The 60,948-nt window shown below is 40.4% G+C and overlaps 2 protein-coding genes across 4 annotated transcripts; both read right to left on the reverse strand.

Annotated features, from left to right (window-relative positions):
• Positions 1–8,482: 8,482 nt before the first annotated feature.
• Positions 8,483–17,279, reverse strand: LOC115042641 (sentrin-specific protease 5-like). 3 transcript variants are annotated; one of them, XM_029501050.1, is made up of 10 exons: positions 17,185–17,279; positions 14,434–16,017; positions 13,865–13,970; positions 13,096–13,243; positions 12,830–12,877; positions 12,589–12,666; positions 12,055–12,192; positions 11,071–11,154; positions 10,675–10,725; positions 8,483–10,362 (listed from the first exon to the last, which is right to left on the reverse strand). In XM_029501050.1, the coding sequence occupies exons 2-10, from the start codon at positions 15,755–15,757 to the stop codon at positions 10,252–10,254; spliced, it is 2,088 nt and encodes a 695-aa protein (XP_029356910.1). In that variant the 5' UTR covers positions 15,758–16,017; positions 17,185–17,279; the 3' UTR covers positions 8,483–10,251. The 3 variants fall into 3 exon arrangements, with proteins under 3 accessions (XP_029356910.1, XP_029356912.1, XP_029356911.1); XM_029501052.1 differs by lacking the exon at positions 17,185–17,279 and adding an exon at positions 17,051–17,172; XM_029501051.1 differs by lacking the exon at positions 17,185–17,279 and adding an exon at positions 17,047–17,169.
• Positions 17,280–17,865: 586 nt separating this feature from the next.
• On the reverse strand, positions 17,866–58,626 carry anos1b (anosmin 1b). The gene is made up of 15 exons (XM_029500475.1): positions 58,186–58,626; positions 49,052–49,099; positions 35,829–35,891; positions 34,954–35,161; positions 33,214–33,398; positions 31,137–31,266; positions 28,213–28,306; positions 27,722–27,965; positions 24,721–24,859; positions 22,327–22,536; positions 21,324–21,418; positions 20,115–20,277; positions 19,551–19,783; positions 18,836–18,976; positions 17,866–18,744 (listed from the first exon to the last, which is right to left on the reverse strand). The coding sequence occupies exons 1-14, from the start codon at positions 58,378–58,380 to the stop codon at positions 18,839–18,841; spliced, it is 2,145 nt and encodes a 714-aa protein (XP_029356335.1). The 5' UTR covers positions 58,381–58,626; the 3' UTR covers positions 17,866–18,744; positions 18,836–18,838.
• Positions 58,627–60,948: the final 2,322 nt, after the last annotated feature.

A 60,948-nucleotide genomic window follows, 5' to 3' on the forward strand; every position in this document is an offset into this window, starting at 1 on the left:
TTTCATGATGTGAAATGCTGTCCCGAGCAGCACGGCGGCATAGAGGTTAGTGCTGTTGCCCCAGAAACAAAAAGGTTGCGTTTTTTGCCGGGCCTGGTCCCTTCCTGTGTGGAGTTTGCATTTTCTCCCTGTGTCTGTGTGGGTTTCTTCCCACCATCCAAAGACGTCATGTTTGGGTTAACTGGTGACTCTAAACTGTCTGTAGGTCTGAGTGTGAGTGTGAGTGTTTGTTGGTCTCTGCCTGTCTCTGTGTGTTGGCCCTGTGATAGACTGCTGACCTGTCCAGGGTGACCCCGCCCTCGCCTGTAACGTTGGCTGGGATTGGCTCCAGCAACCCCGTGACCTGAAAATGGATAAACTGTAGAGGATGAATGAATGAATGGGAATCAGGACAGAGGAGAACTGGACTTCTCCATATTGATGAGCGATAGTGCTACTGTGCAGAACCAACAGCTAAAGCTACATTTTGTACTTCTAATTGGATGCTGAGTCCCTTTTAACCAATCCCCATCTGTGTTTGTGCGCATGTGTCACTGCAAGTGTGTTGGTTTTTTCAACAGGGGGGATTTACTAGTTACGTAACACAACCATGATTAGGAAACATTGCCATCTGGTAGTTAGAGAGGGATGGTGAGGTACATGCACACCAGAATGTATGCACACGTACAAGCAAACACGGACACACACATACACACCAGGCATGCAGACATACACATAAACACGAGTGTGTAATTAAAAAGTTGCATCCAGGGGGAAAAAGAGAGCAGTGTCTGTACCATCTGTATCAGGTAATCAATTTAAATATACTCCCACTCTTTCATACAGTGCTTGTGATTGTGCATCGGTTCCATGTCACACTTTTCTCTCTCTTATTCTAACCAAGCAATATAGATTCCAGAGCCATTCACACTTCTCTTCCATGCTGCTTTCATTTTGTTTCTGCAGTTAGAATAATGCATTTCTCAACCATCTGTCAACTCAGGTGATGAAAACAAATTGTTTCTAAGAAACTCCACTTTACCCCCTTTAACGCATTATTTTGTGCCAAAAATCTGTTTGTGTTTTCTTTCACAAAAACACAGTGAAACAACTGCGTCCTATCATTTATGCGCCAAGCAGTTCAGCAGTTAGGATTAGTCTGACCTTGAAAGCCACCGAGCCAAGCCGATGCATCACACCACGCTGAGAAGCGCCATAGTAGGTCAAAGCTGTGTTTGTCCAGGATTATCGTCATGAGCGCCTCTGTTTGGTGTCAAGAATTTCAAGAAATCGTATCATCTCCTTGCATGGAATGGCCAGAGATAATGGCAAACTTCAGTCTTATTCAGTATTTCTCAGTGTTAAATAAATATATATAGCAAATCCATGCATTGTAACTCGTGACTTTTGTTTTGAGCTGACCCAACAGCTCAAATTTATGAATTTGAATTCATGTTATTCACAGCATATTTGGACTTTGGACAAATTACAATAGCGGCTTGAGCTACTAACATTATTTACAAAAAAACGATAGTGTGCACTCTTCTCCACGTTGTCGTTCCCTGTCTGTGCTGACAGGTACAAAATTTACTGCTGCTCAGAGCTGTAACTCAAGTTTTGAGTTTGATTTCAATTACCTGCACTAACTCGAGCTGTTTTATTTTCACCCACACAAATTCATTTTTTTCTGAACTTCTAATCAAACTTAACTAACGAGATACCAATAAACCATATCATTATTATCCGTCTCTTATATTTGCTTGATTCCTCAGTTGATATTGAAGCTATGGCAACTGAAGGTTGCAAAGTGGTTTGAAAGAATTTTATTTTACATTCAAAATAAGATTTAGTTTGAGAATTCGCTGAATGAGGACTCAATGATGAACTTTTTGCGCCACATAATCCACCAATGTATTCATATATTATACATAATAAATCTACTTTGACTTTCCCTTTTTCGAACACACAGACTGGTTATTTAAAAGTCTTCCTCTACTCACCTCAGCCATATTGTGTAGCACCATGCTGAGAAATTTTGCCCACACACTGAGGTATCTCACTCTCCTCATTGCAATTTTAACCAGTCAGTCCTCACAGCATGATCTCCAGACATTATCATCAGCAAACCATTGCATATGTACAGTACAGGCCAAAGGTTTGGACACACCTTCTCATTCAAATGAGTAGGAAAGTGTGTCCAAACATTTGGCCTGTACTGTACATACAACACATCAAGGGCACGCACATATAAAAGCAACGGAAGTCAAAATCAGTACTATCCATGCAAGAGATAAAAGAAAATTGTGAGGCACAACTGTATACGTTGTTGATTTATTTCCATTAAGGGTCAGTTGACTACACACAAAGAATCAAACTGCGCTGTATGTAATATCAAACACATAACCGTCACACTAAAGACAGACACTGCAAGCGGAGATCAGAAAAGGCTGAAAAAAATAAACAGTTTACTGTTTGAAAGCAGGCACAGAGGCTAAGAAATAATCCACATGCATCTTTTGATTCAACGTACATCAGACAGAGCGCACAAAACTATGCATCAACTAGCAGGCACACGTTTGTGTGAGAGTCAGCCTTTGTTTAGTTCGCTTTCCCTCCACACGTCTTTGTCTCCTGGCAGCTCAGACTTCCATAGAAACATCGTCTTTACACATTTTTTTTTTTTGACCTGCCAAAATCAGATTGCAATCATCCATCCACACTGTCTATGTAATGACACAGAGGTGTATGAGCGCATACATCTGCGAGCATACGAACGCATGCACACGCTGCATGTACAATCAGGATTTGACCTGCAGTGCTTTCGTTGTGCTACCGCAGACAGACAATCAGAGAGCGACAGCACTAAACACTGTGGGGGTAGACTATTATTTCAATCAGTTGACGACTGGTTGACAGGTCCACGTGGACAGAACGACACACAAGCAGGCAAACAACAGACTCCGTGTACACAATAACAAATAGGGCAATTCTTTTCTTTTAAATTGCTCCCAAGACCAGTTGGAAATGAACACACCTCCACAATGCACACCTGCCAGCACAGCCTTGATATGTCATATGTCCTTAATATGTCAAACATTCGCATACGCTCACTGCAAAATATGCTTTCCCTGAAGTCAAACGCACACATATACTCTATATTCACTCGGGCTCTGTACCTGACTACGTTCCTGACTGTGTGCAGGATCCATTAGTTGACAAGTCTGGAGTAATAAACTGATGAAATATTTACAGCAGAGTGCCTCTGTGTTCAAGTCCATACATGTTTTTTCTCCATAAATGTCTCTATCCTACAGCTTTATATATTTATTTTTTAAACATATGGCTATGCAATTTTGAAGAGATAAAACAGGAGCACATGACAAAAACAAACTAACATACACGCACAGACACACACGCATTTAAAATCAAATTCATACAGGCGAGAGAGTCAGGAGTCATCCGATACAAATAAAACAAGCGAATACGTTTACGAGGCAGTCAGGCAGTCAAAAAGAATCTTGCGTTTGTACTGTGTTGAGTGTTTGGGGAGCAATACGCTGCGACTCTGCAATTTTTGACATGGCTTCTAATACAGCATTGTTACCTCAGGGATTGAGAACTTTGCTAGTTGGAAATGTGTGTAATATTGCACTTTAATCTTCTTATACTCCAGTCCATGCGATGATAAATAATCTTAGTTTCCACCAAAGGGCAAAGCCGCTTTGTCCAGTCTGCCGGTCTGAAAAGTGTTCCTTAAGATTACTTTACTCTCTCTCCCACTTACCCCAGCATTACAGTACATTAGCTAAAATGGAGCGAAATCATATGAGAGAAACTAGCGAGCGTTCATATTCATCTATACACAAAAACCCAGAAGGAAAGAAAGCAAAGTTTATCAAATTACCTGGAAAGCTAGCTCGTAACAATTGCATTAACCTTTAGTGTCTCAATTAGCTAGACTAGAGGATGCTAGCCGCTGATACAGGAATGAGTCCGGTGAAGGCCAGGCAGCTATAACCAAAGTGATGCAATGGTGTGTACTTTAAGGGTGACCCTGTGTGTCTCTGCCCAGATAACCTGATCAGCCCTCTGTCCCTCCTCCTGTCTCCTGTTTGCCTGGATTTCCTCCCCGGAAGGATCAGCTGGTTTATTGGGCTGTTTGGGTCAGTCTGTGAATTATCCCCCTTGACCATGCCTCATTTTCCCCCGCCCTCCTGATAAAGAGTCTGGGTATCACCATCTGCTTAGTTTCATCTACACAACATTTATCACCTCTGTCCTTCCCTCACACCAAACACCACTGCGATTCACATGCACTCCCTGGTTACTTCCTGTATTGATTGTTGCAACTCCCTCCTCTTTGGTGTTCCCTTCATATCCATAAACTTAAACTAGTGCGGAATTCTGATGTCTGAATCATCACCAGCATCCCATCTACTAATCACGTCTTCCCTTTTCTTCAGCAACTCGGGTGGCCCCCTGTCTGCTTCCGTATTGATATGAGGACCTCAAAGCTATACATGGCCTTGCTTTTTCATACTTCTTTGAACTTGTTTTCATTAATGCACCCTCCTGCACACTCAGATCTTCCTCTTTAAATTGCATCACTGTTTTTTTTTTTTTTTTTTTGAGCCAGAGCTTTCGGCTATGCCACTCAGTTAACAGGTGACTCTAAATTGTCTGTAGGTCTGATTGTGAGTGTGAGTGGTTGTTGGTCTCTGTCTGTCTCACTCTCTCACCCAGCGTGAGCTGGGATTGGCTCCAACAGCCAATGAGAAATGGAGAAGCAGTACAATTGAATGAATGAATGAATGAATGAATGAATGAATGAACGTTCCAGAGCAGCATATACATATCACCACTTCAGAGGTTTGAGAGGGATTTTTAACCTTTCTGAATTCTTGATGTGCTGTCCTAGGAACAGGGCTGTGGAATAGAGAAAGTAAATCTTGAGGCATCTACTTAAAATGATTTGCTGATCTTATTAGACTGCACAGACTGCAGCTCCTTCTTTGAAGACTCATCCGATGAACTGATAAATGTGTTGTGTGGCTAGATCAGTAACACCCCTAAGAAGGCTTTGATTATTTGAATAAGATGAAACTGACTAAAGGGACCAAAAAAAGTATGTCATGCTGCAAACTGATGCAACAGAGACGTCACTGGCTCTCAGGTTTGTCAGGATCCCAGTGTTTTGGTCCTGGAAAGCCACTCATACAAGACGGTCCTCATCACATTCCAGCCAAAGCCTCCATAGATAATCCATGGACCCAGTCAGCTCCTCACCCACAGCCGCTGCTCCCGTCTCACCCCACAGCCCCTGCTCCCGTCTCACCCCACAGCCCCTGCTCCCGTCTCACCCCCCAGCCCCTGCTCCCGTCTCACCCCACAGCCCCTGCTCCCGTCTCACCCCACAGCCCCTGCTCCCGTCTCACCCCCCAGCCCCTGCCAATCTCCCTGGGCTGCTGAGCATGATAGGCGTAATAATCTGACTCTTTAGTTTTAGTCTTCAGTGACAGATTTGAATAGTTTTTATCACGTGTTATACTGGGGCTGAGCCGGATACTCTGCTGAAACGAGTATCCGGTACGGATATAAGAATTTTGACAAGTACGAGTACCGAACGAGTTAATACGAGTCAATATCAGTGCTGGGTTTGAGGAAAATCCTCCTCAGGGCATCCTGTGACAGACAGGACAGAGCAAAACGTGTCATACTCCGAAAGCCACGCCCACCGGAAGGGAAAACAATCGGCGGCACAATAAAAAGAAACAAAAAACACTGTCCAGTGCTTAAAACATTTCAACATGCCAGAGCTGTACCGGAGAAAAAACAGTACAACGAAAAACTCACATATGTGGGTCTCTCTCATTGTCCCTTCAGTTTGCCTTCATTTTTGTGGAGAAATGATCTGATATAGATAAAAAGTCAGGCTGCATGAGCGTGAGCGTACATCATCATTTAAAGTAGCTTTTTATAACCCAAATGTTTTTATAAACCAAATGTTTTAAATCTGCCCACTTTATGGGGTTATGGGGTAAAAACTGGATTCGTATTGAAGCCTCATTCTCTCTGTTTCTTCACCGGGTCAGGTGTTTTTCCGGTCGGCTCGCTCTTCTTACCTTGCTGTCATACAAATTAAGCTGTAAATAAAAATATATTGAGGCTTACAATAAATATAGCAACTTCTGACCAACGCATATCAGTTTCAGGCTTAAAAATACATTTGTAAATACCGCGCCCACTTCCGGTTTAAGTACCGCCCCTTCCGAGTACAAATACGGATGCAGATAACGTAGAAGGTTGAACAGATACGGATGGTGGTGTGCTCCCTCATCCCCAGTTAAAACCACTATTGTATTTGTTTTTCTCTGACATTATTGACTTGTGTGATCTTTCCAAGTAACCACGGGCAGATGATGAAAGTAAAACTATGAAAAGAAAAAAAAAATCTGTGGATCAATACCTGCTACATGAGCTTTCCTAGCCAGGTGTCACGATTTTCATTTTCTCCTGCTACAGGCAGAGAACATTGTTTTTCAATAGGTTTGGCTAGTATTTTTCTAGCCTTACTTGTGTGGACGGCAACATTTCTTGTTGCGTTTAAATCCACCTTTAGCAGGGCTCAATGCTGAAACCGCTACTCCCTTGGAGTTTTTTTTCCATTCACAAACTTCAGTTGAAGGCAGAGCAGTCTGAACAGTTGATAGAGTGCATTCAGTCCTCTGTCAATATCTGAGCTACTCTCCAAAGCAAATGCAAGGTGTGCCAGAGACTCTTCTTACAGACTAATGTAAAATGAGCTGGCTCACCAGCTCATCCAGCTCATATTTCATTACTTAGTGGGCTTAATGTTGCGTTTAAAACTGAAATATGGCAGCAGCAGCCCTGAAGTATCTGTTAGTGTTAGATTTTATGTTTATCAGTACTGTTGACTTCATCTTGACCATGATTTGTATTTATATATTTGATTTATTTATACATTTGTATTTATATGTGCTTTTTGAATTTCTTTAGTCAGTGGAAGCAAACCCTTTAGACAGGGAACCTGGAAATGAAGTTGGGTGCTGCAGTCAGATAGACATCAGAAAGATAAGAGATATGAAAAAGAAGACAATAGAGGCAAATGGACTGAGAGACAAAATGAATAAAGACTCAGATCAACATTTTTACAGCTATAATTTACTCAACTCTCTCACGCAGGGACTGCAGTTTGCTCCTGCCTCTTAGGCTTTCAGCTCATCCTATTATAGTTTCCCCACAGTAGGGAGATGAAGCAACACTTTTGCACTGCTTTTGTTGGAAGAGCTTTAAACCTCTATGAAAGCAGAATGCATATAAGTATCTTACTGACCATTTAAACATAGGAACAAAAAAAGACATGTGATTTTACTTTCACACACAAGTTTTGCAAAAGAAAGCTGTGGCTTATAGTTTTTTCAAATACGTTAATAAACTGTTAAAATGATAAGCAAACAAATTTCATTTCTCCAAATGTAAATGTGTGGCCTACAAATAATTATAATATGTAACACTTTTAAATTGTCAAGCAGCAGAGTTGCAGGCTGCTGCCTTATGTGTGTCATTCTGTGAATTAAATTTCATATCTCTGGTCTTTATTCACTGCACGTTTTTGCAATTGTTCTACAAGTCTGTTATTTCTTTATCCAGTCCTTGCCTTTGCAAGTCACAAACAAAAGACTAAAATCACAACAAAAAAGAAAACATACAAGTGAAGTTCATACAAACAACGCTTTCCAGTCAGCCACACCACCAGCTGCATCACCTGTCCTTTAAAGGAGAATCAGAATGAATAAACACACACATGCACAGAATGCAGAATGGCTGGTGTATAAAAGTATATATTATCAAGTATATGTATATATACAACTAAGAAGCTGGATCCTGCAATTTCCTTCTTCCAAACCTTAGTTTAGGAATGATGAAAAAATTAGAATACACCTACGTACTATTTGTAATTATAATCGTTTAAACCGGTAAAGATATTTTACCGTAACTTATGCTGTGTTCATGGTATCTATTTTCTTATTTATTATGCCTGCTATGTTTGTTGTCCAATACAATCTCCTTTCAGGAAAACTTCCAAGGTCCACTCTTGACTTTAACTGGACATGAGTTTAACTTGCTGGGTTTAGTTCCCGGCCTGGGGCCTGTCTGTGTGGAGACTGCATGTTCTCCCTGTGTCTGTGTGGGTTTCCTCCCACCGTCCAAAGATATCATGTTTGGGTTAACTGGTGACTCTAAACTGTCTGTAGGTCTGAGTGTGAGTGGGTGTTGGCCCTGTGAGGGACTGGTGACTGGTGTACCCCGCCCTGTGTGAGCTGGGATTGGCTCCAGCACCCCCACACGACCCGGAAACAGAACAGAAGCGGTAGAAGATGGATGAATGACTGAATGATTCTGCAATAAAATGCTTGACATTTTTCCTCAGTTTCTTACATTAGAAACCACAACATGAGCTACAGAGAGAATAAGAGTTTAATGATGAGACAGCAGTGATGGACCAATCACGTCAATGAAGTCATACTTAAACTATCAGTGGTGGAAAGATGGTCAACCCTGCCACCCACTCATTTGGAACATGTACTGTAAGATGAGAATTTATTGTATAATTCCCAGAATTCTATTGATAACTGTAGAGAGTCAATTCTCCTTCACTTTTAGCTGGAACATTTCTATTCCTTAATAGAGTCTGGATCTCAAAACTTTCAAACAAAGGCGAAAGCATGTGCTTATGAATAAATGCTTCTCAATTATTATATATCCCCCCATCACTGATATTTTTGCTTTGGTCAACAATTCAGTGTTTTTGTAAATGTACAACAGCAGTGCATTATTCATCAAACAAAGGAGAAAAGCTACTCATTCCTCAGTCTTCTCACAATATTGGCCTTTTAATAACAATAAAAACAGTCAAGAAATCGCTGTGGTTTTTCCCAAAGCAAGCATGTACAGTAACAGGCCAGTAAAAGTATTATACAATCTGTAAGTACACGTACGTGAATATAACAGAAACAAAAACAACTGAGGTTGGACATGATTTAATCAAAATAGCTGTGGTCCACTTATTTCTCTATTAATGGGCCATGACCAAGACTTTCTGCAGCTGTGTTGTCATTAAGCAGTGACCACATTAAATTAGTGAAACGTCGAGGCAATGATCAAAAAGTGGATTTCCTTTCAGCAGCTATCTGTGCAACTTAACATTAAATTTACTTGCAACTTGCATTATTAACTTGTTTTCAACTGAAAATGTTAAGGTATCATTGGACAATGGCTTTTAGTGAAATAGCTGGACAAAAAAATGGATGTGGATAAGAATGTGAACACAGCAAAACAACAAAACAAAAACAATAATGGAAATAATGTGGTGGACAACAGTAATTTTAATAAAGACAATATTTTGGAGAGCAGGAGTGAAAAAACCTGATAGACAAAAACTACCTTGAAACAGGATATCCCTGTGTCAAGCCACAGCCAAACTGTGCCATTTTGCCTGCGAGGTGCTGTGTAACCACGCTGCACGGCAGCCACAAAGGAAATATGATCAGTACATTCAGTTGATATCCTCTCCTTCATGGATAGGCTTCTGACCATGCAAATACTTGTAGTCCAAGAGAAGGTAACCAACTCAAACCTTCAAGTATTACGTGAACCGTCGGTCCACTTAATCGCACCTCCTAGCTTCATTAATATGTGAGAGAACACATAGAACTGTAAGTACAATGTCCAGCATAAAATAAAACTCAAACCTGTTTTCAGTTTAAAATCTGGGAAACTAAGGCCACTCCATTTGGGAGGGGAGGTCCATCCACCTAGGCTGGTCCAACGCCTGCCTCCTTGTTCAAAATCACAACTCTTCTGTATTCTCCAAGGTGACTGGCCATTTGGTTCAAATGCTCCGGAGGTTGGTCAATGTAGAATGTGAAAGCAACCTGAAGTATACAGGTCCAGCATTGGGAGGGTCAGTAGGGGGCCACGTCAGTAGTTTTTTGCAGGTTTGCAAGTAAACTGCTGCTTAGCTACAAACTATTACTGAACTGTAAGTCGCCATAAATCCAGAGTGATCTCCACTCTGCTGTCAGTCACACAGGCAGACTGGCAGTTAGGGCTCCCTGTAAAACAGATGGCCAGGTTGTGTTAGCTTGTGTAACAGGCAGTCTCCGAAATACGCCGCCTGACAGACCATCCAGGGATGGATGGCATAACCAGGAAGTAGTCAGTGAATGAAGTCAGCTGTAATCCGGTCATTCAATCGTTGAGGCGACAGTCACACAGTTCCTTGTAGATTCTCTTGCGTATGTGAGGCATGTCCTCCTGACTAAACAGCAGGGGCTGCTTCATGGAAAGACGACGGCAGTACTGACAAATAGACAGACAATGAGGTAAAACAAAACAAAACAAAAAAATAGATTAAGAGATTAGATGATACATGCCACATTAAGGGGGGAAATAATAGAAGCTTTTTGCTAAGCCTTCTCAGAAACATAGTTAAGATCAAATTTGCACAGAAACCAAAGGCAAGAAAGACTGAGAAGACAAATTTATTCTATTTCATCTTCAATTACCAAGACAAAGAGTGATGACAAACAGGAGGCTAGGCAGAGATACAAAAGGGGGTGACGAATGAAGGATGAGAGGGCAGCTGCACAGTAGGGAAGAATAATCACTCACCTCAAGAACAAAAACTCCACAGTCACTGTCATTTTTCTGCTGAGGAATACCCTGAGGAGTCAACAAGTCACAGTAATGCAGGGAGCCAGACTGAGGCTGTAACGGTCAGCATATGGACAGTATACGTGTGGATAATCTGTACATGCATGTCGATCTTTAGTTGGATTTAGTAGTAAAATAAAGTTTTTAGCAAGCAGTGCAAAAATTCGACAGTTTTGTTCCCAATGAGAAATCATTTTCAGTATACTGCAGATATGTGAAAGCTATTTTGCAACCTTCTAGTTACTGTAAATGTACAGTAGTACATTGTGCTACTTAGTCTTGAGTTTATCGTGGTCAAATTAGCAATACGGAGACTTCTTTTTGTCAAGATCCAATATCAGGGACCAGGTTTACCTTGATGATAGTTATTTTCCAGCCTTTCTGGAAAGCAGTATGTTCCTTCTCTCTGGCTTCAGACAGGAGGTACTTCATAATGTTCTGGTACAGGACCACACACACACACACAGAGAGGACACGGCTGAGTGAAAATTAAAACAGTGCAAAGGAGTAAATATTTTCATTCATTCATCTTCAACCGCTTATCCATTTCCTGGTCGTGGGGGTGCTGGAGCCGATCCCAGCTCACAGTGGGTGAGGGCGAGATACACCCTGAACATCACAGGGCCAACACACAGAGACCAACAACCACTCACACTCAGACCTACGAACAACTTAGAGTCACCAGTCAACCCAAACATGTCGTCTTTGGATGGTGGGAGGAAACCCACGCAGGCACGGGACAGAACATGGAAGCTCTGCACAGAAAGGGACCAAGCCCGGCAAAACCTGCGACCTTCTTACTGTGGGGCAACAGCCTAACCACTACGCTGGTGTGCAGCCTGAGTAAATAGTTTACCAATATTAAATACTTTGGTAGAACATTTTCGACAAACTTTAACCTAATTCTAGATTCCAGAATACTGTGTGTGCTACACAATCACAGGAAATGTTTTAAAACAAACTGAAATAAGTCTCGGTGAGGTCGGCGGGTGGAAGGCGAGAACTGTATTACTTGATTGTTGAACAGACTAAATAACTTGACTATCCTGCAATATGTAAAAGTGTGATTATATAAAATAAGATTTGATAGAGATAATCAACTCTTGCAATGAAACTTGTCTAAACAGTGTGATTAAAATGTAACAAGTTGCCTCATAACTGTCATTGCATGAAGATCACCATGATCATCATCAGTTAGGAAGTAATGGTTAAATAATTAGTCAGGAAAGAGAGCTGCATTAACCGATGATCTGGTCTCAGCTGGCTTTCTGCTCAGCATTCAAAATCTTAAATGATCTTTGCAAAGATAATAACATGCACATGCACAGAGGCACTAACATCTGTGGTGTGTCTGAAGACGATGCCTTGGCTGTCATAATAACTGATGGTTTTGGTTGCCATAGTGACGGCAACGAGTGACCAGTGGATTTCTAGATGGATGGGAATTAGCAGCAGCCACTTGGAAAACAGATCCACCTGAGGAAAAAAACAAAACACAACACAATGAGACGTTATCAGGTTATTGTGTTAAAAGATGCCGCAAAAAGGCTTTTTTAGTTTCCACTTTGACTCTTTCACCTGCTGTGAGTCGTGGTTGTGAGAACTACTGAATATATTTTACATTCCGTACAGTTACTTTATGGAGTGAGCACACTAGATTTAGTCTGTGGTTACCAACAGGGGCAACAAGACCACAAAGAGGTGCTATGGCTATCTGGTTCTGAAATCTTTCTGCAGCAGATGGCCAACTACTGCTGCCAGGCCTCCATCCAGAGACAATTTAAATAATGAAATGTTACTGTAATGACAACTTTTAGTGTTGCGCAGTAAACAAATTAAATTATTTTTCTTCTTCTGTCACGTCCTCCTTACTTTTTTAGTCCATCTCTTCACACCATCATAACCCTTGGCAACCAGCTGCTTGTGGAAAAAGCTGTTGAAAAAATGAACCTGTACAAAAGAAATCAGAACACTGTGAAACACCAGTGTCAGCGTTTATCCATTAAATTTGAAAAAAGAAAAACAAAGTGCCTTAATTCAAGGATCTATATACAATTTACTTACAGTGTAATGCCCTTCGCGCATTTTTTTTCTGAAAACCATCCTTACTTACCTTGTGCTGTGTTGCTTCCATAATGAGTTCTCCATACATGTTTATAACCTGACCAGACAAAGATTTAAAAAGGCTGCTCAGCATCAGTTAAATGAGCAAATGTTTTTTTACTCTTCCTCTGTGGTGGATCAAATTTGTAAAACTGCAGGTTACCATATTTCATAAGAAGGACTACATTGTTTTAGGAGCTTAAAATAAAAAATGGATCTGGCAAGCAGGTTGGAGAGAGTAAGAAGTGTGATAAGCAGTAGTTTCTTCTTCCTCACCTGGTCATTGAGCCAGTTCTGTTCCTCCAGTGTGCCAAGGTCCTCCAGGCTCAGGGTGTGTTTGTTATACATCACCATGAAGCCTGCGATAGGAGCAGAGGCCAGTCCCAACCTATATCGAGTCATCTCCCCTTTGATGTCCAAGCCCCTAAAAATGCACCGAGAGAAATTCAGCTTCAGCTTCAGAAAATGTAAACATGAAGATCTGATGTGTCTATTATATTGTGCCTTCAAGTACATTTAAAAATAATGACAGGTGAGGCAAGCAATGGCACAAAATCTGAAATGAAAAATAATATTCCTCAAAATAGACGTATACAGATACTCTGCATACTCTGAATGCAGTAGCAACATGAGGATATGCTGACAACTTGGTGGATTCCGTATTACAAAGCATGTCATCAAGTTATAATCTAAGTTTAAACCTCATACTGATAAAGAGAACAGCAATTTAAGCGGGTCTTTTCAGTTTGTTTAAAAAACACAAGGTCAGGTTAGTTGTCACAGCAAAAATCCCACACACAGTTAAATATACAGTGTTTGGCTTTGGCAACAGCTTCTGTTTTATTATATTTCTTATGCACCCATGAATCTTGGCAGGGTTTCAGGTTTGGGGTGCTCTGCATTGTTGAAGTGGTGTAAAAACTTCCCCTTAAAACAGAGCTCTTCATACTCCCCAGAGATTTGGAGACTTTATTTTCGGATTGTTTGTGCCACTTTTATTTTTGCATTATCTCAATTGCGCCTCAGTTGTGTCGTTTGTACTGACCTTTTGCTGAGGTCAGGATTGCCGTTCTTCTTCAGGTATTCCAGAACATCTTTCTCACTGAGAGGAATGAAACTGCCATATTTCATATAGAAGCTCTCCAAAAACTCTAAATCAGAGGAAATCATTGTAATATGAGCATAAAAAGTGTTGTTCAAACAGGGAGCAGTTTTGCTATCTATACTTTAGCTACTATCCAAATACTGTATAATATCACTTTACCTTTCACATTCAAAATACTGTTTATGTACTGTAGTCTTATTACAGGGAGGTCTCTGCATAGTTGATTCAACGTATTTTTATAAGTTTAAGTCTAATAATAGACAAGCTTCTGATATTTAACTTTTCAAGTACTGTCATCTGTACATAAATTTAGTTCTCATCCTTTTAAGTTTTCCTTTAGAAAAAAGAAAACTTTGGCATGAAAAGGTTCTGAGCCGCAGCAGTTACTTATTCTAGAGCCATGTTGTGCAAAAACATCAATGACTGTCCAAGCTTTATTTAAATTAAGGGATGATGAGTGTATTTATGTAGAGGTCTGAATAGACGTGGTGTGCTCCAGAACAACTTACCGTGGACCAAATCAATGAGCTGCTCCAGGCTTTCTTCAGCCTGCATCGTTCCATCCTTCTCTGCTGCTTCTGACTGAGCATCCATCTCCTCTTTCTCCCAGGTGCCTGACTGACAGTACAGTCTGTGGTCTCTTAATGCCCAGGAGTGCTGTGCACTACACACTGTGATAGGGCCATGGTTTGGACGTGATGTTTCCACTTCCATAGGGGTGGATTTGTGGTCAATGTCAGTTGGGGAGGCAATGTTTCCATTGGACAGGATTACTGGTAAAGAAAGCTGGTCTTCACTGTTAGAAGTCTGTTCCACCTGCATCTCAGAGTCAAGGTCCTGGAGAGTTTCTGACCTTGAGGCAGGGGCTGTCTTTGATAAAGATATTATTCCAGTTCCCAGTTCATTAATGATCATGATGACTTCCTTGGCCTCACCTTCAGGTTCAGAGTCAGATAAGTTTACTGTGTCTCCATTTCCAAATGGAGATTTAACCATGGTGAGGTCAGTTTGCTCTCCATGTTCAATCGCTGTATCTTTGGTCTCCTCCTGCCCCAACATTAGTGCTGATCGAGCAGAATCCATTTTAGAACCGACGATAACCCCACCTTCCTTCTCTGAAGAGGTGTCCTCGTTTTTCTGCATATTCTCTTTCTCTAGAGGGGCACAGTTCCTTATTGGTTCATCCTGCAAGGAGGTGACAGGTAGCGGAAGGAGATTATGCGACTGATTATCAGCCACTGAAGGAGTCATTTGGACGTTCTCAAATTTTCCATTTTCCTCCTCTTCTTGCTCTACTTTATCAAAACCCTTTATACTTGTCAGGTGGCCCCCCACTTTCCTTTTTGGGATGTCCCCAAGATCCCTAACAGCCCCCCTCCCTCTCCCTCTTCCCCTTCCCTTCGCCTTACCAAAGGTTTTGACATTGTGTCCAGCACTGTTAGGTCCACAGCAGTCACATGCCTTAGGAGTCCTCTTCCTGCCTGATGTACGGCCATTTACTGCACCCTGCGTAGGAGTTAATGGCACTGTACCAGGCCAGGATGATTCTGGGTTTGGGTTTTTTGTTGGTTCTTTTTCTGTGGTTACAATTGAAGGTTCTACAGGATCTTCAGGAGATGGAGGAGAGGGCTGTGTTAAGTCTGAGTTGGCTTGAAGGGTGGAAGTCAGGAGTTTGGCAGGGATCGGGTTTATTTCCTGTCCCGTAGTATCTCCCGGAGGAGCCACCAGAGGAGGTGCTACTTGCAGAGGTGGTGCTGGAGTTGGAATAGTTAAATGAGATGATGCTGATGGTGTTGTTTTCATTGGGGAGGCCGCAGAGCTGCTGTGAACCATGACGTCCTTCTTTGGCGCCCCAACCCCATCCCCAAACCCTGCACTCCACACGTTTGTCCACTCCTGTCCTTGGGTTCTCTAGAGTTTTTGGTTTTCAGGTCTCCTCTTTCCTTACTTTTTATCCTAACACTTCTCGGTGTTGAAAAAAAAAAGTTCTCAAGCCTTTCAGGACTATATCATGGCAGTTCTCAAGCTTTCTTCAGTGGTGTCTAGACTCTGCACAAAATGACGCCCGCACAATGACTTCAGCATTTGAGCAGCTGGAAGAGAACACAGGGGAAAAAAAACTAATTAAGGAAATAATTAAGGAAATGTCAGTAAGTTTAAATCTAATCTTTGCTGTTTAAATGTACAAGACATAACTGAGCATTCATCTGGCATTCACTTCTGAGTCAATGATACAAAGAAAAATTAAATAGATTGCTTTGAGTTTAGATGATCGGATCAGAAATATTATAGTATCTTCCTTGAAGCTGAATTTCAGAGGTGGAGAAAATAAAAGCCCTGACCCAACTTCTGTTAAAACACGTTATCCTGTCAGTCTAAATGCACAAGCCTTTTCTGTTTATTTGTTTTTTTAACACTGATTTGAGGGAAATGTGAACATCTAAACGTCCGTGTACAGGGCTTGTGTTACGACATTCCCCCTGGCAGCTGCCTTGCTTAAATCGGCACAAAACATCCGAGATGGATCCAAAAGTCCGAGATCACTTTTCCCGACTATATGCGCGTATTCAGTTATTCCTCAGCCTCCATATTTTCTACAGCTACACGATCACCGCTGAACAGGTGGTCAGCTCATTTGATTTCACTTGCAGCGAACTACCTTTTCGCACAAACATATCAGAGATATCAGGAAACTACTTTGCTGAGACTTTGTGCCACTCGTCTTTTTGTAATATCGTCTGGGGACTTTTTCAAAGTGGTATTTCATTTACATACAAAACTGATGGGCAGCTTTGCTGAGCAGTCGATACAGCGAGAATGAACACATCCCAAGGTTCATATATTTATCCATTTTGTGTAGATAAATTAGTCACTGGGATGTTTGTCAGGGGCTGCTTTCATTCTCAGTCACTTCGGTTATTAAATGAAATGACTGTTACGTTAGCTTCGCCGGGCGTCCGACTACTGAGGCAGGTTTACACGCCATTTGAGAACATAACCTACTTGATAGTAATTCAACTAATGCTGATAAAACTTTTGCAATACTTAGTTCATTGCATTGAAGCCACCTGAGTAAGCTAGCTGCTGCCAAACATAGGCGAAAAAAACAAAGCCGTGCTTACACACATTTCCTCCATTTTCCGAAGGAAGCTGGAGGCGTCTAAAGACAAAGGCGGGGCTGCTGCTCAGTATCTGAAGTGATTTACAGAGGATGAATAAGACGAGGACGAAAAGTTGAATGAAACGACACTATACTATACCTTGTCTAGGAAATAACAAACTGAGTTTCATCTGACCACGATTTGAAGAAACAACAATCCAATCTGTAGTCGCTCATTGATTGCGTCACGGCGTCGATCTCAAACTTCGGCTACTTCCGACATTTCCCCGAAGTCGCCGGCAATTTTCTCTCTGGCAGATTTCGGTTTCCACCACCGTCACAAGATGTCTCTAAAATAAGCATTTTTACAAAGGCAACAAGAAAATCTGTAGCAATTGCCTCCATGGAAACAGAATAAGATTGGTTTTCAAGTAAAATATTAACTCCGATGAGTACTACATGTTCTATCTTGTTGGCTCGACCCTTTAACAGGACTCTGAAAGGATAAAGGATACAATCTCAGAAAAGCGATGTTAAACTCATAAATTCAAGTTAAAAACTTAACAATCACAGAAAACGAGGAAAGCAGGAAATTTTGTTAAAAAAAAAATAATTTCATTTCTGAAAATCGATTCATTAATGACTGAATGTCTAATCAATTTAGGTTCTGGAGTCACCAGCTTTTAATCAGACCAAAGGAAGCAATGCCATGTTTTGTAATGTAAAGCAGTTTATCCTATGTTTTTATTCCTCTTATTATCTTAGTTTTTAAATATAACATCACCGATACAATACACTGTGTTCTGATAATCTTTATTTAGAAAAATCTAAGACTGGAAAACAATAAATAAAGCAAAGGAAGAAAATAAGGAATTAAGTACAAAACTGTCAACATTATAAGGTTACATAGAGAGAATATTGGAATTATTACTGGTTGTACACCAGCAGTTTTCAACCTTTCAAAAGCAATAACATTTTGACTTTTGTAAAACAAATCAATCACAGGTATACCAATATCAACTGTATTAAAATATCACATATCATTTCTTTAGTGAAATGAATGTACTATGATTGAAATCTACGTTGCACAACACAAAAAACATCAAACAAGCAAATTCTACAGATTTTAAACATATGAACAAAATGTTAAAATACTTGAGCTTCCTTCAAGACCCACGCACTTCAAAGATAGGGCAGCAGATAATGCCCTCAAATAAGCACAATCTATTGACCATATATGTGATTATTATTTACTAGCATGATCAAAAACAGTTGGCAAAATAAGTCACTTTATGAGTGTCATTTGGCTCCAGTGATGTCAGGTGACTGGACTTCGTTCATCCAAACAAACATGTACAGATGCTGCCATGTGAGGAGCCTCAATTTTCACATATATGGTATGTCACATAACGCTGTGCCATTACGGTACTAATGCCAAGAGTAATCCTTAGGAAAATGCTGCAGTTTTAATAAGAAAATGAAGGAAATATGATTTGAGGATACATGTTTATTATTCCAGTAATGCTGCAACCTTGTAATCAAATGACTGAGATCCAAATAATTTTACCAACAAGAACAAGATCGACGAACATTCATTTTATGGCATTGATTAAATTGTATTCATTTAATCAGAACTGAAATTTGGGGAAACTGTAGAGAACTGGATATTGGTAATAATGATCATGGTGCAGAAGCCAGTGGCATTTGCCAGGTTCCCAGCCTAGAACAGATGATTAGTTCAGTTTAGTGGATAGGTGATAAATCAACATTCTCACATGATGGAAAATTTAGCAAAAAAAGTAAACTATTACCCTTCAGCCTGTCGCATTGATGGCTGGGGTGTGTATGGTTTTGGATATTGCCGTACCACTGCGACCTGCTGTTAGCAGCTGGAGCTGCAGGTGATAGACGCTGTTAGCTTGAAGACCAGAAACTATCACTGACCGCTGAGACTGTGGAGGAAAAAAACGGATTAACTTTCTTACACTAAAATTTATTCTATTTTACATTTTTCTTACTGTGAACAAATCCCATCAAAAAACCAAAACAACTGCATATTAATGCATCTCACCCCACCTTGTCTCTGGATACAGAAATCATTGCAAAGATGTCACCAACATATATTTCCATTCTCAAAATAAGCTTAATAATGATTTAAAAACAGATAGATACTAAATTGTGCATTTGATAAACAATACTTGTTTCAGTTACAATTTTGTTTCGTGCTCTAGAAAATATTTTCTGAGTTGGAATAGGAGGGATTGATACTGACTCAAATTAAATCACAGTGGTTTTAAAACATATTTCTATACAACATAATTATATTCCTTATATAATCTATCAGATATCAACGTTGAGTCAAGATGTCCCTTCACTTGGTTAATTTTGGATTTCAACTTATTTTTAGACTCATTAATTAAGATGGCACATTTCATTTGCTCTTGCTCTCTTTCTCTCTCTCTCTCTCTCTCTCTCTCTCTCTTACAAACACACACACACACACATTTCTGAGGTCTTTCCTCTCACCGGCGCAATTGTCTGAGTCTGGGAGATAAGTGTGTCTTCCTGCCTTTCTGTGGCTACTGTAACTCCTGACTGTAGTGTCCAGGTGAACTGAAACCCTTCAACAGCTGCTGGGTTGAGTGCATGCTGGGACATCCGCCAGTGAAATGTAGTGAGCAGGGTGCCATTGATTTGTTGGAAATCTGCAGTCAGACGTTCTGGTCGCAGTACCACCTTTCTGGTCGGCAGGAGGTGCTCTAACACAAAAAAGGACCATGTTTTTAGCCGGTTTGACTTCATTTTTTAAGTGAAAATCTCAAGAATGATTCAGAGATGGACCACTCTGGTACTGATAATGTACATTAAACTAGTCAGTTGTGTGCATCTAAAAATGCTACTGGTATTTTGTGTTTAGGTGGGACAGTTTATGTATAAGTATATGCAAGTATGTGTCAGTACGCCAATGTCATTGTTTCTGGATATTTCCAAAAGAAGACAATACAAGATGAACAGGAAGCATTATGAGTGTACAGAATTTATGAACGTTGGTGAAACACTGCCTTTACATCTGCGTTTAGTTGCTCCTACCTTGAGTGTTGCAGGGCAAAGCTTTGCCTCCTCTGACCCTGATAGAGGAACAAGTAGGGGTCGTAACCCAGGCAACAGCTTCTGACCCGGGGTCAGTCTTCAATGCCACGGCGACCCGATACTTACAGCCAAAGAACAGACCTGTGATGGTGTGATGGGTGCCCTGGAGAGAGACAAATTACATCAAGTTGGGAATAAAACCAGTGTTTGAACAGAAATTCTAGTGGTAACTATACACAGCTGGTTATTAAAACAGACCTATTACAAGGTTCCATTAAAAATATACATATTACCTCTATTTTTGTTTGGAAGCAGCTCGTTTGCTTCATGTTAAAATAAACAATAAACTTTGGAGCAGAACTTGGCAACCTTGTAGGTTGGCAGATTCAAATGGTGAGAAATGGCACGACTGTTTAACTTCAGTGACGCAAACTCATATTTCTGTGACCTCAGTGAATTGCTTACAGCACTTTGACATTTATCAACTCTCTGGGTCTGTGATCATTTCAGACCAGTTTTCTTTTCACACACATGAACCACTCAGTACCAGTTCATATTAAAAATGCTTTCTATCGCAAATTCATTTCGTAATTTGTGTTTAAAATGTCTGTTATAGGAACTATTTAATAGTTGTTGCTCAAGTGTTTCCGCTATGCATCTTGTCCATAGATTAATTTCACTGTCAAACCTTTCCATACACATATTTACCAGTTTATGAGGCACAACTGGACTATCTAATGCATTTCCATGCTGCAACACAACAATAGGTGATTTTTGGTATTTTTCAGTTTGTTTTTGTTTAGATCACATTACAGTACCTGCTCTGTAAAGCAACTGCTTTCCACAAGAAGAGAAGCCACAAACAAACAAACAAACAAACAAAAAACTACAAATCTAACCAATCATGCATTGAAATATTTCGTCTTTTAGAAACTTTTCAGTAAGAAAATTACACAGGAATGGGAAAAGAACTGACACATACAGGCATGGAAAGGTAGGATAGTTCAGCTGATTGCAAAAAGACAAAGTTTCACACAGACAGGATGAGAGCATTCCAGACAGATTTGAGTTATGGTGTTGAAATGTGATATCTAACACACACATTCTTTACACATAAAGAGACACTGAAGCAATGCTCACATAGAAAAATAACACCTATACATAGTTTCACAAACAGACGTGCACAAACTCCAGACAGGATCACATTACCTGCACGGTTGTCATTTTTTGTGTGCTTGTAACATTAGTACTGCAGGTATGTGGATGCCACTGCAAAATGTATGGGCCGAGGTGTCTCTGTCTGCCTGCAAAAAAAAACAAACAAGCAAACAAAAAAACGAAACAAGTGGGCTTTGTTTTTGTTTTTAATATGTTTTGGCAAGATGGATACTGCCTGAAACCAGAGAACAATATCTCATGTTGCAAAGGGAGGATTTTTATAGTCTCTCTATTTCTCAATTTCAAATCCTTTCATTCTTTATCTCAACAGCAGATAAGAAGTTTGTACTGCTTGTGAACTGCTTACATTGTTCTCAGTAACAGAAACAGTCTTTCAGTCAGATGCTAATTGATTTCCAATCTGGGGCCTGAACACCAACCAGATCTGACGTGAAAAATTAATAAATAAAGAATGAGAACGAGTGTGTTTTTGGGGGAGGCATTTGTGGTGCAGCAGAGTTATGATGTGACTAGAACAATAGCGCATCATGACCTTTTAAGTTTTTAGCAAACAGTTGCGCATGTATACATCCACTACTCGCAGAAAGGGTGGCTGGCTCTTTAGCTGCTTAATGTTTTTTTAACAGTCTCTGTCTGTTGTGTGTTGAGTGTTTTTGCTGAAAACAGCTTTGCGTCAGACAGCAAAACAATCAGCTTAAACTTTCTAGAAAGCTCCATAAAGCCAAAGCAGGCTGCAGAGTCAGACATTCATTTTCTCATTTTAGCATTCTTTTCATTTTATCATCTGGTTCATTGTTAACATCTAACATTGTTTAAAGAGACTGCAAAATCATTGTGCAATCAATCTAAGGAGTGCCATTTTTAATAAACATGCTGCTAAAGTGAGCATATGAAAGATTCTGTCATCGTCAGCAGTGTTAATGAAACTAATGTAAACTTTGCATCTACAGCTTATTTTATTTTCCTCTCTTTCGGTTTTGAGTGTTGCTAATATAGTACCACAGAATTGTTACATGTTAGCAAGCCAACTCACTGTGGTAAGGCCACTTCCAGAACACCTTGACCTGCAGCTTGTTGTTGTGGTAATGAGGGGCAGCAGCCTCCAGGCGGAGGTTATCAGGGGTGGCAGGGTTTGTGGCGGAATCAGGGTGAGATGGAGATGCAGAGAGGGGAAGGTCAGAGGAGGGGGAGGAAGATGAGGGAAGGGAAGGGGAAGATGGTAGCTCATTGGAGAAGTGTTCACCTTTAGTAGAGAGGAGAGGAGCCATTAATTGTTAAAATTTGAAAGCTTTTCGTTCTTAATGACGAAGCACTTACATTACAAACCTTGCTGGGTGTGTTTGTGTGGCACATTAATGTTTGTACTCCCTTAAGCTGCATTAATACAGTAGTTCTTCTGAATACCTAACTTGCAACAACATGCATAAAACCAGTTGAATCACATGGAAGTTATTAATATATCATGCCAGGAATATCAAAAAATGTTGATAAAAGTGCAGCTTTCCCATCAATTCATTCACTCAGACACAATAATTGGCTTTATCTGCTCTAACTGACCCCCATTAGCACTGACGGAAACCAGGCCAACACATGGACTATGTCAAATAATAAAACGTCTAAATTCTAATTGGCATGGCAATACAATATAAAATGGCTGGAATGTGGTTTGATAGCTGAGATGCAGCTGGCTATAATCAGCTGGGTTGACCTAAAGGTCATCTATAAATACCATTGTCACGACCATTGTCACCACTGTCCACTGTACTCTGTGTGTGGGGAAAAATCATTAACTCAATAATTCTACAGCCACAGCTACAGTCTGCAGTCTGCAGTCCAAGGCAAAGGGATCTAAATTTGCCGGGGACCTCGAACCTTTATTATAGTCATTAATATTATTTCCTTCAAGACAGAACTGTAAAGACCTTACTGGACACTTAGTGGTTCTTACTCTAAGTTAAATATTTGTAGGTAACCTAACACCAGCCTCTCATCTATCAAACATGATACTCATCCAAACTGTTGAGAAATTAAGATTCATGGTATATAAAATTAGACCTTAAATTTTACACTCAATAGATTAACTCCAGGGCAGCAACTAAAATAACATTGCAGCATAGTGTTTAGCACTGTTGCCCCACAATAAGAAGGTTGTGGGTTTGGTTCCTGGCTTGGGGAGTTTGGAGTTTGCATTTTCTCCCTGTGTCTGTGTGGGTTTCTTCCCACCATCCAAAGACATCATGTTTGGGTTAACTGGTGACTCTTAACTGTCTGTAGGTCTGAGTGTGAGTGTGAGTGTGAGTGGTTGTTGGTCTCTGTCTGTCTCTGTGTGTTGGCCCTGTGATGGACTGGTGACCTGTCCAGGGTGACCCCGCCCTCACCCAGTGTAAACTGAGATTGGCTCCAGCACCTTCTGTGACCCAGAAACAGATTAGCAGTAGAAGATGAATGAATGAATAAATAGATTAACTTATTAAAATCAATTGCAGTTGTTGAGAAAAGGTGGACTCAGTTAACTATAGACTAGCTAACCAGACTAACAATTACTATAGTCCTATATGTCTACAGGACATACACTACCAGTCACAAGTTTGGACACACTTCCTCATTCAAATGAATAGGAAAGTGTGTCCAAACCTTTGACTGGTAGTGTACATTATATATATTAAAACATAGTTCAGACCCCCATCACTGTTACACTCCACTGATATGGGCTGTATGACAGAGGCCAGACAGAAGCCTCTCCTTAGTGAACATTTATTTTTAAAAAGCGCACCTCAAGGGCTTTCAGGCAGCAAGATCCTCTGGTCTGATAAAACTGAGACTGCATTGCTAGAACATGAAATGATGCTCAATAGTCTGGGTTTTTTTTCCCATCTAGAAACATAATCTCTGGAGCTAAGCCAGACTGACCATCAGGTAAATACTGACCTCCCTTAGCATGGCCTTTTTCCCACAATTGCTCAATTTGGCTGAGCTGCTACCTCTAAAAAATACCATTTTCACAAACGTCTTTCATTCAACTATTTTAAAGGTCTATGTGGTCATGGGAATTTTTAGTGCCACAGATTTTTTTGTATCCAATCTCTGCAGGCTTCTTTCCACTAGCTCTGAGATGCATTATCAGCCTTAAATCCAGGTGAATGCTTGGTCTTAAACAAAGTTGCAGAAACATTTTATAGATTATCTAGAGAGGGGCATCTGAGCAGATGGTCTAAACACCTATGTGGATATATTTCAGGTTTTATATTTTAAATTGGTGAAAAAAAGTATCCCTTTAGACAATGTAGTATAGCTCAACAAGCAATGTTTTTTCAAATTACATTGCAACAAGTGCAGTGCACTGTTTACAACGTATTGTAAAATACACCTAAATACAATCTTTAGGCCTTAGCAGGATCAAGATGAAGAAGACATTTTGTTTGCTTACCTGAATAAGTTATTGTTGTAAAAACAGTTTGCGCTCTGGGACTCTTCAGCCGCTTTTGACCCCAGAAGGCTACCGTCTGAACAGACAGGAGGTAGGAGGTAGCAGGCAGCAGACCCTGCAGCCACAACTCACATTGAGCCTGTAACATTAATAAGGGAGAACACGCATTATAGTTACATTTTTAAACAGTAAATGCAGATGAAGAATGTCATAGAATTTTACTGAATGACAATCAAATCGGGCTGATGTACCAGTCCTGCCACCACAGTCACTAACATCACCATCTTCATTGCCTCACTACTGTATTCAACATCGGCCTTGGCGTTGTGTGTACTCCACTTTGTGACTGACAGTGTAGACCTGTTCTGCATTAGCCTGTTGCTTGACTGGCAGCTCGTTAACAGGCTCTCAGACAGTCAGGCCAGTCTGTCTGTGTGGACTTGAGTTAGTCACAACAGAGAGATGGTTGGTTGATAACAAATTTGTGTGTGTGGTTGTGTATACTGAAGACAGAATGGCACAAAAGCAAGTAAAAATTTTTTTCTTGGTGACCTGCAGATAAAATTGGGTTGAAGTGTGTCCATTACTCCAAAGATAGACAAAACATATTGTGTGGACAGCTGTACACGTGTGTGTTTGTGAGGGAGAGAGAGGGAAACCTGGATTTCTATTTCTGCATGTCACTGGACATTATATGGAAGGAGCTGGTGTGTATTTAAAAGCTCTGCTTCACTGGAGGTGTCTTCCATGTTAAAATAAATACCCGATTGACATAATATATGTTTTATACACACTCAGAGAGTATATCATCATGTACTAATGGAGAGTAATAAAACCAACGACTGGGAATGTTATTCTGGTTATGCAGTGTTATTCTGGTTTGTACATACCTGTTGTGATGCTGCTGTCTGTGTATGTGTCTAGATGCAGCTGCAAGTAGGAAACACTAGTTAGGGGGCCTCATTTAAATTCCAGGCCTCCCAGCCATGCGGAACAGAGGACCAGACTACAGATAAATGGCTCCACCAGGCTCAGTCTGGGATTGCCATTACTACATAGGATAGCTAGGCCCATATGACTGTACTTGCATTAAAACTCTGCTGTTCATGTTTTCATTTAGTTATTTTTGTCTTTGACCGAAATTCTTCCTTCAAAGACATGTGGATCTGAAGCTTCAGTATTCTATGCATCTTGTTTGGTCTATTGACTAAATTAATAAATAAAAAAAGTTCTGTTGCTCACAACACATGCAGTCATAACTGTTATGCAAAAGCAGTAATATGTGTTTGCGTTGTTTACTGTGATTATGGGTGTTTTGGTGCTGCTGACTGGTCTTTGCTGCATTGTGAACATCACCGTCACACCTATAATCAGGATAACAAAATCCTCCGTCTCGACTGTTATTGGTGCCTTAAATATAATTTCAAAAGTACATCTAGAAATCTGTTGTATCTATAAAGAATTTAGAAGCTACCTTTTGGGCTTAACAGTGAGGAGGCAGCAATGATTCACTCTATTACTCTCTATAGTTGCCTCAGATGTGATTCATTCTCTCAGTCCCATGTTGTCCTGGCAGCTGCAGGAACCAAACAAATTTTCCTATATCATTCATATTACTCTACCGCTGCACTGATATTTGCAGCCCTGAGAATTGATGCACTCCTGCACTAATGCCTTTGTGTTGGAACTAGCATATAGTCATCACTACACCAGATTCCTCCAAATGCAGGAAAGCCACTCTCTGTTGTCAATCAATTTAAATTATGTTATCTTTTTGCGATCCCGTGAAGCCAGAGTTAATTGCTGCCATAGCACTCTAACAAAGTTATGTCCCATGAAGATAATGTTGTGTATGCCAGAGGACAATATTACATTTTCAGATCCACAAGGAACATATGCACAAAAAAAAAAAAAAAATCTGCAAGGCCACACTAATTGGAAAGTCTGACAAGCAAGTCTAAACCAGATCTAAAATACAGCATGTGCAAAAAAATATGTTGCAAATACATCAGCATGGAACATTACACAATCCCCTTGGCAAACCACAAATCATGTTTCAAAGGTTTTAGAAATGTAAATTCTACGCAAGTATGCACCTTCAACAATTACACCAAACAGCAAGACCACATTTTCTTTTTATCACCTCATTTTAACTCATTACATTAATCCACATCCTTAATTGAAACATCTGGGTAGTTCCTCTATGTCTCCATCTAATTCACATTTGCAGGAATTTTCATTAGACACAGGTGGTTCAGCAGTGCAATCTTTAATTTGAAACAATTTTTAAATGTCTAATATTACAAACCAACGTAAAAGAGAGTGTGAAGTCGAGTGGCTGGTACTCCTGTGGTCTCTTTCTTGTTTCCTGGTGTAATATTCCAGTTCGAACACACAGCAGCCATTCTGATCATATTAAACCAGTGTTTACAGTAGCTCTTTACAGAACCTGTTCAGTTTCTTCTGCAGTGCAGAGGCCTTTAAAGCCAATGCATAATCATAAGCAGAATGCAGAATACAAGGGATATATGCACGTGTTTGTGTGATGTGCATCTGTTTACAGGCCTATTAAATTTCTCAGGTGCAGCTATGGATCTTGTATATTCAGTGTGTATGCATGTGTGCTTGTTTAATGCAGTCATTGTGGGAAATTATTTGAATTTAAAACTAGAAGCAGAGGTGCTTGCTTCAAAAGTGGAGACTTTTCACTTCAAAGGACTGTTTTATGGTGAAATTTCGTTTCAAGCATTCACGCTCCAGTTTTCGTATACATGGTAGAGGTTGTTTCTTAGCTAACTAATTTTTAAGTTTGACAGTGGTATTACATATATCATATATATATAAATATACATATAATATACATACATATAAATTTGCCATGCTCTATTCCACAACAAATGGTCTGAATACTTATTGAGATTAACATTTGGATGACTATGCGTCGATGCATTTAATGACTGTGTTCTTTTATTTAGTTAAGGTATATAAAACATTTTCTTACCCCTTGAGTCAATCTGCTGTTGCTCTCCTTTTTACCCTGCTCTGGTGTGTGTTGTTGCATAGGCTGTTTGTGCATGTTGTTTTGAGCTGTGAGTGTGCGTCCATGTAGTGTGTGTGTGTGTTTATGCATTGTGTGCATGTGTCGAGACATCCAGGTGACTCTGTAGCTGTGGACTGGCAGGTCTCCCTCTCTGGGGGGTTCCCAGCGTAATAAGATTGCCACAGTGACCCCACTTCCTCGTGTTCTAAAGACAGAAAATAGGAAGTCCGAAATCATCATCATGTAAACAAATTCACAGTAATAAAGTTGAAAGAAATGTACCTCCACTGGAACATAGTATTTTTTAGTCCTGTTGATTACATTCTTCCATTTTACTCTCTACATATACAGTGAAACAATGGGCATTTCATAGACACAGACAGAAACGACACAGCTATAGATGATGGCACAAGGTTAGACTCATCTATTTAAACCTATTGTGTCTACTCTACCTTTCTGTGAACTGGAACCCCGGTTCCGAACTCATCCACTCTAAAGTTTGATTGCTCACTCTGATATTCATAGGAGGCTCTGGTGGTGCAGGATCTGCAGAGAGAGAGATGAAGGACAAATACATCAGGGCTATATGGCAGAAATGATCATCAACTTCAGTCATTTTCATCACCATTATCATGATTAAGATATATTCTTGTTTGAACTGTTTAAGAAATTGTGGTTTTGCAATAAATTAAGCGAGAAAATAAAAATCTAAATGGTACATGATTGAATCTGAATGGTTGATTGAATTTGCCTTCCATGGTTTCTGTTGCTGGTGAAATCAACAGTTGCAGATTTAAACATTTTGTCAAACGGTGATCTTGATGTAAAACTGTGAATCATTAGTCTTTAATTAATTAGTGAGTTCATGATTCCTACCAAGAGGAGGCTGTTCATCAGCTTGACTGAATTGACTAATAACCAAATGTTTAATGTGCCACAGCGGAACTACATAAAGAAAGAAGTAATGGAGGGAAAGTCTAATTTCCTGATTCAAGTCTACAAAGCCAGTTAGATTTAAAGCATCAAAGGTGAGTGATACTGGAGAAGCCCGAAGCCTCTGTTTTCAGTAGCTACCATAACACAGACCAAAGGCAACTACCACTCATCATTTTTTGGCTCAAAAATGAAATCCTGGGGTTGCAGTTCTTTCAACACTAGCTCTGTAACTCATTAGACTTAAATCCCAATCCTGAATTTGATTAAAACTACAAAACGTATCCGATTAGAACTACATCCCCCATGCTAGGCCCCCTACAGTCCCTGGGCTGTATTAGACTGCCCCAGATGCAGAGATCAAAGTTAGGACAACATATTAGAGCTGCGACATCTGGCCAGTTTATGTGTGCACATGTGTGGCGTCTCTTTGGAATAAGTACCAAAAATATACATTCATCTCAGACCATTTTTACTCTGTATTTCTTCCTCAATCAGTTTGATTTCAAGGCTATTGTTTCATGAGATGAAGACATCAAGATGAGTTCTCTTTAGCAGACATTCTTTCATAATTACTGTTGGCAGGTTATGTGCAACTCTAACATCTGAATGAACAGCAAAGGAGTTTTCAAACTCAAATCCTCTCTCTGGTTAGCATCAGGTCACAGTGGAGGAGCCTCAATTATTGATGTCATCTGCCAGCTTCTTGATTTGTAACCCCTGACTTCCAGCCCCTGACTAATCACAGTAATGAACTGGAGAAACAAGACTGACTGTGATCAGATGGTACTTGGAATGTTTATGTGTGTGTCTTTAACCTTTAACCCAGGGACTTGAAATACATGTAAGACTGCAAATATTCTCTCTCACTCTCTTTCTCGCTCTCATTCACACACACTGAAGACTGATGAGCCCATGTTGAGCCCATACTCCTGCAGAGAGGCAGTCGGCTCTGCTTTGTGTTAAAAGGGTAAAAACTATCATTTCAGATCTCTAGGGGGCAAGATATGCACAGGACAGTTTCTTGGCAAGCAGCAATTACTTTAAGTCTTCATTTGTAGCCTGTTTTGCAGCAACCGTCTTGGAAACAGAGGGAACAGCTCGCCATCTGACACTAAAAAAATCCACCTATCGGTGCTTCCAACGCAAGAACCTCCAGAAAAAGCCTTTATTCAAAGCTAAGATAATTGGCTGCTGGCTACAGCTTTGATCGAACACAATATAACTTGATTTTTCTTTTCCAAACCTATGACTACAGGGTTGGAGAAGAGCCGATCCACATGCAGATAAAACCCAACCAACCTGCATTATAGAGAGTGTAAAGCAAGGTGATTTTGTCATTCATCATATTTTTTGCTTTCTATTTATATATTTTTATTTCGGTTTGGTTAATCATCTCTGCATCAAGCCAAAAGGCTCTCGTTTCCTCAACTTTTTTTTCTTACATTTTGCTGACGATTGTGACACTGCCTCCCCATGAACACATACATTATGACCTTAATGAGGTAGACAAGCACACATTACTGCCAAGAAAACTCATCTGCAAGCCCCTATGCGTAAAACAGAGAAGTATTACTACAGTATCATATATTACAGAAATAGGACTGCCATTGATCTTCTCATGTAACCCAGCAGGAAAGTGCACAAGCATATTTTCCAAATGTTCAACTTTTCTTGAATATGCTGATGGGGCACCAAGAACTGCCAGAAAATGTTACATTTGCCAAGGAACAGGTTGTAATGTTTATAAAACTCCAATGGAGGAACAGTTGTTGATTTCAATGGAAAATGCTATCTCAGACACGTCCTCATAGTCTTCTCTAAGTGTTCAACTGATAAAGAGCCTTTTTCCAAGGCCGAGTCCAACCTGAAGTCATGATTCACGTATTTGCTTCAGCCAATCCTGGCACAGGATTCCTACCATTCGCCAATCCTGGCTAGCCAAACACCAATAGACCTGAATCTGCTAAGTGTTAGGACCACATGTGTTTGTGTATGTGTGTGCTCCTGACTGTCTTACTCTCACTTTCTCCCTCTCAGCAAGTAAAAACCTGGGGATTTCACTTTGGCACTAAACCAATCGAATAATTAAGTATGAGTATGTGCATGTGTGTATATTCTGTTTCCTGACTGTGTTTTATGGACTGCCTGATAATTTCCCCGCTGTGTGTACCTTATCCATCAACACTGAGTGTAAGAGAGAGAAAGAACAGGGAAGGAGAGGAAGGGCACTGTTCCTGAGTTTCCTCGGGGAGGTGTAATATCTCTTGTAAAAATGACACAAACGGAACCCAGGAATTTGCATTTTGCTCAGTGTCTCATGACAGAATATCAAGATTCAAAGACTTGTCATGGAAACGTACAGGAGAAGTCATTGCCTTCAGTGGGAAATGCTTAACAGCCCCCTGAAGAGAAGTATGCAGCCTGAGTGTATTTATATTACCTTTACTGGAGATGTAGTGTTTGCTTGGTGTTGTGAAGCCTCTGCTGCCATGGCTGTTGATGGCTGCTACTCTGAACTGGTACCAGCGCTGAGGTCTCAGATCCGGCAGAACCGCATCTTCAGATAGGGTCTTGAAATGCAGACATGACATAAAACAATGGTGATAAAAACACATTTTACAGTCTCATAACTTTCTATCACTTCCATCATCATCAGCAGCAAAATGTTTGATATCTGTTAACTGATCATGTGGTAGAATTTTAGCTAAGTAATTAAATTGCTTCATTAAACCATACAAATTTAAAAATAACGCATTGTTGTCATCATCCATTTTTGTTTGTTTTTTGATGGTTATATTGTGTTAATGAATGAATCCTGGCTGCATGCATGCCTCAAAAAACGGTCTGGCACAAACTACCTTAACATTACAATGCCGCACAACGTTTTTACACATTGGTTACAGGCGTTTCACTGAATCAACCTCATTGGTATTAGTGAGGGTAATAAGAGAGACCTCTCTCTGCATAAGGCAGTGTAATTTATGCCCCGCTATAACTGTCCTGTAAAATTCAGTTTTTGCAGGACTGGTATATAAGATACAAAAGACACAAAATTCTATTTTATTAAACCAGGAGCTACAGTATGAGGAGTTAGCTGTCTGACTCTTGCCTTTAGTTTGATGTTCGGTATCACACTAAGATGTTCTTATGTGTGGACTGTATGAGACGGCTTTAGTTTTTGCTGGGTGTACCCAGTGCTAACTGCATGTGCATTACGCATATTCTGTCCTCTCTCAAAAAACCATAATATATCTTCTTTCAAAATATGACGAGGACATGTGTAGTTTTAAACATAATGAATGTCATAAGTTAATCAGCTGGGAAGTCAAATGAATATACTTGAATTGGAATTTCATCTGATAATAGTGAAATTAAACGATTTGCCCAAATTATGGGTGAAACTGCTAAAGATTCACGTTTTGTCTCCCTGACAGCACAAAGGTAATCACTGCTTAAAATCTACTCATCCACAGTCACACACATACATGCACGCGCACACATAAACACACACACACTCACAGACATGAGCTGCCATCTATTTAAGTCCATAATGAGCGTTCAGTCATTCAGAGTCAGCCTGTGGAACGACTGTGGCTGCCTGTGGTTCCTTTTTAAGCTCTGCTTATTTACCTAACCTCACACAGGCACACACACATGGGCGTACGGTGCAGACACACACTTACATACATACGGTTTACCCTGGCAGAATGGTAGACTGGCTGGGGTGGAGAGGTTTAGACAGCAAGGCAGCAGACTGATGAGGTGGAAACAGAGTCTAACATCCATCTCCATAGCTGAGAAATTTCATCATTTGAGGCAAATTAAGAGTTATGATGAAAAGATATGTTACAAACTTTGTGGTGTTGCTTCACCGTTAAAGGTATCACAAAACATTTTTACAACTTCAGTGACTCTTGAACTGCACAAGATGCTGAGCTGGATAGAAATAACCATGTGCTGTCTTGTTGCATTTGTTTGTTTTTCTAGCTCACAGGCAGCCTACATCAAAATCTCCTCAGCCAGCATTTCTTAGTAACGAAGAGAGAATGGATATAACAGGATGATAGCAAATCCTTTAAAATTTTGAAAAGATTTTGTCAAAATTTTGTCAAAATTGCCGTGTGAAGTCTTGAGTAAAGGCTAAAAAAGTTTTCTGAGGTCACACTGAACTAGACCTATGACCATTAAACTGTAATCAGTTCATCCTTGAGACCAAGTGGACATTTGTTCCAGATCTCAAAGTTCTGTCAAGATATCACGTTCACAAGGTCATAAATGTGCTTTGTGAGTTCTGTATGACCTTGACCTTTGACCAGTAAAATCTTTTTCATCCTTTAGGCCAAGTGGATGTTTTTGCCAAAGTTCTGTGACTGCTTGTGTACTGGTGTGCTATTGTATGCATGGAATGGATGGCATAAAAATACAATTCTATATTAGGCAACACACACTAATATCTCAAACTTTCAAATCCTCAATAAAGGCCAGGGATCAAATGAGTGAATCTGCCTGTAAATTACCATGGCCACAGTAGTCCATGGTGTGGCATGGTCTTCGCTGGGGTGGATGCCCACATTCCAGCGAGACTGAAGCATGTAAATCACTGGCTCCACACTGACATTGAACTTAGAGACCCACAGCACCTTCACGTGGCCCTCTGAGTCCTCCACAAAGCTCATCTCTCTGCGAGGCTTCAGTGGAACACCTGCAGAGCCGAACAGAAACAGAATGTTTCAATGGGATTATGAGAAACATAATTTCTTGAGAAATATGTACTAGAGTGTGTCAACACCATCATACTCATAACTAAATGTGTGGAACATATGGTATGGTTTAAAATTCAAGTAAGATCTAGAGTGAATGAAGTTATGCAGGTTATGTGAGCAAACCAAACTCTTTGAGGGAAGAAGAATGATAATGGTATTCTTTCCTGCACCATAACAGGTGCAACGACCAGGAGATGTCAATCATCTAATGTTTGTACAGGCACACAGAACATTCAACCAGCTCAGCTGATTGACACCATCTGTGTCGGTGTACTGCGAATCTGCAGGACTCTAAAGTCAATTACAACCATACATTATAGTTTAGAATTGATTTCCTATCCATCATTATTGACAGACAGGCATCAAATCTTAAATCTTAAATCTTGATTTCAAAATGTCCATCAGGAAGAAGTTGTACAAATTAGGTTATCAAACATACAAAGACAAAAATTTTTAGAGTTAGGGTTAGTTTAATACCAGTGATTTTTAAAGACAGTAGGGACAGAAAAAAAGTAATCACAAAAGTGGGACAGTGGGACTAAACATGAAGATTGCTCAAACAATATTCCTATGTGTTAAATTATCATTATCGTGGTCGAATACTCACCATATAACTGTGCAAAGCTGCTAAGATGGAGACAAACAGTCTGCATGTAATGACCTTTATTACATTAAATTACTTTGATTTGGCACCTTGATGCCTTTTGTCAAAGACTCACAAAAAAGATATAAAAATAGATGTCATGAAAGCCATCCAAAAGGAAAAAAAACAGCTAAACAAACACTGAATTAAAATAAAATGAATTAATAATGAATAATCAAAGTGTATAAAAGCACAAAGCTGTTGATCAACAGGATTCTTTCATTATATGTGCAGTGCATACATATGTATATCCTATATGCAGGTATATGGTATCAATCTATATTATATTTCATAGCTGTGTCTGTTAAATTAAGGCAAGAGAAATGATGTCAAGTTAGGAACAATGTTAGGTTAGGTTAGGACTCAGCAGGCCAAGTGCTATACCTGCTGAGACCATATAAAACACTCACTCGCTCATTTTCTACCACTTATGTGTAAGTGTAAGGGACAAAGAGGGTGTTGCAGCAAATTCCAGCCAACGTTATGGATGAGGGCACACCCTGCACAGGTCACCATTCTGTTGCAAGGCCAACTCTTAGAGATGAACAACCACTCACACTCGCTTTTAACTACTGGCAAGTAGCTGTCACCAGTCTTTGGACTGCTGGAGGAAGCCAGAATACCCTGAGGAAACCCACACAGGCACTGGGAAAACATGCAAACTCTCCCCAAACAGAAAGGCTCCATGCCCGGGAACCGGACGCCTAACCTTCTTGTTGTGAGGCAGCAGTGCTAAACGCTATTCCACCACGCTGCATGCCATATAAAACAATTCAATCTTTTAACATAATCTCAGTTAAAAACCTCACAATCTTATTTTATGAAGCGTATTTACTACTGTTCGTATTTACCTTTGTATAGATTAGCTGGCGCTTGGCAAGTGTGTCCACAGCCATTGAAGCAACACTTTCTTGGAGAGGGACAGTGCTGGTCTGAGGAGCAGCTCTCCACACAAGCTGCAGCGAATCCAGTGGCTCGCTGAGGCGGAGGACAGTCACCCTGTCGTGATGACCTCAGAGAGTTCAGAAACTCCCTGCTTGTCACACATTCTGTATGTTTCTAATAGGGAAACAACAGGGAGGGATAATTATTTTCATTCTGGACACATAACGGAAATAATACATTACATACAAAAAGCATACACGTGGGCCATAAAAACTCACACAGTGGATGTGAAAATGTTTCCTTTGGTAAACTCCTACTGACTCTTTGAAGGCAACCCTTTGGATTTGGTCTGAAAGGGCGCTGCATGTGTACATTTCTGTTTCTGTGCATGTGGCTCCAGATTAGCAAAGTGGAACCACAAGCTTTAGCTGATAGATCTGAAATGCCCTGTGTTCTTAACCAGTCAGGCAGTCAGCCATCAAACCAGTAACAGGCTTCAGCTATTGTGATGAAAAACTAATCTATCAGAAAACCACAGCAGCTGGTTCTGCAAACAATCATTTAAGGCCACACACACACATACACACACATGCACACGTGGATAATACGGGGAAACTGTTGCACACTCTCACATGTATACACTCAAAAGGCATTTATAAGAAAAGCCACCATGTTTACAACACTGATAGATAATTTTGCACAAACATACAGGCTTGCTCTTTCATGACAGACAGTGCACAGATTGAACCCCTCAGTGCCAAAGAAAGCATGCTCATAGCACATATGTGAAACTACCACCAAGGTTGTTATTCATATACATACATGCATGGTCTTATCTTACCTCGCATGACTTTGGCGATGGGACCTTCCTGGTTTCCCACAGTTCTCTGCATGGCTGAAGGCACTACACATTGACACATTGAACACAGTAAGTTTTACAATTTCTTTCTACCTTTTTCACTGCACATGATAAAATATGTGAAAAACTAAAGCCAGCAGCTGGTCATCATACCTTAGAATTTAAATGAGCAGAATTGCTACCCTGGGAGTGTCCAAAGGCAACAAAATTCACCTACCATCACCTCTAAAGCCCACACAGGAACTTTCAGTATTCTTTTTATTATTATTATTATTTCCTTGAACACTGAAGTTATTTGCCTTTCTGTGGGGCAAAGTGTGCCAAACTATTTTTCTTGCACAATATGCTTGCTACCAAGGCTGTGTATTATTCCAAAATTCCAATATCAATAACGATATTTTGACTTTGGTACCGGTTCCAGAACCATCGTTTTTCAATACCAGTTTTATGAAATCTGTCTGAAAAGCTCACATTACACACTATGGTGAAAAAAAAGACTTCAGTTTTATTTTTCAGCTCCTCAACATTTTACATAAAAATCAAGAAATAAACTGAGTGCCTTCAGTTTACGTCCTGAGCCACCGCAGCGCCAGGAAAATATGGGCACACAGAGGAGGCAAGTGGAAATCATGCAATAGATCAGTGCAAATAGTTTTTGGTGCAAAATTAACAGATAGAAGTCAGTATGTACAACTCACTACTGCATACTTAAAACCTTTACATCATTCAGCAGTTCTTAAAAAAAATATATAAATAAATAAATAAAATCAGCAGGTCTGCTTTCTCAGGTCGATACCTGGTTGCATTGATACAGTGAATTGCAAGTACATTTTGGCTCACTGCCATTGATGAGCTTCACCTCTCAGGAATCAAAATTCAGTACCAAACAAGACATTTTTTGATGCTCGATGGTATCGTGGCATTTCGATAGGTGTTGAAAAAGTATCAACTTCAATACCCAGCCCTGCTTGCAACTAAGAATTTTTTTTATTAATGAATTGATTCCTTTCTTGATTTATGGATTTGTCTGTGATGTGATATCATGTATGTATTCCAATTCTCATATAAACCAGCAAATGTTTGGCATTCATGCTTCAAAGTAGGTAAGAAAAGTATTTAATGAATTCTAGTAGTCTATGTGCTAAACTCTTAATGACCGTGACTTTACATTTAACAGACATTTACAAAAGAAGTTTTCGATCCCCCGATCTAAATATATTCAATCGATGTATGTCAGTATATTTCCAAAAATGTGCAGCTATTTCTTTGAATTAAATTTAAGGAAACTCAAAGAACAAATGGTGTACGAAATAGGATACAGGATAATAAGTCAACGGCTGTTTAAGCAGGTAGAGAACCAACAAAAAGCCCTCTCCAGGCTCACACTGCATATACTCATCTGGTTTGCCACCTCAGTGAACTGGTGAGTGATGGCTCTTACCAAATTAAAGCCAGACAACGTATAAAAGCTGCGGTTTCACCCCCAACCTTCTCCCCCTTCCCCTCTCCCTCCCCACCTCTCTCAGTTCCCCAGCAAGCCTGGCTTCAATCAATCCTCCAATTCATTCCATCTCAACGATTCCAGGAGAAAAAACAGAATCGACAAAAACCTATAAAAACTGCTTTACACAAATAAGTAGCTACTGTTGGATGAAAATGACTTCAGCATTGTTTTGAATTTCTTCATTTGCAGGCTGATATCTATGTATTAAAATGACAACTACAAAGGCCTGTGGGTTATCTTGACTCTATCAGACTCAAGACTATATAAACTTTTGTCTCTTGGCTAGAATACAGGGCAAACACTGCACAGTGATTTGATGCTGGGATTCATAAAGCTTCAATGAATCAAAGCCAGTGAGGCCACATGTGCTGGATCTTAACCTGTGGGACATAAAATGGAATCTTGGCTCGGCTCTTTAATGTTCAACAATCTGGTTTACTTCAATTAAAATCACGAAAAAATGTTCGGGCTAAGTTAAACTATTCAATTTAATTGAACTAAATTGAATTGAATTGGAAGCTTTTATAGTCAGTATACAAATAAAAAATGAAATTGCAGGTGCTTCTCCTGAACTCTGCATAATAAGTAATATCACTGATTTAAAGGAAGAAAAGAGAGAGAGAGAAAAAAATAAATCATAAGTAACACTTCCTCCTGTCTTTATCTTTTGCGAATTCAATACTGATGTCCTGAAGGCTTGACATGCGACTGTCAGTTTACCTCTCCACAAAGAACCGAGGTAATAGTAATAGTCTTATTTCTAGAAGCCCATGAACTTTTATATGTCTGCATTTCAGGCTCATTTTATAGACAAAGTAATTCTAAAAATAAATATCCAACAAAAGACACCATCAGCTACAGCATCAGTTCTTGTAACGCTGGTCAAATTCAAACAGTTCCAGGTACATGTAGTAACTACCTCATCATAACATTCACCTGCAGCGCATATCAAACATCCCACACGGACAGAAGCCTTCACAGTGCAGGACAGCGATCATAGTAGCCTTAGCTGGTAAAGTGATTTGGCCCTTTTCAGAAGAGTTAAATGTGTGTTGATGTATGTCGGTTTTGTCGAGACTCCATTTGAGAGTGGTCTTACATACAGTATGAAACAATTCTGACAAGGATCTGTACATCATCCATTTAATATGCAGCCTCAATATGGCCTTGATATTGGTAATGTGATAAAACAGCAAAAATGACTTAATCCTGCCTGAATGTAAGCAGACCACAACCATCATTCTCCATGAAAGAACAAACCAGAAAGCCTTCACAGCCATTTTTGAAGCCTATGTTTTGTCCAAAAAAGACATACTTTCAAAAGAAGCATTACTTTACCCCCCCCCACCCCCCACCTTTCTCCACTGCTTGTTAATGACATATTTCTCAAGGAATCTGGGTATGAGGAGACAGAGATAGTCCAATCCACACACAATCACACACGCATACTATTGTAAGCAGATCCTTGAGTGTGCAATGTTTCTTCGAGGAGCTCTCATGGGTATCTTCACTCGGCCACACGCTGGGTTGAGCTTAAAGTTGCCAAAATCTGCAAAAACACCTTTGCCTCTCTTTCTCACACCAACCAAACAATGTCTTTTTCTGTGGCCACCATACTTGGACTTTCTTGGATCCACACCCAGCCCACGCTGTGCTCATTTCACGTCTCTTGCACTTCCACTTTGATCCGTTACAGACATGTTTAATTTTTCATCCCAGTCCTTTTGTCGTTCCCACCCCCCATCCCTTTCTGTCTTCCTGTTCTTTTTGTCTCCTGTCTTCACCTTATCACTCCTTCTCCAGCTCTACTGTACCCCAACACGCAACTTGGCGCACGCCTTTCCCCACCTCCTTGTGCGCCTCATCTCTCCCTTTAAAAAGATCTCCTCGCCTCCTCTCCTTTCCTCTCGTCTCCAAAACTTTTCCTCCTCTACAGCTTAAACTTCTGTGAAGTACGCAGTTCAGTTCTATTTAAATGGGTATTCATAAGCAATTTAAAGTAAAAATGCCTTGCTAGGCAGACAGTGTGCAGTTTTTTGATTTCCAAATTTCCATCTAGTCTTACTCCTACAGTATGTCCTAAGTCCTTACCTGACATATGTACAAAATATGTCTCCTGCTTTATAAAGGAAATAACCGAACATCAAGCGCCAAGGAAAAGACACCTGCTTTTTCACATGTAGTATCCAATCAGCTTGGATGCATGGAAACAACCATGCAGCCATGCAGGAACCCTGCAGATTAAGGCTCGGAAGCCATGAGCATGACATGACTGCTGGTGCCAGATGGATTACTTTGAGTATTTCTGAAACTGAAACTGCTCTTCATCTGTGATCATTACACACAAAAGTCTTGAGAGCTACAACAAACAGCAGGACATTTCAGTGGCTTCCACTCCTGCCAGGGGTTGTCGGGACATCAGTCCAGGACAATCATGATACTGTAATGTGTCCCTGTTGAATCCAACCAATTATTGTTTGAATGCTACAGTCTGAGTTGTATTGCTGTGCATGTAATGGCTACTTCAGTATAATGACACAGAATACTACATGAGCAAAAGTTTTCATAAACAATGACACTTTCTTGACCTTTTTTCTCTGGGCATTTTTCAAAAGTTACTACGGACCATTTTTGCAGCTGGCCTCCTTCAACAACAGTATGTTGCCTCTCTGCTGCTAATGGATTTAAGCAGAAAAAAAAAAACTCTTGGTATGTATGTGGCACACACCTTACACTCTCAAATATCACATGGATGCTGTAAATCATTTAAAAGTACATGCAGTGTTTTTTGTAAGAGGAGCTGAGAGATGAACAGACACTTTTGGCCTTGAAGGTGACATGATGAGTTATGTGTGGGAGAGAGTGAGAATAGCATACACAGCATGGGCCAGAGGTCAGAGATGTTCCTGTTTAACACACCAACACACTGTAACAACAGAGATGAGACAAATGACTGCCTGTGTGTTTCCAAGTGTGTACAGTTGGCATAGAGGTTCCTCAGATACCTGATATATTAATTACGCACACAGCAGTGTGCGCACACACACACACACACACACACACATATACACACACACACATACACACACACACACACACACACAGGCCTAAACTACTGTTTTATGGCTTCACCTACAGGAAAGAGGAAATAGGAGTGGGAGAGATGGAGGTGAATTGCAGGGTGAGGGGTTCAAACTGGATGGTGGGTGAAAAGAAGTGTCAGTTGAAAAGGAGAGAGGAGATGAAAGATGAGCAGTGAAACAGGTCCAGAAAAAAAGGCCGCGAGAAAAAAGACAAAGCAAGACAGCCACATACCAGATGTGCTCCCTCCTCAGACGCAATCACCAGTTCAGTACATGCTATCTGAAAACTACCTATGTTAATTCCAGCAGGCACTGGATGCTAAAGTAACATCAGTAACAGTTTGGTTCGGAAGCTTTAGAGTTGGACGGATGCTGCATTTGGAATAAAAACAAGACTCTGATTGACATGAAAGCCTATCACTGTGGGTTTTTATTTTTGTTTTGCAAATTTACATTGTGATATTTTGTAGATGGGTTTTGCTCATCACTACAGATTACTTCATATGTCAAGATGGCATCTGCATGAGACATTGATTGACTTGTCAACAAATCCAAAGCCAAAACCATATCAACATCAGTGCACCATGTATTTATTCTGTGTCATTAAATATTGTCTATTCTGTCCTTGGAGATGTGCACATCCCACATTTGAGGGAAGATGCTGAACATCTAGATCATGTGATGCAGCCACAAATGTGCTAGCTCTTATCTATTAATTCGGCTCCAACACACACACTATTCAATCATCCCCCAGCCTGAGGACTGGGTGTCACTGAACCATACCTGAGTTGCAGCTGTTAATAGGTAAATAGCACTTCACAACACGGATGATGCATCCTAGTGCATCCTGGAGATGTTTCTTCAATGCTTAAAGTCTGCCTAGCCAGTGACTCCCAGGAACAGACAAGGTGGAAACCAAGAATAGGTAGGTGACCTGGGGGGGGGGGGGTTACCAATCGGATGGATCTAAGGTTAATAAATCATACAGACAGACTGAGTATGAGAACATTTATTTGCAGAAAACTATGCAAGAACCAACGTGGCCTAAGAATCAATCACGCTAGAATGAAAAGCAAAGAATTCATTGGTCCCCAGCTATCTGACACAACAAGTGGCCAGATTAAGAAGGGAAACACCAAGACCACCTCATACACCATGAACTGCAGGGCCATCAAAATACAGAGCAGAGCGGCACAAGAGACAGGGCAAAGAGAGAGCCAGGAAACAAACAGCCTTCATTTCAACTCCTTCAGCTTTATGAAACGACTGCTTGGTGACAAGCACAGTGGTTGTGTTGAGAGCTTCCTCCAAGACACCTTGACTGGTCCAGTGAGGAAAAAGAGTTAAATCAGAAGGAAGTCTGAAGGAGGTTGAAGAGGTCATCGAGGCAAGCATTAACCACTTCCAGACAATCTCAGTGCTGAGTGTAGGATTGAAGGTTTTTTTCAGCATCATCTCTCAGAGGCTGTTCCTCAGGAACAGCTACATCGGCCTCCCTGGTCCAGAAGGGTGGGATCCCTGGATCCCCCAGCTGTTTGTAACACACAGGTGCAGTCACGCAGATAAGAGAAGCTCACAAGAACAGAGGCAACAAACCGCACAAGCTGGTCGAGCTTGCACTGCACCATCACTATGTTCCCAGTAAGATCAAGGATCTGATCCTTGTTATAATAATTTCAGGTCGAGGGTCACTTCTGGTACAGAAAAATTAGGCACTGTCTTTGATCAGCAATTACAGGCTGCACCATCTCTGTTATTCTCTCCCCCTTGCCATGAACATAGTAGTCAAGTCAGCTGATGTGGAATGCAAAGGGCCTTTCACTAAGTCAGATGAACAACACTGATAAGAGCATACATGGATGACCTCACCATAACTACAATGTCTCAGATTGCAGGTGGATCTTTAAAGGTTTTGAGAAACTCGTCATCTGTGCCAGGATGAGTTATAAACCCTCCAAGTCAAGGTTCATGGTGTTGAAGAAGGGGAAGGTGTCTAACAAATTCTAATTCTTCATTTCAGGAACAGTCATTCCATCCATCACAGAGCAGCCGGTCAATAACTTGGGGAAGATCTTTGATGCAAGCTTGAAAGACACCGAAAGACACCATCCCCATCCCAGCTATGCATGGACTTGGTGCTTGGCTCACCTTGGCTGACAGGTCTGTTCTACGGTAGATTTAAAGCCTGGATCTACCAGCACACAGTCCTAATAACAGTTGAGTCCCTCATCAGGAAGTTAAGTAGCTTTCTGCTGAAGTGGCTGGGCTTTGCATGCAGCCTCACCAGAGCAGCACCATATGGGACAAGCAACACCTTGCAGCTACTGTTAAGTGATCTCCAGGAAGAGTTCATGGTTCCTTGCACACCGGAAGCCCTCCAATACAGGGACTCCAGGGACGCTAAAGTGTCAGCAGCTGACATCGTGGTGAAGACAGGGAGGAAGTGTCCAGCAGGGAAGACGGTGGAGGTGGTCCCGCCAGAGACAAAAGGCGCTGGTGGGCACTGTGGCACTGTGGAAGAGCGCATTGAGCAAGACAATGAGAGGAAACGCGCCCAGTACCAGGAACTAGTGGAGGAGTGCAGGGGCAAAGACTAGGTCCTCACTCAGTTGGGTGTCACAGGAGCAGGCAAGCAGAGGGCCATTCAATCTGCCAGTTAGGCTGCAGAAAAAGCCATCCTGGAGATGTTTCTTGAACAATTTTAAACCTTAGTTGTTTTTTTTTCTATAAAACATTCTTAATTAAATGACACTTTATTCATTAAATGTTTCCTGTTGGTAAGATGCTATACAAGAAAACAGTCTGCAAAATAAATATATTTTGTTTATTTTGTTTTTATCAGTGATTTGGTCAGTAACTATCAGGACCAACTACATTCACCTGATGTTTGATGTCAGCACTATTTGCTGCTGATGCTAGTTAATAGCAAGCGAGTGCTGAATATTGTTAATGAGAATAAGTAGCACTTGGAATCATCAATGTTAATTCATTGCAAATCAAGAATGAAAATGAAACTGGCTGCCCCAGTCAGTTCCATGCACTGCATTTAATGTAATACTGGAAGTAACTACATTGTGGAGGATGAAATGTTCACGGGAGTTCAATGACTTGCTGCATTTATATAAGCCAAGTAAGATTATAAATACACTTCAGAAGGCACAAGCCTTCTTGCTCTATATTTTGAATATGCACACATGCACAGGCACACGCTAATACAGAGACACACACACACACACACACACACACACACACACACACACACACACACACACACGCACACACACTTGTGGTACTTGAGTGAAAAATAGCGGAACAAATTCCTAAAATCCTTTGAAAAACATGTTAGACGTTTGCCAGACCTTCAAAAAAACATGTAAAACTACCAGGGATAACTTAAATCAGCAGTTTGTGTGAGGAGAGGAAGGGCTTTAGGAGTTAGAATAGAGGAAAAGAAAGAGAGGCTTGCAGAAGAATCATAAAGGTCAGTGCCTCAAAATAGTTCAGCGATTGACTTCATCACTTCTCAAACCACATATGACCAACAAAAACGTCTCCCTAATTATTTCCTCTGGTGTTTTCACTATGTTTAAACAGAAAGCAGCAATTAAAGGATACCAGAATGACTACTACATGATAACAACATTTGATTGGAGAAAGGACAGAACTGTGGTCTTAGACAAGTTGAATGTCCTGATGGTAGTCAAAATACTTGGAAAACTCCAGATTTAGAAACCCTTGTAGGGTCCTTCACTATATCCAAAGGAAGATGAGCTTGCATTTCTGACAATATTAATTACTGGCAGAAGCAAACAGCATTTTCCCATACTGGACAAGTTTGAACAGCAGAATGACTGTGGGAAAAGTAAGCACAGTTAAAAACTGTTCCAGTGGAAGACATTCAAGCTTATATAGGCTAGCAAGCTGTTGTTTGCAGCTGTTGTGCTGGATTGTGCAAATTAAGCAATAAAAACTGATATACCGAGACAGAGAAAATTAGAGGAAAGACATATGGGAGTAAGTGTGTTCCAAGAGATTCCATTCTTTTTATATTGCATTCTGCATTTTGATCACAAATTTTGCTTATTTTATTTGAAACCACCCTAATTGAGTGAGAAGCAGCAGATATGAGAGATCCCTCCAGACTGAGGTCATGGTACTTTGTGGACAGCCCCCACAGCAGCTTAAGGAGTTCAAACATCTTCGGATCTTATTCACAAGTGAGGATGATGAAGTGATGGTGAGTGTGTTGAAAGCTCAATGGTGTTGGATTGGGGCATGCTGCCCAATGCTACGTGTTACAGTGGACTGTTCTATTGAAGGTGGAATCAAGCCCAAAGACAAAGATTTTAATTTGCACATCAGTATTTAAAAACTATAACAATATATTTGTACAAATTGAAGTAAACAGTAAAACATAATCAAAACAATAATTGGTGGTATCCGTTTTTTACCTTTTTAAAACAGTTTCTGCACTATTACTCAAACAATGGTGGTCAACAGATGGGAACTTGCCACAGTTCCTAGAGAGAGTTCAGCTGTCTCAGTGTTTTCTCTTTCAATGTAATTGTAAACTGGTTATGATGGTGTTGAGATCTAGGTTCTGCGCTATAAGTGATGGATCAAGGTCGTGCTGCAAATTCAATTTGGGACTGAACTGACACCTCGCTGATAGTATTGCATGATGGGGAAGAAGTTGAACAGGTCAAGTGCCAAAAACCTTGCATGTTACTGGATGCTCTAGCTCTGATTGAAAGTGAGAGATTGACATGAATTTTATTTGAATTTTGTTTGGCCACTTAGGGAGCCACCTTTACATCTCCACATTAGTGGATAGAATGTCCTACCTGGCCTGGAAATACCTAAGGAAGTCCCAAGAGAGGCTGAAGTACATGGCTAGGACATGAGCATATGCCACATGTAAGTGATGGAAAAATTGTCAGATCTCTGGAAGAAGAATTATTTCTGTGCAAAAACCAAATAACCACGAATAAGTTAACACATGGCAAATTTAAACATGAAAACAACCTTTAATTTAGTGAGCATAGCCTCATAGGAAAGTGTTGCATTTTCAGTAGACTTCTTTCTTCTAATAATGTATAAAATAAACCAAGCAGAACCAAGATTACATAATTTTTCCATCTGGTAGAAAGAGCAATGTGAAATTCTTCAGATTTAGTAAAGAGAGGAATGAATCAGAAAGGAACTGTTTGTTAGTCGACATTCTGCTGCCTTTCACACCTGGTACCCATTATTACTACTGTTTGAGTTTGTGTGATCTGCAAGTGTGTGAGTGAGAAAGAGATAAAAGAAGGAGATGGACAGATGGAAGAATTAAGCAAGGACTGTAACGTAGTTTTAGTGAACTCCCATGTGTGCTTTCATGAGTGAGAGTCCATTGATGATGTGACACAAACCGCATCTGATTGGGTAACATCTGTGTGGGGTGTGTACGTGTGTCTTCAATAGTGAGTTTCTGGGACAGGAACAGATAAAGTGCCACAATCAATGAGACGTTGCCTTCCTCTTTGTGTTGTCTCATTTCTTGCTTTAATCTTCCTCTGATCCTGCCCTATGTTTTTGATATTTTTTCCCCATGCAAGCGCTCAAAATGAAAAAGATGACATGGGAGCATTAAAGTCACCTTCTTAGCTTCACATCATAACCATTGTGTGTGAGTGGGTGTGTAACTGCTAGAGGACTAATTGACTGTGTTGCACACATTAAAAGCTCAGTAAAAACATTGGTGCTGCTCCAAGTTTGCATGAGGACCAAAAAGGGACTTGAGTGAAAATTAATACAAGTCCCCAAATTATTCTGTAAAAATCTCTGTCAGAGGTTATTGAGTATGTTACCCTGCCAAAGGGTTTTATGAGATCCTGCAGTGGAATGCAGGCTGAGACCAAATCACATTTTGTTAGATTTGCCTAACTAATGGCCCTAAAATTGGGTTTCTAAACATTAGAAAAATGTAGCTCCCTCGAGTAAAAGTCCAATATTCACGCTGTGCTGAGAAAAGAACTGCATCTAATGTCCAGTGGACTACTTCTTTCATAATGACTGTAATTCTTATCTCATCTATTGCTGGGTACCAAAGATCAATACTGTTGTGGTACCAGCTGAAAAGTGGCAATATCGAGAATTATTGGAAAAACTGTCAACCATCAGAAGCCGCATATATGTTACATATATGTTTTTAAGTATCATTAAGTAGTCTGCCTCTTTGTTTTGGGGCCTATTGCTGATTCTGTTTTGTCCTGCTGTTCTCATGTTCCCTCAAGTATGTTGCCCCTGGTCTGTCCCTTGGTGTTTGTGTCTTGCTGGGCATGGCTGCAGTTTCCTGGCTGATCAACTGGGCCAACTGATCAAGACACCTCATAATTGTTGTTACCTTTTGAATGTTAGAGGGCTTTAGAGACTGTATAAAGTTCCCATGTTACATAATAAATAATTAAAACAGTGAACCCTTAACATCCCATACATCCAGTTAACAAATATGCGTACCTTGAGTGCATTAAACAGTGCTGGACTTCCTCTGCTGTATAATTCATTATTTTGATTAATCCTGACAATTACAGCTGAAGACTGGGATATGTGCTTTTCTGCTTTAATTTATTTTTGTTGGCCTGGTCTAGTGGCTTTTACAAATTGGGCTGTATCCATTTTCAACAGACTGTAAAAAAGTAAGAATTAATAACTTTGAAATTTAAACAAGCAAGAAGAGACACTGTGCATGTCTGTGTAGTACCGGGCTGTCTGAGAGGAAAATTGTGGTTTACACAGCGTCAGCTCCCAGTGGCCAGATTCTGAGACTGTTTGTTGGACCTCACTGTGCCACACTGGTGTTCACGCATGTACAGCAACAAGTCACAAAGCCAAGGTAATTAACTTTAGACACGGTATTAAACAAGAAAATATTTTCCATTTTCATACTTTCACTGTCTTTGCTGATTTCTGACTGTCAAGTCTACAAAACAAAGGAAGCAAGGAGTGCAAAGGAGCTGTGTTTGTCTGTTTTGTTTGTTGTTTGTTGAGGTGCTAAAGGTGGGGTGGTGGGGGTTAAGCACAGCTGAATGTTCATGCCCCATGGTTTCGCAGTGTTGTATCCCCTGTGACGATCTGTGGGTGGCACTTCTGGGGGGAGCATGCTCATGGATGTTGTTGACATTAACCTCTGCTTGCCTTACTGCATACAAGTACACACACACACACACACACACATACTCATAGACACTACTGAAACGTGCGCTGTTAGATAAAAAAAAACAAACAAAACAAAAACAAACAAAAATCCGACATCCGACTGTCAAGGGTATCTCTAACAAAGCTTGGAAATGTGGCAAAAAGTAAAATATGGGTAAGGTGTGCTTCCAGCTGGGTTGGAAGTTTAAATTGGTCTGAACCTGAACACAGAGTTCAGAGAAGACATCAATAAGACACAGGACAGACCTCAAGAATATCAAGTGAGTTAAAGTGTGTGAGGCAAAGGTCACGGTGGACACATTTTTTGTTTAGTCACTTACTTTTTTCGAGGTCAACGTTTTTCTTTTTGAATGTATAGTAAAAAAACATTTCAAAACCAAATTCTTACTGAAACTATGCATTTAGCTCCTTGTAAGGATCAGATTACGGAGATGATAATTTCCATGAAAACATAGAGGTCCAACATCAACCCCTGTCTTATCCACCTTGTATCTGTGTCCCTGCAATGTGACTACCACTCCATAATAGACTGCCATGAGCAGAAAGCTGTGACAAGCTGGAACTGCAGCTAAAAATACTCACAATGGAAACTCCACGTGAATTAAAAAATAAATTGTTGTGCATAAACAGACACACACACACACTGATGCCTTCTGTGTTAACTGAATAGACAGATAATTTTTGATCCATGTGGACAGATAATGGGGCTATGGGAGAGGATGCTATTTTACCTGAAAGCACAACCTTTGTTAACATGCACATGGTGGCTTTGCAGAATACATACAGAAGTGAAGGGAGAAAAAAGACACTACTCCGACCCTGACGCACACAGGACAAAGCCCCAACAGTGTTGTTTCCTTAGTTGTTTGCTGGTAAATATACTTTACCAGCAAACAAGCACTGACTGACTGCAAATATTAGAGGTATCTTGTTACACAGTTACAAAACCAGTCAGCATCATCTATTGCCTATAATGCTGTCACACCTGCAAATCACAATCTTTTTCATCAAATGTATCATAACATGTTAGAAGCGCCCTCTTTTTTGGGAGTTGTTAAATCACATCCATGGGAAAAAGTATGGAACAGGAGTCTGGCCCACGTATTTAGATTTGACAATTTTTTTGGTTGGATTTCAAATATCCAATTCCACTGCAATCCCTCCTAAAATTCTTGGGAGTGCTGCAAATACTTCTTTTTACCTGTCAGCCATGAGTTTTACCAAGATGACATTACATGCATAAGACTCATCCACAATTCCACCCCAACAAACCAGAGGGAAAAACAACCGATTGTATTAAAACACACAGCCAACTCAGAGGTCTTGGTTTTGTTGGTATAAAATGTGTTTGATGTGTTTGTGTGCGTGCGTGCATGTGTGCGCATGCATGCCGGCCATGTGTGTGTGTGCATACTTACCTGAATGCAGCGTCTGTGGTTCTCACACCAAACCAGAACTTGGTTGCTCTGGGGAAGAAAAAGAGGATGGTCGTTAAAGCAAACACGCACAGAGAAACAAATCTTTCGCAGACAGATCCCAGGCTTGAAGCCTTCAGCCTGTGTTTATGGTGACCAACAGGGAGACAGAAAGCAAAATACTGGGAATAAAAGATCACTGACCAATGTACATAACCAAAGGAAACCTGTCATGCAAACAGACACGCACTCAACCTTCGTCTTATTTACTTAATTATCCTGTGGGTCAAAAATTACTTAGCACAATCTGTTTGTGGTTGCTGAGCCAGACAGAGATGACGTCACTTGAAGAGATGTATTGTGTGTGTGTGTGTGTGTGTGTAACTGCTAAGTGCTAAGTGAGTCAAGACCAATGGTAAATAGTGCCATAAAAACAGTGGCAGACTACAGGGACAAAAATACAAATGAACTGACCCAACATCCATCCTTGAGATCTTTTTATACTATTAATAAAATTTACACTAGTCAATGTTTGGAAGTGAACAAAGAGTAGGACAAAAACTGGGAGCATTTTACTGTACTGTGTTTACATTACTGTAAATTTGGCAAACCTCTCAGAATAACCATGAATAATTAATCACCTTCAGTATTAAATAATATACAGTAATAAAGAGTTTTAGCATCATTTCTTATAGTCATTTGGTTCATTTATAGAAATGTGAAATGGCAAATACACCATATCCTGTCAGAGGCAAAGGTAACATGCTCGAGATAAAATTGAACAATTAACTTTTCCAGATAATGTTTGTGTCTAATTTTGACATTTTCAACTGATGGATTGACTTGACAACCAACAATTTCAGGATTGCTTCCCATCGGTGTAACCATCCATGTTGATTTTTTGCATAGTTTTTATTATTTAAAGCAAACTCAGTACAGGGTAGGTACTTGCAATGGTGTGTCTACAGAGTGAATTTTTCCCCTGAGATGCTTTGTCATTATCAGTGCAATAATGATGCCATCATCCACATCAAAACAACTATTTGGATACTGATGGGCGTGTATTTGTGTATCTCTCTGTTGTCATGTGTGTGCACACTTGTGGGAGTGTATGGGCCTCTGGTGTCTGTGCGTATATTTGTGTGCAGGTGTCCATGCATGCATGAGTGCAAATGTGCGTACGTGCGTGTGTGTGTGCAGGTGTGTGTGCGCATATGTGGGATAAGCCTTCTTAATGACTCTTAAACCCTCTCCAGAGTGAGCTGTATTTAGCCTGAACCAGGCTCATCTCTTTCCACAGACACTTTTCACTGCTTCTCCTCTGTTAAGTAGCCTTTGTGCTCGTGGTATGAAGGAAGTGAATGGGTTAGAAGTGGGGTAACAGTGCAGAGGTTACGGGTTAGACATTTGGAGTTCAGGGCTCTTAAGGGCTAAGAAGATACTGATTTTACTCTTTCATTTTAAAACAGACGCAAATCAAATGATATCTGGTGAAAAGCTAGCACCTCGATTGGACTTACAGCTGCAGAATGTAGACTTCAATGTTTTTTTTATAAATTTAATGAATTATGACTTTGGAAAATTGAAAGCAAGAAATTCAAACCATGCAAGGGTGAGGCTTGCTTCCCCTAACTTTCCAAAGTCAAAGAGCTTTCAGTTATACCAGATTTTTTTTGGTGATTGGCCAGGGAGCATACAGTATGTGCGAAAATGTGTCATACTCTCACCCCGTTCATGTCCTCTGCTACAATGACTTCATTATTGGTTTGCAAAATCAGGAGACCACAAAAATTGTGTTCAGAGTTGACTGTCAGGGTTGGTCGTAATCTAAAATTGTATCTCTTCTGTGAGGATGCCTTTAAGACTGCTTGAGCATTGATGGGGTGGATGCCCTTGGCTAAGCACAGTAATCTGTACTAGCTGTTGAAAGAGATAATGCTACGGTGACAGAAAGGTGGGAGGAAGAAGGAAGTGCAGGATTAAAGTAATGGTTAAAGCCCTGGTTAAATGGGTCTGCAACAAGTCTGTGTGGAGGGAAGGATAGAAAGAAGAAGAGACGAGAGGGAGCGGGTGCCACAGTTTCACACAGACATAGACATTCTTTCCTCCTCAGTCTACTTGTTGTCTTTTTATCTCATTAAAAGTTCTTCGACTAGGAAAAAATGAATACCACCCAAGTGATACTATTACTATACTGAATTCATGTGCCATTGATATAACTCTTATGGTAGACACAAATGGCGGAGGGTCTTAACCCTCCTTTCCGTTTAAATATTATTTAAAACGCTTCCACTAGGAATCAAAATTGTGGCACAATCACGCTGAAGAAGGCCACATGTCCATGTGTTATATGGGAAAACAGAGATTGAGAATCAGTTTTTCATCAGCACCGCTAAACATGATTACACTCTAACATACATTATTCCTTCCTCATAAAGTTATAAACCTTACAACAATAATAGTTATTTTTATTGCTGATATTGTTGTTATGGCTATTAGTAGACGTTAATAGCAATGGAGGAGTGCCATACAGATCCATTGTTATCTGGTCCACAGAGGTTGTGGGAAGTGGAAACTGCGTCTTTGCTGGCTCTTAGTACATACATTTTTCCATTTATAATTGTTGAAGACGACAAAATGATAAATAGAGAGAAAACCTGTGAAGGACTTGACATTCACCTGTGGGTTTTCCAAACACAAAAATACAAGCTAAAATATATATGTTTAGAAAGGATATTATTTACTTTGGTTATTCAAATATCTGATAAAGTGAGGTCATTTTCTAAAGTTATTATACAATTAAAGGGGAGCGATGCCAACAAAATTACCCTAGTTCTTAATCATATCCACATGAATCATGATAAATCATCATCATAAATTATTTCCAGTAAATATTGTGCAATGTTTCAAAGGCATCCAATCTTAAATGTTATGATTTTTGGCTATATTGGCAGTCTCAGTCTCTCCTGCTCCTGGGTGCATGATCAGGAGTGATAATTTTAGGTTTATATATCCAGCCATCTGCCTCTCTTCTGAAGCACAGAAAAACATAAAGGAAAGGGGGGAAAAAAGATCCGAGTATGCACACAATTTTCTCCTCCTCTTTGTGCTTCACGTGCTCATCCAGATTAGCTTCTTTCGGTAACTCTTTCACTCTCTCTGCTTGTCATTTTGACATTCCAACTCTAACTCTACCATTTTCTGCCAGCTCTTACAAAAATGACAGGTCAGGACTTGAAAACAACCAAGATGATGATAAACTGTGGATGCTGTAGTCAAAGAACTGAGAATAATGTGGAGGCCAGTTAAACATCCCCACATTTTTCACAGTGGAGATATAAAGCTTTCCCCCTGCTGGCCTCATATCTTTATTCTCTCTTTTAATCTTTTTTAAACTCTGTTCCTTTTTCTGTCATCCTCACCGTAACATCTATTCCGTCGCACATATTCAGCCCCCTCTGTGACGCACACATTAACTGAACATACACATACACACACTTATCCTGAGTCAATTTCATGGGACATATTTGCTGTCAGAGTCAATCAAGGCAGTTTGGACGAGCCTGTGTGCCGTATGGCTGTTAAATGGTGGTCAAATCGGGGTTTCGCAGGGTCTCAGAGTATGTGTGCAAGTCTGTCTACGGCAAAACAGCTGCACATGTTGAAAAAGTAAGGGTAAAAAAGAGAGTACTGGAAGAAGAGAGAAAAGAAGTTGGATATGGGAGACTGAGAGGAAAATGGGAGGGGGAGAGGAAGTTGAAAAGAGCAGAGGGACACAGAAAAAGGAAGGTGAAAGATGGAAATAAATATTAGTTAATATGAGCAGGGAAGACGCTGGCAAAGAGTGGTAGACACTAGTTCTGAAACAGGATGGAATAAATTCTGGTGACTGCTGTCTGTCGTCTGGCTGAAGTTTTAGAGTTTAGGAGTTTTTTTATTGATGGGAACTTGAAATATGGTATTTTAATTTTGAAACTCCCAGATTATGGAAAAAGTTGTATGTGATATATTTATTGCAAAACTCTACCCAAACAAAAGTTTGAGTCCAAAGGCTTTTTGTATTTTATGATCCAAAAATCCTCAGTAATGCTCAGAAAATACTGTGCATGAAAAATACAAGAGACTTCAGACAACTTCAAAACCATGCAAAACCTCTTCTCATTTTTAATGATGGATTGCTGCATTGGCTGGATTTCATACCAACACTTAAAACACACGGTCTTAAAGTTTTTTCTATCCAAGAGAGAAGTTTTTCTGCGCCTGAGACTCGTCAGAAACAGAACGGATTCACAGAGAAAGAAACACTTGCACTAAAGGATTTCCACATGGCTCTGATGGCTGCTGAGGCTACAGTAATCACTGTTAATCACTGAATAACATGCTGATATCAGTGAACGCAGGAGCGGGAAAAAGGCTGCGGCATAAACACTTAGATCTATGCACAAAAACACACAGAAATTGTCGACATGCACGCGCACAGCTGCACACACCCTTCAGTGTTTGAAAAAGAGATATAAATCACGCTTCTGCCAGATGCAGCGATAAAAAGTGAATGTGTGTGCGTGTGTGTGGTGTGTGCATGTTGTGGCCAGTGTTTGAGGTGAGCTGCAGTAGAAAGTCTATTTAACACTAGGCATTAACTCTGGTAATCGTACCCAGATGACCAGAAGTAAACATAGTTAAGGTGTGTGTTGTGTGTACATGGGTGTCTCAGAGTGCATGATGACTGTATCATGACAAACACAATATAACGTTCTTCCCAAAAAAGTCCTCATGGAGGTCTCAACATTCCGGACAGAAGCCCCAAATTAGACTACATTTGTGTGTGTGTGCCAGTGTGTGTTTGTGTGAGTGTGTGCACGTGTGTCTGTCTGTGTACATGGGTGAGCGTTAGTGTTTGTGGTGCTCCACATCCTGTAAACAACAACCATCACAACAAAGTGGTTGTTATACTGTCCTAAACTTTGCCCTATCTAACTATTATGATAATGTCTTTGATGATGTCTTTCAGTCTCAGTTCACTTTCAGCAGCAGTGATGATGAAACTTTATCAATGTTCCCTCCAAATGTTCCTCCAAACAAATTAAAGGAGAAAAATCTACTTTTTGAGAAATATGGTTCTATGTCCTACATGGCCAAGTTAGATGAGAAGACACCATCCTCACAGCTAGAAGGTATAGAAAGCAGGCTCATTAAAATTGCACAAAAACTGGAAACAATAGTTTTAAATCCGTCGTAAACTCTCCCTACCCTTCACCGGTGAAGTTCACCATTTGTTCAGTCCATACCAAAGGCTGGTGGACAGATGTTACCTTTGAGCAGGGGATGGTCAGCTTAATGCTAACTGGCCTTTAGTTGGACCCTTTTTTTTTTAAGCAAAGACATGACCGCGGTATCAATCTTAACAATATCCAGACCACAAAGCAAATATGATTCAGCTCAACACCTTCACAGTTTTGATGTGGTAAAAGGGTCTCTTTATCTGTCTCTTACTCTGTTGGTGGAAGAACAAAGGAATGTCACTCGTTGCTTTGCCATCACTGCTTTGACTTACTGTCTTGGTATTTCTCCTCCTGGGTTTAGGTGAGAATCTCTCCCATAGCACCACAACTTTATCACCACCTAGCCACAGCTATACCTACAGTATCATATTACACGGCAGCCTCAACACTCCAAAAAGGGGCTGATTGTCATTCCACTTTCAGTCATATCAGTTTGGCTGCATGTCTGTCTGCCTGCTGACCCATCTTTCCATCTCCTTTCACGTCTTTATGTTTAACGACGTCTTCCTACCTGTCTTTACCTTGCCATCTGTCTCTGTGCAACCTGACCTGACTATTGTCTCAGGCCGTTTTCAGAGCGTGGCTAGTTGGCTGACTGACCTCTGGGTTGATTAGAATTACCTACCACAGCGCAATTGGAAAACCAACGCATGCACGCACACATAAACATGAATGCACAGGCAGCTTATTCAGCTTCATGCTGGCCCTCAGCCCTGGCTCGTGGCTACTCATCAGCACCACAGGCATATGAGTGTTTAAGACATGCAGTCGGAGTTTACTCTTTATTTTTAGGAATTAAGATCAAAGAGGAATTTAGGAATATGACAACACACCAACATATACATAGTCACATACACACACACACACACATACAAAGAGCTATAATTAAACTATTACACCATACAAGGGAAAGTAGTGGAAAACCCAGAGAAAGGCAGAAAGAGGTGTAAATAGAAAACTGGTGACTCACATTCTAGTGGCTACACACTAGCCACACACACAGAGAAAGAGAGAGAGAGAGTGGAAGAGCCAAAAACACAGGGTTCACCCACATGAAACCAAAAGAAGTGAAGTGCGTGTTTGTGTCTGAGCATGGTGACGGAGAAAGATGAGTAAAGCTCTTTTTGCCCACAGTAATGTGTAGGGATCGTAGCGCTTATCAAAATGTTTTGGGTTTTTTTTTTCTGTTTCTTCCACCCATCAATCCTTCTGTCTCCATACTGCCCTATTATTGGGTCAGAGAATGATGTTGTTTCCCGGATGTGGTTGAGAGGACACTTGTTTTCGTTGTTTACACAAAGTTTAGAGGTTCCTTTTACCTTGGAAAACATTACTAACGCAGTTTTCATGTATCAGCTCTTTCTTTACATGCTAAAATGAGTCTGATTCTTACATCCACACAATTTTCACCTATTTGTAACTTCCCAACAGGGTACTGAAGTAAGTGCTGGCTTCTTTTTCAGACATGTTAAATTTTAAGATTGTGTCTAATTTATCTGATTTATGTCTGATTTGTCTAATCTAATTCTCAAAATAATGCAGTTAGGAATGACAATACACCAAAAGTATCCTCACATTTCAGAAGCTTTATTAGCACGTTGAACCTTTGCAATTAAGAATTATTTCAGTCCCTGGTAAATTTGAGTCATTAACAGTCTTGCTAGTGGAATGTCAGAAAATGTTAAAATGTGGTTTTGTCCAAAGAATTGTTTAAATTCTGAAACAATTAGTCAATTATCAAAATATCTGCAGATTCATTTTCTGTCAATGGACTAATTGACTAATGAGGTCAGCTGAAAAACAGTTGGTTGATAATCAAAATCTTTTCAATAAATTTCAATGTATTAATGAGCAAAATCTTCCGATTCAAGCAGTTAATCTATGAAGTATCTGAACATCTCATTTTCCTATAAGTAAAAGATCCAATGCAGTGAGTTAGTACGAGTCCCATCAATCACCCACTCTCCTTACTGCTAATGATCTGTTTTATTCTGCCTTGTTTCAATTGCCAAATTGACATTATATTCCATCTTCATGGAATAATCACTGATAAAAATAGTAGTAGTAGCGTACTCAAAAAGTACAGGAAGTTTGTCAGTTTGAAGATCAGTGTACAGAGTCAGAAAGTCCTAGAAGTGTAACCAATTGATTACATTAGTATGACAGATAACTTCCTCAAAAAAAAAAATCAAAGTTAGCGAGTAGTGAAAAGTAAAATCAGAATGGAATGACACATTTCAACTTCTTAAAATGAAACGCTAATATAAAATTAATATTTATTTGCTACCTCCCAGTCAGTTGGTTTCATGTAATACTCTGCTGCTGTTTGATGTTCAACATCTGACTACTGTGCTCCACTTCATAAAGTTTAAACCAAATGTTCCCTTTCTCACACCTCCATTCCAGAAACCACACACACGCACGCACGCACGCAGACACACACACACACACACACACACACACGCACGCACGCACGCACGCACACAAGCATGCACTATTGGGGAGTCATCCAGGGGCCACTCTCATTACCCAGTGTGCAGGTGAAAGGGGTCTACTCTGGATGGACGAGGCCAGACCAAGATGTTGCTTTATATATGAACATATGCAAACCCACACAAGCACACACACTTTCTTCTACACACCTCAGAGCCATTGGGGCTGAACCCTTTGGTTAATGACTTTCCCACCCACTACACAGCATGCACATGTTGAAGCCGTTAAAATAAGTGGCTTTTCAAACTTGGTAACGTCCTAATGTCCCTGTTAATCTCACATTCCTGACTACAAAGGCCACAATACGTGGACCACTGATTTTAGTGAGATGAGCAATTTTGGCAGCTATTAGAAACAAGCACACCAAAATTATTCAGCCTACCTGTGTCCCTCTGTGGACTGACCCAGGACAACTTCAATCTGAGGAACATAAATACTTTTCTCCAAACTTCCTGATGAGAACCATGTTGGTAAAGACACACTTTAAGTCAAGATCCCTAAGATGGACAATTAATGTTCTCATATACATCCCCACTGATCTGATGTAGCTGCTCAACATGGCATATTTAGAGATGATGAACCCCTTTGGTGTACCTTTAGCCTGAAACTAACACATTCCTGATAACTATGTATAAATGGGAAACAACAGTGTTCTTGATATGACTGGCACAATTGAGCGACCAGTATGAAGGATGGCGATGTGATTATAACTGCTGTGGTTTTTTAAGCCAATCAAAATAAAGAACATTAAGGGTTTCTTTTTTTTCTTTAATAAAGTTTAACTATGCAGTTTAACTTTAATCTCAGCAATAATGCCTGTGTTTACATGCATAATTGGGTGCAGATTGCTAAACACAGATGTGAGCTCATTATGTCAGTGCATTGTGAGAAAGTCATTTTAACTTCAGCTCTTCTGTACGATTTCCCACTTTGCCTGTACTTGATGGTTTCAGTACGCTCTGAAACCATCAAGTACCATCCTCACTTGAATTTCACCCGTCAATAGTGTGTGTTTATTTATGTATAAACATATCCCATTAGATTAGTTAGAATATGAAAATAGTGAATGACAAACACAATCTTGATTTTTTTTTTTTTATGCACAGGTCATAAAATCAAGTGACCTGGAACAAATGGTGAACTACTGAAACACGTAAATACATTTTGTCTGAAACAGCTGGCACTGTGGAGCATAACTGCTTGAGGAACAGCATGCCTTTTCTATATTGTTGGCTCCCATAGACGTTTGAGTCATAAACTGGTCAGCCTAAGACGCAAAATGGACTCAGACCTTTTGAATCTACGAATTCGATTCTGTTTTTTGATGTACAGTGTGAACGTGGGGGAGATGTTTGCGGGTACCTGGAGGTGTCTGAAGGCGGCGGTGAGCTGGGTCATGTGCAGGGTGAGGCACCTGGACGTGCATCTGGCGCTGTAGATCTTCTCCTGAACTTCCTCCTGCTCCAGGGAACTTCTGCGGGCTCCAGCTCCCGCCAGCACCCCGCACAGCAGCAGCAGCAGCACCACCACCACCACCAGCAGCAGCCTCACTGACATGGCAGGAGCCGAGACCAAATGAAAATGAAAGAGAAGGGGAAGAAGAGGAGGGAGGGGGTAGGGGGTCTGAACGGCGGCTTTCGTCCCGGTGTCCGGCTCGTCGCCCTACTTGCTCTCGCGCCCCTGTAAGCTCCGAATTAAAACATCACGCAGAGCGCGAGCCGCGGCTGTACCCTCCTCGCGGACACGCCCACCGCCGCACAAGTGCAAGTGCGGCCACGTGGAGTTCTCATGCTCCTCATCCCTGTTGGTCCATCTGCGTTACCATCTCCATCACGTTTTTTTTTTTTTTTTTTAACCCCCACGCCTGTGAATCCCTCCATTCCCACCGGGCAAACCGGCATCAAACACACTTCATTCGTCTTCACCGTAATTACTCAACCCCTTCGTCCCTCTCAGTCGCTTTCTCACACTGGTAGCAGCACGTAAATCAGGATCCAGACACATGCAGCCTCTCCTGTCAGCACATCCGTAACTGAGCCAACAGGTGATCACATACTGTGCGTGTAAATTACACTGCTTGTTGTAGCCTTTGCAAGTCGCCTTTAATTGTAAGCCAGTGTTCGTGATGATGAAATGATTGTGAGTTGGCATTATTCATCCCTCTCTGCCTGACGTTCTCAGTAGTGATTTAGTCATTTGGTTGGGAATATTTATTGTAATGGCATGATAGAGTTCGCTGGAAGTCTCCAGTATCAGCTTAATGTCTGCAGCTGGAGACAGGTTTTTGCAGCGGCAGTAAATTGTGCAGCTTTTAGAAAGGAGGAGGGACTAATGTTGAGTTACATTTAGTGGGCACGGAAAGTATTCAGACCCCCTAAAAGTTTTCACTCTTTGTTACATTGCAGCCATTTGCTAAAATCATTTGAGTTGATTTTTTTCCTCATTAATGTACAGACAGCACCCCATTTTGGCAGAAAGACATAGAAATGTAGACATTCTTGCGAATTTATTAAAGAACAAAAACTGAAATATCACATGGCCATAAGTATTCAGATGTTTTGCTGTGACACTTGTATATTTAACTCAGCTGCTGTCCATTTCTTCTCTTCATCGTTCAGATGGTTCTACGTCTTCATTGGAGTCCAGCTGTGTTTAATTAAATTGATTGGATTTGATTAGGAAAGGCACACACCCACCTCAGAGACAACTGCGGTAAGGCCCAGATCTGGCTGAGGTTACAAAAGAATTTCTGCTGCACTTAAGGTTCCTAAGAGCACAGTGGCCTCCATAATCTTTAAATGGGAGACGTTTGAGACGATCAGAACTCTTCCTAGAGCTGTCCACCGAGCCAAACTGAGCAATTGGGAGAGACGAGCCTTGGTGAGGGAGGTAAAGAAGAAATCAAAGATCACTGTGGCTGAACTCCAGAGATGTTGTGGGGAGATGGGAGAAAGTTCTAGAAAGTCAACCATGACTGCAGCCCTCCACCAATTGGGGCTTTATGGCAGAGTGGCCCGACGGAAGCCTCTCCTCAGTGCAAGACATATGAAATCCTGCATAAATTTGCCAAAAAACACATGAAAAACACACTTGGTCTCATCTCTGGTCTGATGAGACCAAGATTGAACATTTTGGCCTCATAACTAAATAGTATGTGTGGAGAAAAGCAGGCACTGCTCATCACCTGCCCAATATAATCCCGACAGTGAAGCATAGTGGTGGCAGCATCATGCAGCATCACTGGCTGAAGGAAAGATGAATGTGACCAAGTAGAGAGACATCCTGGAAAACCTTTTCCAGAGTGCTAAGGGTCTCAGACTGGGCCAAAGGTTAACCTTCCAACAAGACAATTACCCCACACAGCTAAAATAACTGGCTTTGAACAACTCTAACTGTTCTTGACTGTTCTGCCCAGCAAGAGCCCTGACTTAAACCAGCACCTCTGGAGAGACCTAAACATGGCTGTCCACCAACATTCACCATCCAACTTGACAGAACTGGAGAGGATCTGCAAGGAAGAATGGCAGGGGGTCCCTAAATCCAGGTATCGAAAACTTGTAATTCCCAAGAAGTCTCATGGCTGTATTAGCTCAAAAGGGTGCTTCTGTTCAATACTGAGCAAAGGGTCTGAATACTTATGGCCATGTGATATTTCAGTTTTTTTAAATAAATTAGCAAAAAAGTCTGCTTCTTTTTTTGGTCAATATAGGGTGCTGTGTGCACATTAATGAGGAAAAATCTACTTAAATGATTTTAGCAAATGGCTGCAATATAACAGAGTGAAACATTTAAGAGGGTCTAAATACTTTCCATGCCCACTGTAGATCTAATAATCCAACTATATAGTCTATCCAGTCAACAGCCGTCTCTCCCCTTAATATTGATTAAATAAAATTCCAAAATGATGTATGAAGCCCATCTTTAAACTTGTATTTACACCCTCCATCATATTATTCTGTAGATTCATCATCATGATCAATATCATTAAACTCATACAGGCACAAGAGGCATTCACTATCATTCTCATAATTCCCCTGCACTGCATGAAAGTTCTTTTGACTAGGAAACATTTATATTAGAATGCTAATTATTTTTCTCTGAAAATACTATAACATTGTTGATATT

Source organism: Echeneis naucrates, chromosome 4, assembly GCF_900963305.1.
Source record: "Echeneis naucrates chromosome 4, fEcheNa1.1, whole genome shotgun sequence".
NCBI lineage: Eukaryota > Metazoa > Chordata > Actinopteri > Carangiformes > Echeneidae > Echeneis > Echeneis naucrates.

What these genes read in the sequence shown, in the direction of transcription:
- LOC115042641 (XM_029501050.1), bottom strand. Translation starts at nt 15,757, where the DNA reads ATGGTTCACAGCAGCTCTGCGGCCTCCCCAATGAAAACAACACCATCA. An exon ending in TGGAAGCAACACAGCACAAG is followed by an intron (nt 12,667 to 12,829) that starts GTAAGTAAGGAT and finishes TCTTTTGTACAG; the next exon opens with GTTCATTTTTTCAACAGCTT. An exon ending in TGAAGAGATGGACTAAAAAA is followed by an intron (nt 12,193 to 12,588) that starts GTAAGGAGGACG and finishes TTTTTTCCTCAG; the next exon opens with GTGGATCTGTTTTCCAAGTG.
- anos1b (XM_029500475.1), bottom strand. Translation starts at nt 58,380, where the DNA reads ATGTCAGTGAGGCTGCTGCTGGTGGTGGTGGTGGTGCTGCTGCTGCTG. An exon ending in ACAGCAGATTGACTCAAGGG is followed by an intron (nt 24,860 to 27,721) that starts GTAAGAAAATGT and finishes TTAATGTTACAG; the next exon opens with GCTCAATGTGAGTTGTGGCT. An exon ending in TACAACAATAACTTATTCAG is followed by an intron (nt 22,537 to 24,720) that starts GTAAGCAAACAA and finishes TCTCTACTAAAG; the next exon opens with GTGAACACTTCTCCAATGAG.